A 72,089-nucleotide genomic window follows, 5' to 3' on the forward strand; every position below is an offset into this window, starting at 1 on the left:
TATTAAACTTAGTGAATGATACATTATAACAATTTTCAAAACATGTATCAGTACATCAACTAAACAACTAATACCTTACTGATACATGATATCAGTTTTCAGAAATTCATACTATATGCAAAACATGTGATACATATCTACTACATGTATCAGTGAATTGACTAAACACTGTACACACTAATTCTATATGTATCATCAAGCACAATTGATGACGCATTTACTAAACTTATCGAATGATACATTATAATAATTTTCAAAATTTCATGATACATATAAAATATTATGATACACAACAAGTTCACGTATCAATTCACCATCTAAAACACTATACACACTTATTCAAATGTATCGGCAAGCACACTAGATTCCTTAAAATTTTTACTAATTTCAACAACAGTTTTAAGTATCAAAATACTAACCCGAAACAATGTAGGCCTAACAAACTTTAATTCTTTGAGTCCTGTTTGGCCTTATGCAAAGTTGATGCTAGAGGAAGAGGAAGGGGAAGTGGTAACTGGGAGAATGTATTGGGATGAGATGAAGATTGTCTACTTGTTTTTATCACCTTAACTTCTTATAAGGCAAGAGGCACTGGTTCTTATGTTTTTGGTGTGTAAACAAAAGATATGGAAGTAAGAACAAAACGGTAGAAAGATATGGAAGTTATCCTGCTTCCTGATTTTTTGAATTTTGAAATTCAAAATTTTAAAATTTGGTCTTTTATTTAAAATTAATTAAATTTAATAATTCAAAATCAAAAAGCTGATTAAAAGGTTGAATGTTTAAATGGATAAAATTTAAAATTCAAAAACTAATTTAAGAGGTTGAGTGTTTTAATGGAGAAAAAATAGGCATTAAAATTGGTAAATGTGTATTATAGGAGAGAGAGTGTAATGTATCTAAAAAATTACACTAAAATAAAAAAAAGGAATTATGTAATATTTAAAAAAAGTAGGGAAAATTAGAGAATATAAAAATCATAGTTGTGTATTTAAGTTATTTTTCCATATTTTTATATAATTAGAGAAGGGAAAAACATGAGATAGTTAAATTTGAAATTGAGATTTTGTTCAATTTAAATTAATTATTCCATACATAAGAAAATTTCCAACTTTCGTAAGTCTAGTTTATAAAATATATTTTATATTATATAGGTAGTATATATTTAATATTAAATATACATATATTAGGCATATAATCTATATATTTATACACAACTTATACAATTGAAGCTTATGAATAACGTATGGTAATTAAAGTAGCTAGATGGACGTAAGTGTACATCTATATGGTTTTCCTTTTTAATTACAATTCTTTCCATATTAATTTATTTGCTTTACTTGTTTTTATTTTTTAAAACAGCTCTTTTTTTTATTTGACAACTTTTTTATTTTATTTTTTATCTGACGTATTTAAGATTATACCATTAATATTTTTAATACATTATACTTACATTTAGTTTGTTGGCATATGATTCAAATAACATTCTTATTTTTTTAAAAAATTTTTTATATCAAATTAAAATTAAAAAAGTAAATTAAAACAAAGAGAGTATTTTTTAAGAGCCATAAATATTAGTACTGCATTTAATAAGGCTATCTAATAAAGTGAGAGTTTTAAAATATTTATCAAATATTGTGACAATTTCTGAAATTTTTTTGTGTCAAGCGAATAATAATTTTGAAATTCATTTTATATTAGGATATAATGTACAATCCCTTTTGATATAATATCTATAATGAATTTGAAAAATTATTAATGTATCATTAACATTAAGTGAATTTCCACAACTTTCATTATGATATTAAATATCTAACTTATCCGTATATTTTGTAATTAAGCCTTAAACTTTTGTTATGTCCTTTAATTTAATATATAATATTTCCACCAAAAGTATACGCACCCCTTTTAGTAAGATTAAGTAATTAATTGTATGTTTAATTTGATTGTATTTGCAAAAAGTGGAACATGTGATATGCGTGTTTATAACTCCACCTTATCATAAGGTCAAATATCGTATTCTAATTTTAATTAAACAATCATATGTTGTTTCTTAATATTAAAATCCACCATAATGGATGGACTTGGTCTAAATTGTCGACCATAGTCATTTTATATGGTCCTACAATTTTTTACTCTTTTTTTTTCTTAAATATATTTATTAATAACCAATAAATACCACACAAAAAAATCATATGTGGAGAAATATTCTCTGTCAATAAACAAATAACACGTTTGACAAATAAAACCGACACACTAAATGTACGTAAATTTATGATAAGAATATAATTAATTTAGTAAATAATTTTTTAAAGCTTATTTTTGATGACCACAAATTCTCACATATGCTATTAGAGTAGACAGATCTTTTGAGATCAAATTTTACAGTTATTTAATATAAAAATAAAATTTACGATGGATATAAAAAAGATATTAAAAATATAATTAAATGATAAAAATATGATATTAATTTAAATTTTTAAATAAAAAGAACGACATATTTTAAAAATACCAAATGCATAGTATATCGTATATGCCAAATATAATACAACCAACAGTACATGACATGAAGGTAATACGTACAATATGAATATATGATATACACTTACATTAGTAATAAATTAATTAATTATAGTGATGCAAAACATAGATCCTAACTTAGACCTTTTATTTCCACGCATTTTTTCCTTCAATTAATTGAAAATAATATAAAACTTTTTTTTTTTATTGCCTCAATTCATTAGAAGATTCTAGATATTTCCATTTCCCTTCCAAACAACTGGGTACTTTAGAATTCAAAGGGCCAGTATTTTTTTTTAGCGTCCTTTGGGGTTACCCAAAGAACAAATCTTGGTAAAAAAAAGAATTTCTCAAAAATAAATAAATAATAATAATAATAATAATAAGTTTGTTTATGGTTATCAATTTTAAAAAGAAATACGCGGGGACTAGGGGAAAAATTGAGGAATTTTATCATAACATTTTTATTTATTCATCAATAAAATAAGGTTATTCAATTCAAAAGTTTGAAACGTGCATGAGAAGGGCGTTTATTTTTTTAATAAAATAATGAGCGTTTATTTTTTTAAGAAAATAATGAGCTTAAAATATATGTAATTATTTTTAAAAAAAATTTAATGATCTCTTCTTTATGTATTGTTGTTCGAAAATTTGGTCTCTCTTCTCTTTTTCTTGGATAATAATGATATTGGGTTAGTTTACATACCTCAATTAATTTTACGAAATATCTACAAGTTCATAATTTTTATTTGACTTTATTAGTCATTAGGTCACACTCTTACGTTGGAAGTTTGTTATAATCCCGTTTATAGATATGTTTGCAGGATATTTTAATTGAATTTCAGAAAATTAGAAAACGATTTCAAATTAATCTACTATCTCTAAGTTGCATATTCAAATTTTTTATAGACGGTGTCCAAATTGTTTTTTTTTTTAAAAAAAGGATGCACCATAATAATTCGAAGAATTGACCAAAATAAGTCATTCTATAAATCAATTCACCAAAATAGTATGTTTTTAATTTTGTTTACAAAACTAGTATAAACGTGATTCACAGTAACGTTTTATGCTTTATTTTATTTTAAAAAGTTTAATTGAAAAAAAAAGCAAAAGTTCACGGAGCAAACAGAAATAAAACGTTATTGACAATAACGTTTTATACTTCGTTATCTAGAATCACGTTTTAGAGCTAAAACGTTACTTAAAGTAACGTTTTTATATTTTAGTACGTTTTATCCAGTCACGGGCTCTGCAATTAAAGAATCGAATCCTGTATTTTACAGATTATAAAACGTAACTGATAATCACGTTTATTATATAAAACGTAACTGTCAATCACGTTTTATGTTTATTTAATCACGGGGCACGGGATTAAGAATAAAATCCTGCTACATTGGAATCTTACAGATCATAAAACGTTATCGCTGATCACATTTCTGCATTAAATCGTGACGGTCAATTACGACACTATGTTAAAGTTAATTTTCTCTTTTCTTTACTGACGCAAATGGTTATAAAATGAACCTTGTTGAAACAAATGTTCTAAACACTCCAACAATATTCATTCAAAATTTTGTTTGTGTAGCTCAATTTTGAAACAATATTTACAAAGGTATGAATTAAATAAGTCAAGTCAATGTATCATATTTTGTTATTATTTTTACCATAGCTTTCAAATATTTTTCTAATTTATTACTTAGAAAGATGACTTATTTTTATGTGTAGGAATAAAAATGGCAAATTTTGAACATAGTGTGATGGTTGCTTTGTACTGGGGTGGCGAAATAATTACTGAAATGAACGGATGCAGGTATACTGAATGTGCTAGAATGATTATTAACATGTATACTTCAACGAAGTATGTTGAATTGGTTGAATTATTGCATGAGAAAATGGGTACAACTAGTGAAAATATTCAATATTTCAGGAAAATATCCTTGTTCGATTCAAGGTAACCATACAAGGTTCATTGAGTTTAAAATTGATGATGATCAATCTTTGCTACAATTTTTTGTTATACCTCAAAACTTTGCGGATAAGATTGATATAAATGTTTTGGAAATGTATGTAAAGACCAAATCAACAAATCAAAATAATATATTTCAAATTAGTGGTCAACATGGTTATCACATGAATTTATTGTCTCAAAATTATGGATTTGTCACAGATAGTCAAACTCATTATGCAGAGCCGATTGCTCAACCACCATTTCAACAATTGTTAATGCATGAACAAGGATCATTTGGCGAAGGTTCAAGTAGCCAAAGACATGTTGACAATAGTTTGAGAAAATATGAGGGCAGGTAAAATAACAAATTTATGTTTTAATGAATTTTAATATAATTAGTTGATAACACAATTTTACTCATTATAAATATACATATATAGATAGATAGTGATATTTTTTGTGATTAATTACCTTAACTTTTTTAAGGAATAACCTTATGGAGAATAAATTATTGATTTTAAAACAAGCTTCTATGTATCATAATTTTCTAAAATTTAATTGAACTACTTTTTCCACAGAGAAAATGAGAACAATGTTGATCCATATAGTGATGTAAATGCTGAAATTAGTGAAGAAAGTCCGGAGGAAGATGAACCTTCAAAAGATGATGGTGAAAGTGAATCAGATGAAGATATCAATAATGCTAGAGATTTTTCTCAAAATGACATTGATATAAATTTTCCTAATCAATTTGAAAAGGATGTGTCTGAAGTGCAAAATGATGTACCCTATTTTAGAACATTAGTTAACGAGGAAGACATTTTCATGTGTACATGTGAATCTGAGATGGAGTATTGTTCGGTCTGGTCTGAAGATGGCACAAAAGATTTGAAAAAAGGTATGTTTTTTAATAGTAAAGAAAAATTAAAACGAGCTATGACAATTTGGAGTTTTAAAAAAATAAAGAATTCAAGGTGGTGACATCAAACAAGAGTTTATGGGTTGCAAGATGCAAGTTTCATACTTCATTGGGTTGCTTGTGGTTTCTCCGAGGACGAAAGGTTGGAGATAACCTTTGGAAAATAGGAAAATATATTGAAAATCATAGATGTGAGACTAAGGGGCTTTCTAGAGGTCATGCCAATCTAAATACCAATTTAATTGCATCTTTGATTCTTAATCAAATTGAAAAAAATCCCAAGATTTTGGTGGTAGATGTCACTTCCAAGGTTCACGAAAAATTTGGTCATCAAATAACATACAGAAAAGCGTGGCTTGGGTATATGAGCGAGCTTGTGGTTCCCAAATAAACTATAAAAAAAGTACTCACAATTACAATATATACGAAAGTTAAGAGAAAATTAGTACAAAATCTTACTTGATCTTCTGTCATGGAATCCAGCGCATCCCTGAAAACTCTTAACACGTGTTTGGTAGTGTCGGTCCAACTAAAATGTGCATACCATCTAGCAGCATGTGGACCCCTTGGTAAACCAACAGGGAAAATATTCCTTGTATCTCTTTTTGCTACAATCTGAGGCGTAAGGACGGTAACTCTCTCCCATGCCCAAATCTGGACATAATAGATAATTATAAACTAGATAAAATTTCAATAAATACTAAGTGTAATTATTGAGTATACCTGAAGTAGTGGTAGGAATCCAGCAATCTCATTTTGGCTACTTTGGGAGGCTTTACAAAGAAAACTATACAAATATGCTAGGGTTGCACTACCCCAACTGTAAGACCCTACTGTAGTGATATCCTCTAGCATAGGCAAGTACATAAGCTTTAAAAGACCACCAGATGTGTCTGCCAATAGTAAACCAGCAATCATCCAAAACATATAACACCTAGCTTTCTCATTGACCATATCCTGTGTTGCCAAGTCGGGTAATCGTGGTTGAAGTCGCAAGTGTGCATTAAGCGCAGAAACCTTGAGACTACTATGTTTAAAGTCTTGAGGTTGTGGACTAAAACCTAATAATCTTTGACAAATATTTTGCCAATCCACTACAGACCTCTGTGGCTCATACCCAACTACCGCATTACCTTTCACGGGTAAGCCATACAATATCTCCACGTCATGTAAAGTGATCGTACTCTCACCCGTCCTAAAGTGGAATGTATGAGTCTCAGGCCGCCATCTCTCAACTAGTGCGGTGATTAAGCTACGATCAATAACAGGCCTATGAGACCTATAAACACCATATAATCCAGATAGTTTAATCACATCTAGGACTCGTGGATGAATGAGATGTTCATTTACTAGGTCCCAAAACTTCCCATCACATTTTTTTGTGTTCAAAATCATATTATCATTCCCTATCCATATATCTCGTGACCTATGAGTGAGCTGTCCAGTAAATACAGACGGATCAAGTGGACCGGGATCCAATTGGTATGCATTATTAGCAGCCATAAAATAAATACCTATATAGAAGTAAGAATACAACGTAACTTAGAAGCTTTTCTCAATCTACGAGTGCAAGAGTTGTTAAATATATAGTGGTTGTAAATTATGTTTACATGACAGAAACAATCAAAAGCACAACAGTTTACTGCTTTCACTTACCAAAGATTTGGTAAGAGCGGCAGGGGTTAACCTATAACCCACTCAATCACCCAATATACCCTTGTGCTGTAAACTGATATATCCTCTCTATATGCATTTTGTAGGAGAGGCAACCCAAGTACTTCTAGGAAGGTTCTAAATAATGATCAATATATTATGTATGATATATTTACACAACATAAAACCATGCATGTACATAGCAAATGGCAGGCACAGATTAAAAGATAAGGACAGAGCAGCTTCAATAATTGCAAGAGACTATTCCTGTTTAAGATCATTATAGCTTCAATAGTTAAGTACTTGCTATCTATGTTAGCAGACAAAACTTTGACCAAAGCAGAGACTCTGTTTGAGAGGGAAAATGAATTCCCTTCCTTCTTAAGCAAACTAAGCAACTGGTACTACAACAAATCGACCTATAACCCACTCACTCACTTAGGTAATAACAGAGTAAATCGACCTATAACGTAGTTACTCACTTAGTTAATTACAGACAAACTCTTGTGCTGTAAACTGATGCATTCTCCCTATATATATCTTGTAGGAGAAGCAAGTTTTGTATCAATGTATTATGTATGATTTATACAACATAAAACTAGATGCATATAACAGCAAATCACAAGCATGCATTATAAGAAAAGGACATAGCAGCTTTAATAATTGCAACAGAGTATTCCTGTTAAGGGTCATTGCACTTCGATAATTAAGTAATTGCTAATCTAAGTTAGCACACAAAATTTTCACCAAACAATCGGCATCATCAATACCTAGGAAGCACGGAACTGCGAACACAATTGTGGCTGATTACTTACCTCCTAATGAGCAATTTCAAAGGTTTAAGATAAAGAAGGTAGGGAGATGAAGAATCACAAGACATGGAAGCTTACCTCTAAGCACTGAATGCTCCTACTGAGCTGGATCGCTACAACGAAGAGATCGAAATCAGGGAGAAAGGCGAATGTTTCGGTGGTTGCCTAAAGGAAAATAACAAATACATCAACTATAAGATAAACTAAATCAATGTATGATAAAATTACCTGAATCACAAAAAGAACTCTTCTTTATCAAAGTTTTTTTTACCTTTTTAAAGCAGATCTGCAGTCGTTTTCAAAGTTTTGAAAATTTCACCTCCAATCTTCAGATACAGCATTCATAAACTCCATTGTGCCTTTGGAGCGAGATTTGATGCTAGTTCTCTTCATCCCTTGTAACTTGAAGGTAGGCTAATTTATGTTTTACGCTTCAATGGAAAAAGGAGCTTCTTCCTCAATTTTATATAACTAAACCCTAAACATAAATTATATATGCTTAAAACGTTATTCGCAATAACGTATTAGAGTTAAAACGTAATTTTCAGTTACGTATTATTATTAAATTATATATGCTTAAAACGTTATTCGCAATAACGTATTAGAGTTAAAACGTAATTTCCAGTTACGTATAATTATTAAATTATATATGCTTAAAACGTTATTCCCAATAACGTATTAGAGTTAAAACGTAATTTTCAGTTACGTATTATTATTTAACGTTGTTAGCAGACCGTCCCTTTTCTCATTAATTTTTTTAAAAAAAATAATTTTTTTAAAAAATAAATAAAGTATAAAACATTACTGTGAACCACGTTTATACTAGTTTTGTAAACAAAATTAAAAACATACTATTTTGGTGAATTGATTTATAGAATGACTTATTTTGGTCAAAAATTCTAATAATTCAGAATCAAACATTTTTAATGAATGAATGCATCAAAAATTTTAAAATCAAAATGCATAATATTTAAATCTAATGCGTCCATACTAAATTTAATATGATATCGATCAACGGAGAAAAAAAAGAGAGTTTAAGCTTTTGTCAGCCTCTAAGAACAGAAAGAAAAATCATACAATTTTTTTTATTTCCTTTGTGTAGCATTTTCGCTTTTAATTTCGACAAAGTTATAGAATTACTCCTAAGTATTATTTTAAAGTTTTAATGAAAAGATAAATAAATAATAAAAAATAAAAAAAAAGCCAAAGACACATTTGTTTGGAATACAATTGGTTATGGATATATTTATTCATCTCTTATAAATTTTTCATATTAACTAGTATTATATTAATTAATTATTCAATTGATATAAAAGAACTAAAGCCAACGGGATTCGATTTGTGCACACGAATAATTGGCCACTTTAAGGACGGTTTCACATTGGCATAATATATATATTGAAGGGTAGGATAGTTAAAGTATCTATTTATGTACTATGAATGTTGTTGAGATCATGTAAATAAGTAGTGTAAATAAATTAGTTAGTTGTTGTAGTTAGTTACAAAAGTTAGTTACAAAATTAGTTACAAGTTAGTTAGAGAAAAGAATTTTAGTTAGTTATTTTTCTTTTCTTCACTTTGTAAATATATATATCAACATACAGATTGAATGAATACATAATTTTTCATTCTCCGAAATACTCTCTAAAGCTTCTTCACTTCCATTAATGGAGATTCTCAATTGAAGATCAGGTGTTCATCTTTAGTTTCAGTGCTTCGTTGCCATGGCAGTTGAGGAAGAATCTGTTGTTGCCGGTGAGGTTAGAGTTTCTACTTCAATAGATCACAATCATCATCTGTATATTCATCCTTCTGATACTCAAGGTTCTTTGCTTACTTCAATTCAACTTCTAGGATCTGAAAATTACTCCTTATGGAGTAAATCCTTAGAGCTTGTATTACTTGGTAAAAATAAGCTAGGCTTTCTCTTAGGAATTTGTATTAAGAGCATGTATCCTTCCTCTATGCATGAACAATGGGAGAGATGCAATGCTATTGTTTTAGGGTGGATTATGAATACAGTCTCTAAAAGCTTAGTTAGCAGTGTGATTTATGGAATTGATGCACACACTGTTTGGGAGGATCTTCGAGAAAGGTTTGATAAGGTTAATGCTTCTAGAGCATTCTATCTTCACAAAGAAATTGTTAGATTGTCTCAGGGAACTGCATCTGTATCAAATTACTTTTCAAGACTAAGAGAACTTTGGGATGAATTTGAGACACTTATATCACCTCCTTCCCGTGCAGGTCCTGAATCTAAATAGTATGCAGAACATTTTCAGTTTCAGAAGTTATGGCAGTTTTTGATGGGTCTAAATGAGTCTTATGCTCATGCTAAGAGTCAAGTGTTAATGCAGATTCCTACACCAAATGTTAATCAAGATTTTGCTATGATCATTAAAGTAGAAAGTCAAAGAGTGAATGGTGCTAGTAGTAGTTCATTCTCTACAGAAACTTCTTCAGAAGCTGCTCTTATGAGTAATACAATGTCTGGTCATAGTAATGGATATCATAACAGTGGTGGTTCTAGCTCAGGTTTGCTTACTATCCTAGCAATGGTTCTAGTGGAAATATTGGTTATAAATCTAGAAACAATGGAGATGTACGACAAGGAGGAAGATCAAATCTCTATTGTGATTACTGTCATTACAGAGGACATACTAAAGATTCTTGTTACAAACTTCATGGCTATCCTAAGAAGAGAGGAGGTTCTTCTTCTCATGCTAATAGTGCTGCTGCTGGAGGATGTCAGTCTCCTTAAAATGGAGCCTATGATAATTCCTCTGTAAATACTAATGCTAAGTCCTTTGGTACCTCTCCTAACAATTTTTCAGTAGGTACACAAGGCATGTCACTTTTTACACATGAACAATACAATCAAATTTTAAAAATGTTGAGCAAAGGAAAAGGCAAGGAAGTATACTCCATGGCTAATGTTGCAACTACAAGTTCCTCATGTACTCTTACAGCTCTTATGTCGATATGGTTCATACAAAATGGATTATAGATACAGGTGCTTCAAATCATATGGTTCACAGTCTGAATCTTATGAAACAATGTACAAATCTTGGAAGTAGAAATGATATGAAAGTAAATTTGCCTACTGGTGCTCAGGTGGCTATTAGTCATGTTGGAGATTCACTAATTCTTAAGGATAAATTAGTGAAGGATGTTCTCTATATACTAGATTTTCAGTATAATTTGTTATCTGTCTCTCAACTAACTAAACAATTAAAGTGTGCAGTACTATTTTCCCTGACTTATGTGTCTTTCAGGATCTCTTCAGTGGGAGGGTCCTGGGGATTGGTAAGGAAGATCAAGGATTATATCTTCTCAATACAGACATACAACCAAGAACTTTGAAAGACAAGATTACTAGGAACTCATGTATCAGTTTTACTTCTGTTTGTTCACTACATAGTCTTTGGCATAAGAGACTTGGGGCATGATCCTTTCACGGTTCTCAGTAGAATACAATGCTTACAAAATGTACCTATGAAAGATCACAATTTTACTGTTTTTCCTATTGCAAAGCAAACAAGATTACCATTTCCTACTAGTGTGTCTCTATCCAATGCTTGTTTTGATATAGTGCATGTTGATGTATGGGGGCCCTATCGAGTTTCTAACTATGATGGAAAGAGATTTTTTTTAACATTGGTAGATGATAAATCCAAATATACTTGGATTTTCTTAATGCACACTAAGTCTGATACTATTGTCTTGCTGAGAGATTTTATTTGTATGACCAAGACACAATTTGACACCACTGTCAAGTGTGTAAGATCAGATAATGGAACAGAACTTTTCAATTCCCGGGTAGATGCTTTGTTCAGAGAGCATGGGATTCTGCATCAAAGTTCATGTGTTCATTCTCCTCAACACAATGGTGTAGTTGAGAGGAAACATAGATCTATTCTTGACATGGCTAGAGCCTTAAGATTTCAGGCATGTATTCCTATTGGATTCTAGGGTGTGTGTGTGTCTGCAGCAGTATACATTCTTAATAGGTTACCTACAAAATAACACAAAGCCAAATCTTCATATGAGATGTTAAATGGTCAGGTTTCTTCTCTTGATCATGTGAGAGTTCTTGGTTCTTTATGTTATGCCACTGATCCCAAAAGACTTGATAAATTTGCTCCTAGAGCTATTCCTGCTGTTCATATGGGTTATTCTTCTACTCAGAAAGGGTATATCTTATATGATTTCAGCTCTAAAAAAATTTTTGTAAGTAGAGACACTGTGTTCAAAGAAGATATATTTCCTTTCAAAGATCTTAAATCTTCTCCTGAGTCTTTGTTTCCTATTATTGATCTTCCTGTTGATCTTCTGAATTAACTACTCCTGTTCAACTTCTTCTCCTCTGATTCTTCCATCTAGTAGAGGTGTTGTCTCTTCTGAAACCAATGATTCTACAAGAGTTGTTCCATCTGTTGCTCCTCCTAGGAGATCCTCTAGGCAGTCTAAACCTCCTGTTTGGATAGATTCTTATGTTACTCCACCAAAAAATGCATCTCTATATCTTATTTCTAACTATGTTTCATATTCAGCTTTATCTCCTACCTATAGAGTTCCTCTTGCTGCTTATTCTGCTACATCAGAACCTCATACATACTCAGAAGCATGTCAAGATCCTCTTTGGGTAGCTGCTATGCAGGATGAAATTACTGCCCTTCAAAATAATGATACTTGGTCTATTGTTTCTCTTCCCACTGATAAAGTTGCTATTGGTTGTAAATAGGTGTTTAAGATTAAATACAGAGCTACAGGGGAGGTTGAGATATACAAAGTAAGGCTTATTGCTAAGGGATACAGTCAACAAAAAGGCCTAAACTTCACTGAAACTTTTTCCCCTGTTGCAAAAATGGTTATTGTCAGGTCTGTTATTGTTCTTGCTGCTTCTTGTGGTTTGTATATATTTCAGATGGATGTTCATAATGCCTTTCTACAAGGTGATCTTCTTGAAGAGGTCTACATGCAGATTCCTAAGGGTTTTGCAAACCAGGGGGAGAAACACATGGTTTGCAAGATTCATAAGTCCTTATATGGACTAAAGCAAGCCCCTAGACAATGGAATCTAAAACTTACTGAGGCACTGATTGATATTGGGTTCTTGCAATCTCATTATGACTATTCATTGTTTACAAAGAGAGTAGGGAAAGAACTTCTTTTCATACTTGTATATGTAGATGATTTTTGATCACTGGGAGCAACTTAAATTTGATACAACAAGTTAGAAAAGACTTACAATACAGGTTCAAAATGAAGGATCTTGGAGAATTGAAATATTTCCTTGGAATTGAGTTCTCCAGAAATGCAGATGGTATTCTTATGAATCAGAGAAAATATGCACTTGGACTTGTATCTGAACTTGGACTTGCAGGGTGTAAACCTGCATCTACTTCCTTAGAGTTCAATCACAAGTTGACATCCACTGTGTTTGATAAATGCACATGAATGAATGTAGAAGATAAAGTTCTTGATGATTATGGATAGTATCAAAGGTTGATAGGTAAACTATTATACTTGACTATGACTAGGCCTGATATTGCCTTTGTGGTTCAAGTACTTAGTCAATATATGCACTCCCAAAAAACTTTCATATGGAAGCAACACTTAGAGTGGTGAGATACATAAAAGGTACAGCAAGACTTGGTTCGTTCATGCCAAGCAACAACATGTCTGAGCTTGTAGCTTATTGTGACTCAGATAAGGGAGCATGTATAGAATCCAGGAAATCAGTGATTGGCTACATAGTCAAGCTGGGAAGTGCTTTAGTGTCTTGGAAAGCAAAGAAGCAAAATACAGTCTCAAGAAGTTCTGCAGAAGCAGAGTTCAGAAGTATGGCTACCACAGTAGCTGAGATAATTTGGCTGAAAGGGTTGTTCACTGAATTGGGAGTAGAAGTTAAGCTGCTTGTTCAACTGTTTTGTGATAGTAAAGTTGTTATTCAATTAGCAGCTCATCCTATCTTCCATAAACGGACAAAACACTTTGATATAGACTGTCATTTTGTAAGGGAAAAGATCATGAATGGACTCATTCAAACTCAACATATAGGAACTAAAGAGCAGCAATCTAACATACTCACTAAAGGACTATGCAAGCCTCAACATGAATTGCTGATTGACTTGGAATGAAAAATATATTTTTCAATTCTCAGCTTGAGGGGGAGTGTTGAGATCATTTAAATAAGTAGTGTAAATAAATTAGTTAGTTGTTGTAGTTAGTTATAAAATTAGTTACAAGTTAGTTAGAGAAAAGAATCTTAGTTAGTTATTTTTCTTCTCTTCACTTTGTATATATATATATATCAACATACAGATTGAATGAATACATAATTTTTCATTCTCCCAAATACTCTCTAAAGCTTCTTCACTTTCATTAATGGAACTGGTTATCATTCAATTTTCATAAACTTCTGTTGTGTTTTACACAAGAGTTCATATAAGAAAACACATGTCATGAAAATAATTTTATTGAAAGCAATGTCTTTAGAAATGAGTTTTATAATGTATAAATTTAAATATAATTGAATGCTAATGTGAAAAACTCAAAAAGAAGCATGCAATCTTTAAAATCTAAAAACAAACATTATATTCACGTGGTCCCATTGTTTATCTTCCTTTTTACCCATGCAACAAGTTGAGTGGTAGTTAAGTTGCTCATTAACATAGCAATACTAGTATTTTCTTTGTTTAATCACTTTATTTTGTTATGGTTTTGTTTTTCTTTATGTAGTAATTTAAATTTATTAATCTAAATTAAGCTAATGAGTGTAAAAGTTTCAAATAATCAAAATTGGATCAATTTAGTAGTACTAAACAATATATCTCAACTCACTTCTTCTAATTCGTTCATCCAAATATCTTCTTCTTCTTCTTCTTTTGACAAAACTTCATTCAAATGTCTGTATGTACATAACAATCTTTATAATTTGAATCCATACACAATAAAAAAAATACTTATATACACAACTTTACTTATCTTATTCTCCATTTTCCCTACCTTTTTGAAAATATTTCACAAATTTTTTATTTTTCATAATTCATAAAATTTTCACATACATAAGATTCACCAGCCAAACTCACGTTTATTATCCTCTTCTCACTCCTTCTTTCTCGTCCTAAAATCACTCCACATTTTTAGCGGTTACAAATTTCAAATTAATTTGATTTTCAAAAGGTCTTTCTCTCTCAAGTCAATCAATTTCAAATATGTGAATAGATAGGGTTTTGTCTTCTTCATTGTTGTCTTCTTCCATTTTTTTCAGAAATTGTTTCCGAAAACATATGGGACAATACTTTATTTAGTATTGGGTTTAACCTAATAAATTCTTCTAATACTAATATGAGATCTCGGGGTCCATCTCGTCCTCCTCCAAAATGTCGATGATGGTAGGCTTGCTAGAACAATGTAATGTTAAGGTTTTTATTGCATCCAATGGACTACCACAAATGCAACAACAATCTGATACATTATCGACATGTTGAGAAGGTTAAAGAGAAGCAGATCAGATTGTTGAATTCTTTTCGATTTTTTTCATCTTTTTTTTATATACGTGGATTCAGATTTTAAATGTATCTGGTTATTCTTATTTTTATTAAAATAATGTGTAATATTTTCTTTTCAAATTATGATAAAATTACAAAAATAATATTCAATAGTAGCGAGCATATTTGTATCATCCGTGGAGTTGTTGTCATTATGTGAAGTTATTGATACAAAAAGCGATAATGCCCAAGTACCCCCTCAACCTATGCCCGAAATCTCAGAGACACACTTCTACTATACTAAGGTCCTATTACCTCCCTGAACTTATTTTATTAATAATTTTTTACCCCTTTTTAGCTTACGTGGCACTATCTTGTGGGCCCAACGATGGTTGACTTTTTTTCTTGAACTAGTGCCACGTAGGCTAAAAAGGGGTAGAAAATTACATATAAAATAAGTTCAGGGGGATAATAGGACCTTAGTATAGTATAAGTGTGTCTCTGGAATTTCGGGCATAGGTTGAGGGGGTACTTGGGTATTTTCCTATACAAAAATAATATTTATTGTTGTATTATTCAAAATCTGCACTATTAGAGTGTGTATCAGGTATACAAAATTTACTAAAATGTATCAAATACACACATATGATACATTGCAAGTTACTAATTTAACTGTAATCCATTATTTATAGGGATAATTGTATATAATAGGAAACTAATAACCTAAAATAAATGGAGTAGCTAGGGTTTGATTTAATTGTGCTCCATATAAAACGTTAGTCAAAGTTTGTCAGGCGTCTCTCTCCCAAAAATCTCGCTCGCCACTCTCTCATTCTCGCTCGCCGCTCTCCCTTTTCTCGCTTCTCTCGCTTTATACACAGAAGTGTATAAATTTTGTTTCTGTTTTGCATGAAGCGAGAGAAAATTGTATATACACATGCAAAAACATATATCTTCGTGTTATACACTTAATTATACAATTTACAAACATTTTACTTCAATTCAATTGTAGACAAATGCAAATTTTATACAAATATTGCAGAGAAAAAGGCCAACGAGTTATACAATTGCAATGAAATACCATTTTCTCTAGCTTTATACAACAGAAGTGTATACATTGTGTTTCTGTTTTTGTATAAAACGAGAGAAAAACATATATCTTCTTGCTATACACTTATAATTATGCAATATAGATACATTTTAATTCGATTCCACTGTATGGAAAACAAATTTTATAAAAATATTGCAGCGAAAGAGGCAGCAAACTATACAATTGCAGTGAAATAGGATAGCGAATTATACAATTGCAGCGAAATAGGCCAGCAAATTATACAATTTAGGCCAGCGAATTGTACAATTGTATATGTATAGCGAATTATACAGTTTTGTGTTTGCGATGGAGCGCAATTATGCAAACATTCCTATAGCATACAAATATAAATTTTTTGTTTGCTATATGTGAAAGTTGCCCTTATTTATATCAGGTGTTGGACATTTTTGTATCATGTTCAACTAGTGGGCATTTAGTATCAAATATAAATATCTATCACATTTTATAGATTATCAATTTATATTGAGCATAGTTACTCTTTTTTATCATTGTGAATCAACTAAATCTTAAGAAATTTTATAATTAAATTAATTTGAAATATCCTACCCATGATTTTCCTTCCTTTTTTCACTCCACAAATCTCTCCATAGTTACTTTTATTAATCAATTATTTAATTTTAATTTTTTTTTCTTTCCAACTAATGATTTCAAGTTATTCAAGAAGTAGATTTATTTCAATCCTTCAATTTTCAATATCTTTTATTTTTTAAAAAAAAAATTACTGAATCTTTTATTCCCAATATCTTTATGGAATAGAGGTGAAAAAACATTGCTAATGCATAGAGTTCATCTTGGAGTGTATTTGGAATGGTTTCAAGAATTTCTAATGGCGATCTTGATACACTTCATTCCGCTGGTTCGATCTTTCAATTTTTTGGACTTACTTTCAATGTATCTTGCCTCTTTTGATATTAAATTAGTTTATATCACTGATTCGATGCATCACTTTTACAATAGCCTTTGTTTTGTTCAATGTATCATGTTCATTTTTACGGTATTAATACATAACTCTAATGTTGTTGAATTTTTAATTAGTGTTTATCTTGTTCAATGTAAATGTACATGATACATAAACTTTGTATCATGAATCACACACCAAAAAACATACTATTTGGAGCAATAACAGGTACAATGTCTTTCTAAAAAAAATATATAGTATTTTCCAAACAAAATACGATACATAAATAATAATGTATTATGCACTAATCTTTTAGGTATGATATGTAAATTCGAATTCATACTAAATGTATGAGATACATATAACAATTACCAAACAACAACGTATTGATTTCAAACCTAAAATCTTATGGGCAACAATTTCTTATTTAATGTATCAGTAGAAATACAACACTTATCAATTTAAATTAAAAGAATCTTCATGATGTATCTTTTCTAAAATTTTGATAATTTTAAATCAAAATGAAAGGATCTTCAACGAACTAGGAGAATAATTTTGAAGCTCAAAATTTTCAAATTTTTTGAATCAAACTTAAAGGATCTTCAATGAACTAGGAGAAAAAGTTTGAATCTCGAAATCTTCAACAATCTTGAATCAAAATCGAAAGGATGTTCGATAAACTTGCAGATTCACAAAAGAAATCGTTTGTCAAACAACAATTTCATCACTTTTGTAGCTTTCACAACTCACCTTGTGTATCAAAAATTTTGACAAATTTTGTGAACTAAATCTAAAAAGGATTTCTTCGCTGGATAATTAGGGATAAGAATTGACATTTTTTATATCCTGCAGGTTTCGTGTCACCTTTCGTTGGCAAATATAAGAAATGTACTTTTAGAGGATCTAAACTAGATGTATTATCACATGTGCATGCTTTTAGGTTAAGCCCATGGATGAAGAATTCTGCCACCAGATTTGAAAATGCAGAAAAATTGTTCTTCAATAACTGGTTAGGAGCATCAATTTGGAGAATGTTTCCTGCATCAAACAAGACAAATTTTATCAAGCAACACAATCTGCATCAATTTATCTATGTATGATTGAAAGTAAGAAGAAACGTAAGAAGATCAAAATATTCGTTATGTATCATATTATTTTGTAAGCTAATGGATGAAACAAAGAGAACAATGAACAAGGATAATTTTTTTTTGATGTATTACACTATTAAGTTCTTAACAATAATTTGGAATGGAATAGAGCAATTTATGGGATCTTAATTTGATTTTCAGTTTTTTTTCTTAATTAGTGTTGATACTAGAGATTTTAATTTGATTTTTCAATTTTTTTTCTTAATAAGTGCAACAAATTGATGCATAATGTATCAATAATAATGTATCTGAATCTTGGCTTAAGTCATCTACAGCCACTTAAAGTTGTCCACATATTTCATTTAGGCACCTTATCTTAGACTTGTTTCAATTGAACACCTTTTTTAGTTTAAAAAAATACCTATCGAACATATTTTAACAATCAACTAAAAATAAAGATGGTGTGTCATACACTCGCGACTGACATGGCATGGTAGCTAATAAAAAAGAGACATCTGGCATTGGGCCCAGAAAAACACAATTAAATAAATAAAAACTATTTTTTGAGGAAAAAAAATCAAAAAAGAGCAACCTTCCCTTTTCTTCTTCTTCTTCTTCCCAGAACCACTCCCACCCAACCCCAACTTTAAATTCCACATTTTTTTTTACCAAAAGACACAAAATCGAATCACGTTTCGAATAACCATTTTCACTTTGACGTTTTTCCTTTTAATTTGAAATTATATGTTTTTTTTTCGATCAACCCACCTACCCCTTTCCTTGAATCTAATTCAATATTGGAAATGGTATTTCTTCCAATCACACTTTTTCTTAATCATTAATTAAAATTTGTTAAAATTGAAAAATAATAATAACAAGTTTTTGTCCAAAAAAATCTATTCATATCTTTTTTCATCATAATTAATAGGACTTCGTCAAGATATTTGAAACTTAAATCAACATAAGAAAGAAAAAGGAAAAGCAGAAGAAGAAGAACGATAGAGGGTGAGAGAAAGAGAGAGGTGGAGGTGGTGGTGTGTAGCGTATGTAAAAAGATTATGAAAATGGTGGAAGAATAGTTGCAGCAATATTGGGGAAGAAGATGTATGTTTCTTTTTTTTTTTTAATTTTTTTAAAAAATTAAATTAGGTGTAAAAGTTAATGAAAAAAAAAGAAAATATATTATTTTTCATAACTTAACGCGCTCAAAGAGAGTGCACTACACATTTTTTGCCATGTCAGCTTTTTGTGTTTAATGGAAATGATTTTTGAACAAATAAGGTGTTCAATCGGCATATGAATGAGTTAAGGTGTCTAAGTGAATTTTGCGGACAACTTTAAGTGGCTGCACATGACTTAAGCCCTGAATCTTTAATTATAAATCCAAAATACCTAAAAAAAACATAGGATTTGTGTAATAAGAAAAAGAATAGGGATAGAAGGTAATTTAGATTTTACACTATGAGATTTATATAAATTATACTAAAATTAATCATATACTCATATATCATTTTCTGTAAAAATAAAAAAAAGAGTCAATTCGATGAAAACAGTTTTTATTGTTTTGCGTTTATTTAATTCTCGTAAAGTAAAGTTTACGTCTATCATTATATATTTAATATCTTTATTACAATATAGAGAATGTCTACATATTTCACATCCTCCATGAAGAAACCTTACCCCTGAATCAAGAACCATGCTCTTGATTATTTGCCTAAGAAAAGAGTTAATTAAAACAATATACTTTAACTAAAACCTTCCTATCTCAAGGAAGGAAAAACTCAACTATGTTTTATTAATTCTTCTTACTCAAACTCTAATCGAATTCTCCAAGTTTACAAGAAGCCAAACTCACTTCTTGCAAACTTACTCACAAATCTCCTCTCTCCACAAGAAGTCAAACCCACTTCTGTTTACAATCACAAAAGCTCACAAACTTACAAAGAAACTCATAAAACTCACAAGCTAACAAAAACACACAGAACTCACAGAAACACTCTTTACTGCCTCTCTCGTTGTCTCACCTCACTTTTCTTCGATTGCAAAGAACTGGCAATCTTTGTCTTGAAATCTCTGTTTATATAGACTTTTGATGATCAAGAATTATTTCCTTTCTTTGAAGTTGATAATGATTCTGATTTCTGTATCCTTCTTTGAGATGGAAAGATTTGCTTTTATTTGTTATACTAAAATACACAACCTTTTCAAAAAATGTTTTCTCTTTTTATAAAGTAGACAACCTTTTAAGAAAAGGTTTTGTCTTATTTATTTATGGAAATATACAATTTTTATATTCATTTTTTCCATAAATAAATTTTTGCCTTAATATTTGTCCTTCGCCTCTTATTCAATAAAACAACAATAGATTTAATACATGAACCTGGTTCATAAGTGAGCCAACATCTGATATTTATAAGTGAGATGATATCTGATTCAATAAATAAACCTAGTTCATAATTGATGACATCAAAAGTATTTGTCATTATCAAAAGTAATTAACACAACTTCCATCACTCCAAATGTTATAGTAGCCAAGGATGGGTCGGGAAACTATACCACTATGGCAGTTGTATTCGCAAGTTCGAATAATAGTATTGCACCATACTATATTCAAATCAAACAAGGAATTTATGAAGAACAAATTCAGATCAACTCATGAAAAACGAACATTATTTGGTGATTGCTTGTTTGTTTCCTTTAAAGGAGTGAATTGGTAAGGCTTCATGCCGCAAGACATCGATTTTCGAAACACATTTGGTCCTATCAAACAGTAGCTTTTAAGGCATCTGCTGATTTCTGCACTTTTTATAGTCAATTTTATTTTTTTCAAGACACAGTATACGCACAACGCTATGAAGGAGGTGACTATCTGACGTATCTCTTTAAAGGTGGACGACCAATGTTGAGCATAACGTTGCACTTAAAGGGATGTGACAACCTAATATGTCTTTTTAAAGGCGGACGACCCAAATTGAATCTCACATCTCGAGGCTATCCCCTTGATGTAACATAGAATCTAGAATCACGAGTGACCCCAAGCTAACTCTGTGTCTAGCATATGTAAATATACTGATAATAACCGAATAAGACATGTACTATGCGGAAGCTAAAACAGTGAATAACTGAAAAGAGGGGAAAATCCATCTGGTCTGAATGTATAAAATATAATGAATGTCTAGTATATATGAATGGAACACCACTTAACAACTTAAGTTGCATCTATTACTATGTCTGAAAAGCCTCTAATTGAGTTGAATTGCTGGGACATGTTTCCAGCTAAAAACTCTAACAAATACTGAAAATTGAAAGTAAAGACTATAATGAAAGCATGTTTATTGTCCTCGAAATATAAGAATTCACCACTAAAGTTGATAAATGTGGACCGTGAATTGACCTATGGGTGATCTGGATACGGGGTACTTAAACCTATATCATGAAAGGATGTAGCACAAAGTATGTGTCATCAAAAGAAATGTACTTAGCATGCAGGAAATAGATACTGTGTTGAAAAACATATATGAGTTGAACAAAGCAAACTGAACAATGACATAATTTGAGCAAGAATATAAATATTGGAACATATCTGAAAAGCTAAGTTGAATGCAAGGACCAAGTAATATTCAGGAAGATAACATGTTGAACTGTATACTGATACAAATGTTGAAAACTTGATCAATGCACTAAGGGGTCGTTTGATACAATGATCAGTAATGCAGGGATTAGTAATCCACTGATTGGTATTGCAAAGATTAGTAAAACATGAATTATTTTTTTCAAGTGTTTGGTTCATTGTTTGTTACCTATTTTTGTGTATGATTTAAAACTCTACCAAAAAATTATATCCAATTATACCTTGAGTTCTTATGAGGTTTTCTATTTCATGCAATTGGGTCAAGGTAGAAAATTGACAGATAATAGCATTTTTTATAGCATTTTTAACTACTTAGGAGAATAAAATTTTTATGGTCATGTTCACTATTTTTTCACTTAAATTATTTGAAAGTAAATAATTGTCATCTTAATAAGTTGGAGTTAATATCTCATATGGTCACACAACTATAATAATTTATAGAGAAAAATTATTGAACTTTGTTTTGTATCAATAAATTTTTTAAAAAAACTCTTTATCATAAAATAAATAAAATAAATATAGCAAAATAAATTATACTCTTTATAGATATGCTCTTGTTTTAGACTACTTGTGTAATACTTAATGGACTTTCCTTAAGCGACAATATTTGACTTATGAATTGTTCTTAAATTCATACATTAACATTAGCACATTAGTCAGATTATAATATTTCATATTAATAATAAGTAGATTAAATAACTCATATTTTAGAAACAAAAAATTATATCTAAATAATAAAATTTGTAAGCTAATTTATTTAAATAAATTTTTAGTATAAATATAAATATAAAATCAAGAATAATAAACAAAATGATTAAAAGAATTTGAGGGGGTATTTTTGTCTTTACTTAGATTAGTCCCATGGTATTAGAACTAACACCACAAAATGGAAGGTATTAGTCGTACCCCTCTAATACCAGGTAGGGTGTATGACTAATCCATGGATCGATTATACATAGACCCAAAATTCCTATCAAACATAGTACTAAATAATACCACACATAATACTTGAACTATTTCTCATAATACTCCCTACCAAATGAACCCTAAGAGTCTGACTCTTGTAACCCGATATATACGCCCCATCGAGAGGTCGTAATATACCTTGCCAGAGGTATAAAGGCATGATTATAACATGATCACTAATGTTGATGCCCAACAAAGAGGACTTATAATTTTATGCAGACACGTAGTTTTAGGACTATCAGGGTACGCTAAATCCTACTCCAACTCGGTGCTAAGTATACTCCCAACTGGTTATGTATATAACTAAAAAGCAATTAAAATAGCTCAAAACTGACATGCCAAATCAAATTGACATATTTATATACTGAGAATGTGACATTCAAATCTGAAGCATGATGTTTCTGTCTGACTGACCTGTCGACTAAGACAAATTAGGGTTCTGAGTATTATACAGGAAATTATGCAGACTTTCACAAGATTTATTCAATTGCAACTAGATTACGGGAAGCTACTTAGTCCTAGATTCTAGTTCAAACCTATATAAAAGGTATTATATTCCCTTGAAAATGCATCTGAAAAATTTCATCACAAATTCATGGAATATTCATAAAGAGACCGAAATCTCGAATATCCCATAAACTCTTGGGATATTCATAGATAGATCAACCCAAACCACCCCAATTCGAGAAATAAGTCACTAACTACACTCGAATTATAGAATTCAAGTTCAAACTATCCAAGTTCGAAAGTACGTCACTAACGACCCTCGAATCATGGATAAATGAGAAGAATCAAGGGAGAAATAGATTTGTACCCATATTGATTTATCAATAAAATAATCATGTCTCTTTAGATTTTATTTGTATGGTTAATTTATTTTTCATATGGTTTACATCGAAAAAGGGCCTAAAATACCCTCGAAGTATTGGAAATAGTACAAAATTACCCTCCATCCACCTATTGGCTTCAAAATGCCCTTCTCATCCACCTGTTGGCTCCAAAATACCCTTCTCATCCACCTATTGGCTCCAAAATACCCTTGTTATCCACCTTTGGGTTCAAAATTGATCACTTATTTAAAAGTTTTAAAATTAAAGTATTTAAGTATTTTATAAAATACCTGGCGCTCAACTATTTGTTATAATTTAATTTATTAATATATTTTTTAAATCAGTTCACTACCCACTCATTACTAACTAAACCCTACCCAATTGATAAACCAATTATAACATCAAAATCGCCATAAACACTAATAAAATACGACGAAATGATAGATTCCTGAAAATGGCATCCAAAATTATCGAGTCCGAATTGAAACTCCAATTAAATTTAAGTTGAGCCGCTTATTTTGGAGGACACTTTCAATAGGATTCTCTTTCAATAGGATTCTCTTTCAAGTTTGAATTTGAAATTTATGACTAAAGGTAAAAGTAGTACATCCCGAATTAATTCATGCACTTTTTTAATATAATTTTATTAATATTCATGATTTGTTTTAAAACCTTTAAAATATTATTTTAAAAGAAAAGTTATCTATGAAGTAACATCACCTAATTGAGATGAAAGAATAATTAAGATGAACACAGTCAGACTTTTAAGTTTGTCGGTAATTTTTATTTAGACATTTGAATATATGATAATTTACTTCTATAGATATTTTCGCCTCAATTTTTTAAAATCACTCATTGGCGGTAGCTTTCCTGTTTTTGCATTAGTAATGTGACAGGTATTTTGAGTGCCACGTATTTAAAAATAGTTGAGTGCCACGTATTTAAAAATATATATAAATAGTTTAAATTTAAAACCATTAAATAAGTGGTCAGTTTTGAACCCAAAGGTGGACAAGGGTATTTTGGAGCCAATAAATGGGTGGGAAGGGTATTTTGGAGCCAATAGGTGGATGAATGATAATTTTGTACCATTTCCAATACTTCGAAGGTATTTTAGGCCCTTTTCCGATTTTAAATTTATTGCAAACAAAAGTGAAAAGTTTAAAATGGATAAAAAGATTTATATATAATGAATAAAGTAAAGTATATTTTATTTTAAAGATATTGTGTAAACGAAAATTATGTGTGCTAAGTTTAAGAGTACCCCAAGATGCTCAGCCTAAAAATGAAGAATTCTTCAAAGCTCCAAAAATATACTTGATGTATTAGTAAAGGGTTTAAAATTTGATTTTAAACACTTTTTTCTAATTGATGTCTTATGTAAGCGGTAAAAAAAAAAGACAATATTCCCTCCGATTCGAACTAATTGATGTCTTGTGTTTGAAAACATGAATTATCAAATTTAATTGACTAAGATACTCTTAATTATATAATTTTCTTTCTTTTTTAGGTTGACATAAATGATCATCATAATTAGGAATATGTCAAGGGCAAATGTTAGAAAAAAGAATTAAATATTTTCTTGATTATGTACAATGATATTGAACCAACTTTATGAAGCTAAAATGTCAATAATTTTTTCATTAACGATCTTAGAAAATGTAAGAAATTGAAATAGGTCACACAATGAAAACAGGAGTAGAAACCTATGATTTGTATGAAAAGTATTGCACCCTGTTTTTTTCTTTTCTTTTTTGGCGTTTGAAGTAAGTAATAAGAGCCATTTAACACGTGAGATAAAAGAATAATAATCTTCCGATCAAATTCAAATTAACTTTATGTTATAGTTAGTTTGAGGTATTAACTAATCATGAAATTGTATTATCCCATATTTGTACTAGATTTATGAAATTACTATCCAATATAAGTGGGATAAAATAATCTAACAATGTATCCCAACCCCAAAAAAAAAAAGTAAGTTGAAATATTTTTAATAATTTCATAACTAATTGACCATTAAAGAAAATAGCAGAGACCCGCTGGCAGATATTGATGAGTAAAAAAGAAAGTAAAGCGAAGTCTTATTCCCTTGTTGATGACTCAAAAAGAAAGTTAAGCTAGGTCTTATTCCGAAAGATATCCTTTATTTCATCACTCGTACCAAACAGTCCCATTATGATTCAGTGATTTTTTTTTATTTTGCATGAATACACTATTACTTCTCTTTTAAAATGAGTAGAATTTTTGTTTTACATTCTACTTCTTTCTAACTTTCTCTTCTTTTAAGGCATTGATACATTTCTGAAAAAATAATTGCACCAAGATCGTAACCACTAAGTAGAACAATATCAAATGCTTCTCACTAGTAGTCACAATATCCAACTTCAATAAGAATTAACAACTCAAATACAATACAATATAATTCTAAAAACCAATACTTCCCAGCACATTTATCAAACAAAATTCTCATTGTTAGCCACCAGAACATTTTCTTGTAATCACTCTCAGATAGTTACTCTACATGATATAACTTATATGAAAAGTGACATCTCACTATCGAAAGAAATGTCGAGTTGTATATGCTTAGCTCCATTGTTGGGCTAGAGGGCGACCTTCTGACTTGGGAAATAGTCCACCACTTTCACTAATCATGCCAAACAACGTTGATCGTTGCATGTAGCTTTCTTGAACAGGGATCTGTTCTTTATAAATGGAACATCTGAAAAATAAGATTAATTATAATGACATGTAAATGTTAATATTACATCTCAGCAAAATAGAGTACACTACAGAATGGCCAGACGCAAATGGCAGAGATTGGAATGTATGTCGCCTCATCTATCAGTCACATCGGTCTGCTGCTCAGTTGAAAACTAAGAAACAAGTCCGAGGTCAACTAGTGCTGCCCGAGAGATCTCCTGAAAGCGCACTTCCGTATGATGCTGATCCTGTGTATGAACTAGTAACTCGAGACGAATTACCAACACGGTTTTTTTGTAATTGGCGAATCTTGAAAAGATCTCTAGGAAGGGGCTGGCTTTGCATAGTCGTTGATTCATCATCCTCTGGTCCTGCAACAAGTTAACTAGGCCTTTGAATGATATAAACAAGGACACCAGTATATTTAGCATCAATATGCCAAGGCATGGAAATTGCAGACTTCAAAATACAGTAGTAGTAGTAGGGAATGAGTAGTTCCTGCATTGCAGAAATGACATCATAGGACAAGCCTACATGCCAAGAGTGAAGGTAAAACAGATTATGATTTGATGCAACAGTGAGACAGTGAAGAGACATCATTGGGTGTGGCATGAGGAAGAAGAATATAAACATCTCATAGGTAAAGGTTCACATACTGTCCATGTCTTTCCTCTTTCCAGGCTGTCTGTCTCTCGGCCTGAATTTGCTTGAATCAGAGAGGTCACTCGTAGATGGAGCAGCGCCTGACAGCAATGGCAGAGAGGCAGTCCCGGATTTTCCAGTTGCTGCAGGGATGTTGCTTTGCAAACATACAGATATCACAAAATCAGCATCAGGAGAAGGACCTGATAGGATGCAGAGAAAACTCAAGTTACTACGGAGCAACCTATACTTTAGATAGACGAAGCGATTGGCAGCCTTATCCTCCAGGAGAGTTAAATTGCTGTCTATGAAAATTAAATATATAGGAAGTGTTGTAGGATAATTTGCAATGTAGGTTATTCTGTAAAAAGTGCCCTTTAATAGAATCCACCCAAGTTGTAAAATTCCCTTCTGCAGCTTCTCGGATTCATCTAAAAGCCTAGGTAAAAATAGATGAATGTCTAAAAATCAAATTAGCTCTTGTTTAACCTATTACTGTCCTTCAAAAGTTTAAGGTATAAACTCCTCGTTAGAATATCACTAAGATCACCTTCTGCAACTAATTTAGCTCCCTTCCAATCATTTTCAGATGGTATGTTGTTATTTCATTTGACTGCTGATTTCCCTTAAACTTGTGATATGAATTGCTTTGGGTTTGGGACTTCCATGTTGGAAATCTCAAATTCAAAACCCCTTGCCAGCGAAAGCAAGGGGTTTGCATTCTGGGTCGAGCTCATCGCACCGGGCTTGCCTAGTGCGAGTTACCTCTCCTGTGTGATTTGCGAGCTATTGCATAGAGCAGGGGTTTTACCCTATGCACACCCAAAAGGTAGCAGTTGCGGGTCTCTCTTGCCATAAAAAAAATACTTAATAACATTCACATGATCACTAACTGAAAAAAAGCTGCCTATCCGCAGCAGATTCAATTGATAACCTACTGTATTGGACCACACAAACATAGAAGCAGATATCACATCTAGGAAGTTCATTGGAAGAAAAGAATTCTATTAAGACACAATGGTCATTCATACATCAAAAAGGCAACTCTAGAGTCTTTCCAGGAAAGGTGTTTCACCTTCTTTTATTGGTAGACCACCATTGACATGCAAATGTAAAGGAGTAATCTGACTAAAATACAAAAGCTAACAACAGACTAGAGCGACTTATAAAATTTTTACAAAGGACCAAGATTTCACAGGGCAAGTGACTGGAAAATTCAGAACTATACCTTCAACAGCTGGCAAATTTGCTACGAACGCTGCAAATGCAGGGGGCAAGGATTTCAAAATATCATTAAGGGCAATTGGAGGTCCATTGCTGCTAAATGGACCAGAATAGGGCAAGGTGCCTGAAGCAGATGGAGCTGCAAGCGCAGCAGGACCTGGAAAATCCAGCATCATCCAACAAACGTAAGCTGATAGTTCCTCATATAACAGATGCCCACATTACAAGAATATAGAGTTCTTAATAAAAATCCGCATGGTTCTCACTGAAATTGAGGAAAAGTTGTCTATTACACCCTACTTTTTTGATCTGTATATAGTTTAGTCTGAATCTAGAGGACCTCATTGAAATAAGTGTACTTTAGTGTTAGATCATTATTATATGAATCCAAGGGTGTGGGGTAGAAAATGTTTCCAATTTGGTTGGTCAAATTTTTGGGAAACATCCTCTCTAGGAAAATAAGTTCATTAAAAATGAGAAATGTCTTCCCTTCTGGAAGTGGGAAAAACACGTTTTATGAGTTCCGTTCCACATTAATCTTCTCCTCATCACTCTCTAACGCACCCCAAAACCAGAGTGTTTTAACAGATTATATAGAAATGTTTGAGTCTATATTTTTTGTTTACTTATCAAACACTAGAAAATAAGTAGAAAAATCACCTTATTTTCCTGGAGAACTTTTTCCAAGAAACTGTTTTCCATGGAAAACAAGTTCCTTCCTATGAAACACACCAAAGAAGAAAATAACCATAAGCACTTTAAACTTCCTGCATTCACAATTTTTAATTTTTTTGGCAATCAATTTTATTTAATTACTTGACAGGATGCAAGTTTACAACTAGCTGATGTGGAGAACAGAAATGAATCGAGAAGGCAATTTTTTTTACGAATTTCGTCATTTGGACTATCCATAGTTTATGTGTTCTTTTATTCTAGAAACAAAGATTAGTCTCTCCCATCGAAAGTGATGCATATTCATGTATCAGGTTAACTCGCAAAGTCCCAATCCCAGTATATGCAAGAGTCCATGCATTATTTAGTGTCATCCAATAATCACAAGGCTGTATTTTCTCTAAGAAGAGAACTCTGGCAAGGAGGAAATTCACTTATTACTGCAGCACAATGCAGCCTCCCATGATTGGCTTAAAACAATCAAAGAGCCCTACATCTGAAGGCACTTCACTTCCTAGGCATCGAGGGATCTCTCTTTCATATCATGCAGACCACACAATCCGCATGCATGTATTTTACGTCGTACCTGCAAGTAATTACCACGGCTCCAAGCACTGCAGAGAGGGTTAGCGGGCCTTTGTCTAACATAAGTATATCCAACAAGCATGCTTGACTTTCTTCAGATTTTCTTGTATCAAACAAGCATCAGCCAAATAAGGCATGCTACTTTCCAGCCAAACAAACCATGCTTCTTTGTAGGGTATTTTCACCTTCCAGATGTATTTACAGTGACACAACCCAGCCTGCTGCCATTGTCATTCAAATGTGAGCGCAAATTTCACATTGTAGATACAATTGCTTTGTTTTAGCCATAACAATCTGTCTTCTTGATTCGTGCAACCATGGAAATTAACAGCAGGCCTGTTGATCTCCCAGTCATTCTGAAGCTTAGATTCTAGCCCTATTAAGTCCAAATCTCAGCTACTATTGCATTCTGTTGTTGACCAGATTGTATTTATCAGGGAAATATCCTTGAGAGGTCCATGTCCAATCCAGTTATCACTCCAGCAAGAAGTCTACATCCCATTCCCCACTTTCACATATTGATTAAGGTACACCATAGGGTGTAGATACCACTTCAAGAGCACCATTGTCCCTCTTTCACAAGTTTTCATTGACAACCCATCTCCATAGAGCCTATTTCTCCAAGTTGAACCTTCAGAGCCATTTCATGAATGCCAGGCTATTATAGTTATGCTTGAAATTTCTTATGCTTAAACCCCCTTCTGTATTATTGATGGTGAGTGTCTTCAACTTAACCAAATGAAAACCTTTCTTTTCTCTGTTACCGTGCCATATAAGTTTCCTCCTTAAAACTCTATTCTCAGCTGATGCCAGGAAGCACAAAGGAATTACTAGACAGTTGGAGCAGACATGGAATTTGACCTAACAGAAGGAGAGATGGATTTTCCCAGCGTGTATTTGGTGGGACTGTTTGGAAAGAGAGACACCAGAGGTGTTTTTAGGAGAAGCAGTGCAATATCCAGAAGTTGAAGATGGACTGCTTAGTCCTTTATTATTTTTAGTGTACACAGGAATGTTTAGTAGAAGCCGAAGATATTTTTGATGTTTTAGAAAATATGTAAGAAGAAACATAGATATGAAGTTTTCTTGTTTTGGGGACTATACAGTTGGTATAGTATACCTGTTAATATATAGAATGTTACGATCATCAAAAGAATAAAAACATCTGTTCTCTTTTCAATATTCGCTAGCACTGAAAAATAGGGACATCATGTAAGTGGAAATCGAGCACACTATTTACCAGAACTACCCTCCTTGAAGATAAATATGACTTCCTATCTAGCTTATTTTTTTCCCACATCTTTCAAGTTGTGACTTGTTCTTTGATCCCAAAGACATTCCTAGATAATTGGTTGGTAAACAACTCACTTCACACCCTCAAGTACCTTTCTATGTTTGTGTATCACCTTTCGACCCAGAATGATATTTATTGTTTAGTAAATTAATTTGTGTATCACCTTTCTACCCTCTCAATCAGCACTTGAGAAATAGAAAAACATCGGTTGCATTAGAAGCTCCTCTCAAAGTATTGCTGAAACTGATATTCAATGTTTGCATTATATCCTACTTTACAATGTCCCAGCAAGTAAGGGAAACCCCTATGGTATACCCATCTAGACCTGGAGCTTTGTCTGATGAATATGCCTAAACACCTTCCAAAACCTCTTGCTCATCAAAAGATCTCTATAACCACTTCATCACCTCTTCATTAAGTTTGTGACAAGCTTATAGGTTTGAAGTTTCTAAATTTCATGTCCCCAGCCTTTCTAAGAATTAGAGAAACATCGGTTGCATCAAAGCTCCTCTCAAAGTATTGCTGAAACTGAGAGATCTTCAATGTTTGCATTATATCCTACTTTACAATGTCCCAGCAAGTGAGGAAAGCCCCTATGGTATACCCATCTATACCTGGAGCTTTGTCTGATGCATATGCCTCAGCACCTTCCAAAACCTCTTGCTCATCAGAAGTTCTCTATAACAACTGCATCACCTCTTCATTAAGTTTGTGATAATCCTGGAGGTAAACTCAGGTTCCAATTTAGATTAATTATATAACATTTGGTAGAAGGCCAGAATTTCATCTTCGGTGATTAATGGATCTTCCACTGTTGCTCCATTGCTTGAGTATTTTCACAGTTGTTGATGTGTTACAACTGATCTCATCCTTGCCATCAAAGTCCAGCGGAGCAATCCCCAAGTTCAGTAACTCAAGAAAACAAGAGGTCACTACAACCATCTCCTTTTCATGGTCCATCTCACAAAAACTTGCTGATTCGGTGATTGAAAATCAAGTCCAAAGTAAAGTTCAATGTAATCAATGAACAAACAATGCCATTAATCAACTAGGAGACTACGGAGATATAACTATAGGCAGGTGCCTTTAGTTACTATGAGAGTGCAAAACATCCTAAAAATAATTATGGATACAACTGTACGTGATAATCTAATTCCTTCCAGAAGAGTGAAGCTTATATGCTGATGCCTTTCTCTCTTCTGAGTAAGAAGTCGATAATGTTGTACACATGTATCCCCATTTGTTTAAGTTGATAATGATGACATCGAGAAGGATAATTTAATGAATAAGAAATCAAAACACATTCTATTATTCATTCCTAAGTTTGTTAATCGCACCTCAAACTCTGAGAGACCAACATCGGTTAAAAGGGACATGGAACAACTGTTTATCTATTTGGGAGATTGTTAAGCAAGAACCAACATAGAATAAGGGGCTAGAAAGACCTACCTGGAATTTGCCTCGGGTCGTAAACCGTCATTTTTGAAGTATCTGGATACACAACCTTAGCAGGCGGATTTGTATTGGATGAAACACCAGAAGTAGTCTTGTCTATGCTCAAGAAACCAGGAGTTAGAGAGTATAATTCAGAAACTGAGTTTAATTCAGTATTAAACAAAGCCAACAATAATACCTGCAGAACCTGCCTCAATACCAAGAGTAGGTTTGTCAGGTTTTTTATTGATGTTCCTCGCGAGCCACTGAAAAACAGATAGCAAATAGGCAAAAAGTACACACAAGTTAAGATGATGTTTGAAAACGATACTTGTGCCCTTGTAACAATAATTTAATGTGTGTGTGTGCATGCGCACGCTGACAACCTCTTGGCGTGCTAAATGATCCAAGTCGTTTGAAGAGCAAGGCCAAAGATCCATGAAACTGTAGCGTGATACAACATCATGCAACGAACTCTCTAACTCTGATGCTCCATCATCACCTGTTCTAGAAAGAGCTTCTTTCCTTCTCTGCTCAACCTGTCAATACAAGCAATAAGCACAAACAAATGTAATCATTGTATTAAACATTACGCCCTCCAAAGAAGGATATAAAAGGATTTAATTTCCCTATCAACTTTTAATTAGAAGTTTGATTGGATCTGATTCTAAGTTCATTTCATTGCATATATTATTTTAATGGACAAGAAAGTAATCAACAACATCATCCCCAGTGTAGTCCCCCACACAGTGGGGTCTGGGGAAAGAAAGTAATCAATCAGTTATCAACAATCTTGTTGGTTGGTACAAGAAAATCACACTGTGAACAAAGTTAAATTGCTTCATGAAATTAACCAATTGAAATTAGTGTGACTATAATGAGCCTTCTTTTATTTAGGAAGTCCACAGAATTGGACAAACAGAACAATAGGCATATCTGGAAAACAGCATATGCAGCTCTGAATATAGTAGGTCAACTGTAACCAATACTTGTTGATTGCAAAGGAATGCAATCCAGAAAATATGCTATTCGAGATATGCCAATAGTTCAGAAAGAACAAGTTTAATTAGTATTTGGACTTGAAAATAGCCCACAAAGTTCAGTATAAAAACCAAGGGAATATACATCAGCAGCAAAAACACAAAATACCTTCAACATGCTGGCAAGGTCTCCATATGTTTGCTCAAATTGAGTGAACTTTTTCCAAACCTACGCAAAGAATAGGCAGTTCAGTACGATTCCATATAAGCAAGAGTTTTGACAGCAAAATAGCATAGATAATCAAAGTAAAAGGAACAATAGTAGTAAAATTAAGCAATAAGATTATACTACACAATAGTAGTGAGATTGATAAGGGGAAAAGAAAGCAAATAAAGTGTTCTAAACCAGAGCCAAACTCGCCCACAAAAAGGAGAGAGAAACGCTCAACTACCTACTAACCTTCTACCCTAATCTTCGACCTCTACGCTCTCCTATTTGATGTCATTTTTTAAGTGCGTTGAAGTTGTGTCATGTCAAGTTTAATCATCTCTCCCCTATCATTGTCAATCTTTCGTTACCTCCTCCTTGGGGCATTTGTGCTCCTCTTTGCATACCCGAACCATCTCAGCTTTGAACCCTCATCTTGTCCACTGTAGAAGCCACTCTCATCTTATTATCCTCTTCTTGTATGTCCATACATCCTCAAGTGATGCATCACTAATCTAGCACTCTATGTACTCTGCTTTAGTCTTACTCAACTTGAAACCTTTAGACTCTAGAGTTAGTCACCAATCCTACAATCTATCATTTAACTTTCGAGTGTCTCATCAATCAATACTATGTCATCCACAAATAACATACACCATGGTACTTCCCTTTGAAGATGTTGTGTCAATTCGCTTGTTACCGAGAAAATCCTTGGAGCAACCCCATCTAGACTAGGAAGTCTGCAACCATTCTTACTCAGGTCTTGGATCCATTGTACATGTCCTTAATTGCTCTAATGTATGCACAAATACTCCTCAATACTTTGGGCATCTCAATAGAACCTCTCGCGATACTTTGTTGTACATCTTTTCTAAGTCAAGAAATTGCCCCTACAAGAATCCAAAATGGTTCACGAAATAAGACACATCCCGCTTCATCCTTATCTCTTCCACCCTACCTCAAACTTTCATAGTGTGATTTAGTACTTTAATTATAAGACTAAAATGGAAAAGGATAACAAGGATACGTCATACTCAAATTCTAAATGTAATCTACAACATTAAAATAGATTTTGCGTCTTCTAAAATTTCATGTTTACACTAAAAGTAGTACAAATTATCTTCACAAAAATAGATTTTGCATCTTCTAAAATTTCATGTTTACACTTCTCTTTGGAGTTGTTAATCCTGGTCGTTCTCCTTCTTAGATCACCTTTTATTATCTATCTTAACAAAGAGTTACATTGCTCTTTTTCACATCTAGGAAACTCCACCCCAAATTATTTGCTAAGTTTTAGGATGTTTAGATGGACCCAAAGTGATGTCTCAAGTTATGTCTTTATCTTGTCATGTATTCTGGAGATTCAAAGGCAAAGTTGCTTCAATAATGGGACTCATGCTTTCCTCTATCAAATATATTTGCATGTTGTAATATTCTTTTTTTCTTAACGGGAAACTGTGATGTTGTATTCCTCAGCATTATGGATATACAAGAAAAGTGACACGAACAGAGATTTTAAAAAATCTACAAGTTGTTGTGTTCCTCTAAACCTATTTCTTTACTCCAAAAATAGAGAGATAAAATACAATCCCATTTAACCCTATGAATGGAACTGGATATATCTTCAAAATTTTCATTATTCCTCTCTCTAAACTGTCCACCATATGCAATGCAGGATCATTCTCCACCACACCTTCTAGATTTACTACCCCATCTTCTAATCCAATAATTCAAATGATCTGCAGTGTTTCAGGTATAGTCCTTTTCGTCTTTATGAGGTTGAGAAAGATGGTTGTAAAACTGCAATGCAAAAAATAAGTGGTTGTTAGTCTCTTTTATCTACCCATATAATGAACTCCAAGATAATATAGTCATCCCTTTCTTCTTCAGAACTTCATGTGTCAGGCATGCCCTTCTAGGGGTCAACCATGTAAAACATTTTACCTTGTTTGGTGCTAAATTTCTCCATACTTTCCCCCACAAGCTTTGTTGGCTACTACTATGTTCGTTAGTTTCCATTGTACATGCCCTGCTAATAGTGAAAGCCCCATGTGCACTATGTAACCATCTCAATGAATCAGGATCACTGTTGGTTCCTGGAATGCCTTTATTTCATCTAGAAAGGTTGGCCACTCTCTCCACTTCCCAATCATTTAGAAGTCTTCTTAAGGAAAGATTTCGAACCCAGTGGTGTCCAGCAGTCATTGATCTTTGCCTCTGGGTAACTGCATAGTACGAGCAAATCTGGGAAGGAGTATTTCAAATGGATCGGTTTATTCCAGACATCTCCCCAAAATTTTGTTCTCCTACCATCTCCCACCTTTATGTATAAATTAGTCTCTAATTCTCTCCACAAGTGCCTAATAGTTCTCAGACCCCAACTCCATAATTACATGTACTGCACCAATTTTCATTTTCACCATATTAGCATTTGGTTATGTCCTCCCATAGAGTTCTCCCCTCCTCATGATATCTCTACAACCACTTCATCGGTAGATTATTGTCATGCTTTCTCAGATCTCTAATGCTCAAACCTCTCTTTATCTTTGCTATTCAAGGTTATCTACCATTTGAACATGTTATAGCCTTTAATCTCTTTGCACCATGCTAAAGAAAATCCCTTCTCCGTTTGTCCAATTTCTTCACCACTTTTGAGGGTAAATAGAAAAAATGGCATAACATATATTGGAAGGGAATGTAACATTGAATTGATCTGGATGTGTCTGCCTCCTAGGGATAGGTACAGTTCCATCTTGCTAATCTCCTTTTTTCTTCTCCAAAGTGTCATCCCATATTTTTGAATTCTTATGTTTATTCCCCAATGGCATGCCCCACTATATTGTAGGTAAATTATCCACTTTACAACCCACAATATCCACCAAACTCTGACTATTTTTGTCACCTCCATAATAGGGAACACATTGTTTTTTCCCTAATTCACTTTCAAACTAAGACGACTTCCAAAAAAAATAAGATTGTCTTGATGAATCTTATTTGTTCCTCGTAAGGCTCACAAAAGATGACACTGTCATTTGCATATAGTAAATGATGGATTTCTTTAACTTCTCCACTATTGCCACTTATCTGAAAGCCTTTATTTACCAGTTATGAATTGCTATCCACATCAAGCTATCAAAACCCTCCATTGACAGGATAAACAAGAGGGGATCCCCCTGTCTAAATTCCCTTTCTGATGGTAAGAAACCCACTGGTTCACCATTCACAAGAATAGAGAATCTTACCATGCTGATGCAAAATCTAATATGACCCACGTATTTCTCCAAATCCCATTTGTCTTTAAGTATTACGCAGGAACTTCCAATTTACATGGCCATATGTTTTTCAATGTCCAACTAGCACATTTCATTAAACCAGGTTCATTACCTTTAAATCTTGAGTCCACAAACTCACATGCAATAAGGGCAACATCCATTATCTGTCTCCCTTTTATGAATGTCCTCTGATGTTTGTTGACTAACTCATCCACCATCTTTTAACCTTTCAGAAAGTATTTTTTATATCATCTTATATACATCCTGTGATCAGATTTATTGGTCTAAAATCTTTCAGCTCAGAAGCATGTGATATCTTGGGAGGATTGCCACAATGTTGCAATAAAACATCTCTCTGTCTGCTAGCATACAACATGTGGATAACACTCTTGATGTCCTCTTTCTTAGAGTCCCTTAAAGTGAGATAAAAAGACATGAAAAAGCCATCTGGCCCAGGGAGCCTCTCCATAGCACATATTTGATGCTTCCCGAAATCTCCTCCTCCTCCAATGGTTTTAGTAATTCTTCGTGTTCATCAACACTAATACATGTAACCCCTGTAGTTGTAGTTCTGCTCTCCATGCGTTTATCTCTTTGTAATGATTTTGGTCAAACTTTGAATAGCCTCTTTGATTGCAACTGAGTCATTGAAGGCTATGAAGCTGATGTATCCCTCAAATTCATTGTGCTTGAGGGTACAGAAAAACTTGCATAGTGGCCCTTTCCACCTTTTAACCAACAATTTCTGCCTTGGATGCCATTTTTAGAAACAAACACAATCCATCTAATATTATTTAACTAATAGTGACTTGTCTCCTTAAATTCAGCTGAGTTCAACCTCGACCCATTCGAACCAAGTTTCAACCCAGAACCAAGTCTCCTGATCTCATAAGATCTGAAACAATCGTCAAATGAAGTCTTATCCTTCTCCAGGTTATAAAGGCTGAATATCTATGATGGCTGCCGAAAAAATCCCCAGAGGAAGTAGTTGGTTGACTGGAGAAATGTTAACAAAAGATAACATTGTGGAATGTGCCTACTTTATGATGCTCTTAGCTGCATAAATTGGTCTGAATACAAAGGTTCTGAGAAATACTTAACCAACAGTGTCCGCTCCCTTGTATTAGGAGAGTTGGATGTCCGTTCCCTCTTCAGGACTTTATTCGTTTTTCGTTAAAACAAATACAACTGGAAAATTTTTTAGGAATTTAAACTCTAGGCCTATACTTGAGCACTCATGTGTGCAGCCCCTTCAATTCAATATTTATATGAGGGAAGAAGATCAAAAGCCATTGGGTTGTGAGACTTTCTTTTCCAGAGTAGTCGTACAGATAATATAGACAAGTCCAGGCAAATATATGAGCTATGCATAGTGAATGAAGAAACACAAATGTATCCAGAGATATGACCTTCAGCCTCTTTTGAATTATTAGCAGAAAGAAACGCCAACATATGATAGATGAACTCAGGCTCATCCACTTAAACGTAAGTAGAACCAATTGGCTTCTTTTTGTAACCATTTCCCAAAAAGAAAAGAAAAAAAAGTAGAACAAAAAAATCACATAAATGTGCACACATACAGAGTCCCAGAGACAAGAGTCACATAAACCGACTCATTCTCTTCCAACACCACCCTGCACTAAAAAGAACATTGCAAGCAGACAACAAGCTTCACCATGAAAAATGTTGTTGCAATAGCATGTAAATAAAAAGTATCTGACAAGCCTAAACAGAAAGCAACTGATACATGCTTCTTGGTTCTATTAATAAGCAACACCGGCATGCAACCAGCTTACCGTAGAAGATCCAAACTATAGAATGAGACACGCCAAAGAAGATGAAGATAAACAATCAACAAGAACAGATATCACAAATAAAACAGGCAGGACTCATCCAAAAAAAACCCTGAAACAAGCAAGAACTGCAAAATTACGCAATAAACAAATAATAGAAAAACACCTCAACAGATTCCTCTGGCGGCAGTGAGCTCAATGCACGTTCAAATAATGCCCTGATATTTCTATCGTCATTCAAACGATAAAGAAAATCTGCATACCTGCAACATTTTAATTAACTCATGGTTATTTCTGCTAAGAGAAAAACAGAAAGAAAACCCTGCTACTAGTTCCCAGGAAGAACAGTCATCAATAACAGTTGAATACTTTTTAGAATAATGTTATGATGCTTGAAATTGTACAACTGTTTCATTTCCCCTCATGGACCAGATGCTGCCACAAGTCTTTCACCATGCATTACATATAGGGGTATGCTGGCATACCAACAAATTCTTTGGACACAAATCCTAACTTCCTGATTGCACTGGAACTCATGCAGTCACTCATCCACATAATATTACTTTTGTAAATTAGAAGAGAAGGAGACTCACTCAAGGATGTATCCAGGCTCATGCATAAAACGTTTTAACCCTGCTTCAAAAACATTGTGCGCCATCTGCATGAATGCACAAAAATGATTGCATATCATCCAAAGGATACCATGGATGAAACATGCAGGGATGTCAACAAATAAAAGAGAGTCAAGAAGCATATACGAACTAATTTGAAAAGAAACTGTTACAAAGAGTAATTTGGTTTAAAACATCAAATAATTCAACAAATAACCACCGAACGAGTATGAAATTATCATACACCAATCGATTTGTGAGAATTAAATTATTCTAGACATATTCTTTGAGGTACGGAAGTCTCTCACAGGTTCCATGCACCAAATTGCTTGAAACATTTGAAATTAAGATAGTCCTAATCACCTTTGCATCCTTGTCTAGACAAAAGGCCATCATTGCATAAGCTACATAAACATGGTAAGTGCAATTTGGGGACTTGCGTGCATCAACAAAGTATTTGCGAGCTGCTTCAACTCCTTCACTTCTTCTTAAAAACCTTATAAACTGCAGCATCACGAACCAAAAGATCTCAACTGAAGTTAGATAGTAATATTTCAGATAATGATTGGAAGAAATTTGATATGGTTGACGAGAGAAAAACTAACATGTAACATATAAATATGTTCCATGAAAAAGAGCAGCGGAATTTATTAATGAAAATAAGGAACTTATGTGAATAGTCAGTAAAACAAAATAAATCACGAACAGGAAACTCCATTCACAATAAATAAATGAACAATAAAAGAGTATTAACTCAAAATGAAGGCAATTCATGCTTCCAAGAGAATTTCACGGCAATCAGTATCTTCACTTTTTATATCTAACAATAAAAACCTTTTTAGTAGTATGGTTTCCAATCCAGAAGTATTCCAAAAAGATCTAAATAGATCAGTATTCATCTAGATATCAATAGGTATAAGATTGATCAACAAACAATATATCTCAAAAGACGTTATATTTGGGTTATATCTAGATTTAACATGAATTTGTCATCCCTAAATCCAAGAGAGTACATATCCTGTGCCCAAATTTTCTAGTGGACTCCTCAATGCTAGTTTACCCGAAAATTGCAAATCAATAATGCGTCTACAGACATGTTAACTACTAACAGGAATGTAAAATAACCAATGCAAATAGTACATTTTATTTTATTTTTGACAAAGTTAACAAGTTTTTGTATAAATCTTCAGCACTAAGTTGGGTTAGTAAGTCACTCAAAAGGACTACTTCCGCAAAATTAAATATTTTTGTACTTTGCTCCTTTTGAGTGACTTACTAACACTACTGTTTTTTATCAATAAGTTGGTGAATAAAATCGCTTCATTCTGAGAGGATGTAATTCTTTAAACCTCTTGTATTGGAGGGGAAACGTTTTCTTAAGGAGATATTGTGTATTCAGCAGACTCGATTTTTTCCTTTATATTTCATTCTATTTCCTGATATGTTTTTTACACTCATTAATTTATGTTTATGATATAAATTGTTGTTTTTGAGTACATGTTTTAAACTTTGTTTTTTATGTTTCTGCAAAGTTATTTTCTCCGATTATATTGAAAATATACACATATAGTACGCATATTTATTGTACAGAAAATAATTATTGTAAAAGTACTATACATAAGCTTACATACTATCTTTTCTTACATAAATATGAAATTTTTCACTTATCAATTGAAGAAATACATTATGCAAGTTCAAAAGTTATAATTGCTTTCTTGTGCAGGCATAATTTCTTTTTTGAATATGTTAACAAATTATTAAATTTTCTCCTTAGACATATATCACAATTGTATAATCTATGCAACTTAAATGTTTCTTTTTATTATGAAACACCTTTGTATATATGTTCATATTTTGTTCTTTATTTTCCTTTCAATGTTGATTAAAGAACAAATGATCTATTATATCGTGAATAATTCATTCATTAGAGGTTCTTGACTTATGTGATAATGACAAATAATCAAATTCATATTGGAATATTGCTAATACTTTTTTCAGAACCTATTTTTCTAATTTTTTCAATGTATGGATAGTAAGAAATTATTTGCAAGTTCAATGAAATTATTATTTATGACCGTGCGAGGCGCGGGAAAATTACCTAGTTATCTTAAAAGCTAGGAGTCAAATTGCTTTATTTGTTTTTTTGGAGATAAAAATTTGTTTTCTTTTTTCCACTTCCCATTGCACATAATACACATAAAAAGTAACATACTTCTAACACATCAAGTTGTACCCTCCAGGTACAAGTTTCTTGAACTATTGTTTTTACTAAACCATACATGTCATGTTTGAACTCTATCTCACCTTCTGTTTCTCCAAGGAAGAAGGGAGAAGATGTTTTGGGTTACCCAACCTTACGGAATAGCTAGAGAAATACTATTCCATCTATTTAATTTTATTTCAAAATGAAGATGGTATGACCCTTTGTTGTTCCTCTAAGTTATCAGTTCACTAAGCTTGATAAGTTCAGTGGCACATCTGCAAGTGCATACTGTATATATCCCGTTCGACTTGCAAAATGATTTCTTCGAGGACTTATACGTGTTCTAGTTGTTTACTGTTCAAGTAAATGGGTAACACGAAGAATGGCAACCAGCAGAGCTCTTTTTATGGGATAAACTGGTAATGGTAAGAGATATGAAGACCAGCAAGATGATACCCAGTGATAACGATAGCAGAGACCTCGGAATTATCCAGATGGGAATAGAATGGTGCCTCGTAGCACAGCCGGATCATGCTGAACAAAGGAGGATTCTGATTTCCCCTGAAGCGTGTTATCCTATGAACATGGTCCTGATTTTCTCCCGATACTGGGACTAGAAAATTTAAATATTACCTAATCATTATTAATATTTCCCACATTTTTGGTGTATCGTCATAAGAAAAGAACTCAAGTTCTAGGACTTACATTCTCAATCATGTTTACACCGAATATGAGTGCATCTCATCTTTAACAAAGATAGTACATTTTCACATTTTCATCTCTTAAAAGAAAGTAAATATGTATATGATCCTCCGAGGAGATTTTATGGTCTTACCTGGATATGTGATAGTGCAGAGGCATTGGATCCATCCCCAAAAAGACTTTCATATACCTTTTTAGCAGCCTGCATCAGAACGTTCAATAAAGGATACGAAAAAACTGAATATTTAGGGAAAGTAAATAGATGCATAACCTGAATGGCTCCACGTGATTCCTCAAGTTCAGCATAAGCATATCTCAGCATCTCCGAGTCTAATCACAAGAGGGAAAAGAATTATCTAAAACTCAGGAGAAAACAACATCAAAAAGAAACCCCAAGTGTCATCTACGAAAGAAAAGAAATAAGAAAAATACCAGGAAGTGCTTTCAAAGCTCGCTGGAAAACCTTGATAGCGGAGTCTACTGAACCAGCTTTTGCATGCCATGTGGCATATTCATACCATATATCAGGATAATGATACAAGAACATGAGGCACTGTCATTGAACATCTAGATCAATCTAGTTTGGTTTTATACCAAAGCATAAAAAATCAAAAGTAGAGGAATTTTTACAGTAATATAAAGGGGAAGGATAAGCACCAAATCCCAACGCCACCTCAAACAGAAAAAACAAGAATATCATATATATCAATCAACTATGCCTCAATCATAAATCAAGTTGGGTCAACGATACAAAAGTTGTACATATCCAATCTGCTCTATTTAAGTCCATTTCATTCAAATACAAAATAATTTGACTTTTGCAACAAAATTTAGGAGCTCTAAAACTAGTGGTTGCCTAATTCACCTGTTACTGCACCACATGCAAGTCTTTTATCCGACTAAAAGGACTCCTATAAAAAATAATTATGAGGTTAATCACCATTCTGGAAACTAAATAAAACTTAACTTCATGACATAGTTATGAAATACAAAATTGTCCAGTAGCTCCTATGAAACTGGGTTTGGATGCTGAACCAACAGTATACTAACACAATCCACTGATATCAGGTAATCATTTGTCAGATAGCTAATGATAATCTTCAATATGATACAGTATCTCGCTTCAGCACATCAAGGTGATTTCCAACTGCTAGACTCCAAGGAAATACTTGGGAGCCGATCATCATATTCAAGTATGCAATTAAAGACATAAAAGAAAGATACATCATCATGAACTTTTGGATAAATTCAAAAAATGTCTCCCAACTTTTCGAAGTTTTTTTTGTTTGTTTTTTGAGAAGGTAACTTTTCAAAATTTATTTATGTATAACACACCAACAATTTTAGAGGATTTATTTTGATAGGTATCAAATATTAAAGGTTGTGCTACTAACACTCCAAATTGTTACAAATCCTTTTGTCAGGTGCCTATGTCACTACTAAACATGTGTGCACAAATACATAACTAACATGAATCAAAATAAGAATTTCATGCACTCAAGGATGTGGCCTAGAGGTTAAGAAAGGGGGTTGATAACCATGAAGTCTTAGGTTCAAATGAGATAAGAAAAACACTACGTGATTTCTTCCTATTTGTCCTAGCCTTGATGGACAGAGTTATCTTATACCTGTAGGAGGTGGCAAGTATCTGTGTAACTATTTGAGGTGTTCAAAAGCTAACCCGGACACCACGATCGTCAAAAAAAAGAGAGAGAATTTCACTGATAAGACTCTCAATTGTATAATAAAAAGCACGAATTGAAAAGGAAAGTACTTCAAGATACTATGTAAGGCATAAGTTACCAGTTCCAAAAAAAAAAAACTAAGACATATGGAAACCAGACATAGAAAACTCCACCATCCATTGTCCTAAAAAAGAAAGGAAATAAACTCTAAGAAAAGAGGTAATGATTTTAACACCTATGTCTCCCATACCTGCTCATATGTGAACACAATTCTTTTATTAGCAGAAGCACTGTCTATCCTCTGTGGGTTTGCCCTGACATGAAGACCAGAATAATTAGATGTCATTGTCGTCGGTTTTACTTTCAAATGGAAAGCAACCATGAGGGAGAAGATCAAAGCAGCGACGTTTGTGAAAAAAGATCATATGCTGTAACAAAATATTAGAAGTATCCATACTTGAAAATCTGGTAGGTCTTAATGCTAAACAAGTACATTTTTTCCAGGAAAAAGAGAATTATAACAGGTGCATTCAGCAATTGCAAATGTGAACATTGGGATAAAGAACAACACAAAACTTATAATGGGCCTTTACTGTATTTCCATCTGACATGCTTAGGAGCATTAGCAAGTCTAATAATCAATACAAGCAAAAGCAATTACAGACTTATGTCTAATGTTAGGGACTAAAAGATCAATAAGAGAGGAAATAATTAATATAGAGTAAATTAAATGTCTCTAACTAGCCATAAGGCCACAATCACATTCTAGCTGACCAAACTATGTTTAAAAGACTGCCCCTTACTTTTCAAAGGCTAGAAGTTTTTTCCATGCCATCCATTGCATTTCCTCCTGCAGACCCGTGGAAAAGTAACTAATGTAAGAATGAGGCAGAACTAGGGTTGCAGCCTGCAGAGCCTCAGAACCATCATCTAAAACCTCTATGTCATCACTTTCATAATTGCACGAGTCTCCACATGAAATAAGTTAGATGATAGAACAGAACATTTCAACTAAACATCTATCTCAAATACATTAAGTAGTTGGACATGCCAGTGATGCCCCCCAAAACTGGGTACTAAATGTGCAATCTAATTGGCCTGCTTCAAGTGTAAAAGCTAGGAAAGATACTGAAGGAATTGCCTTGGAAGATCCAGAGGGCGGAATCGCTAGCATATTCCAATCAATTTCATCAGTGTACTTCTTCCTTTCTCTATATACAGCCCTCGCACTGTTATATTTAGGTTGATACTCAGAAACCAGTCCTTTTGCCTGCAATTTAATCAACAGAAAATATCTCAAAAAAAACCAGTTACTGTCAACATACATGACAATCAATTGTACCAGCCACATTTTTTGAAGGAATCTAAAGTAGATTTAGGTAATGTTACTATCACTTTCTGAAAGTCAATATGAGCACGTAGATGACTTTAACAGATAACCAAGTAGAATATGCCTAAACAAAACCTAGACATGTCCTCCTGAAAAGGACAGAGTGAGAAACTCAAAGCATTATTCTAAATAACATACAACAATAACCATATTAAATTCCATCCTAATGGAATTCTAATAGTTTGACAAATCATTATATTTTGATTTTATTCTCGTTGTATCATGGTTGCTTGCAGCTTGATTTACTAAAAATGTTAATAATGAAGCTCTTTCTCTATTTATCGTTCTTGCCTAAGGAAAAAAAACACTTTCAGATGGCTCTATTAGAAAGTCTAAATGGCCATTTCCTAAGACATCTGCTATTCTTCTAGCTAATTTAGAAAATAGGCAGAATACATAAATAGAAACCTTAACTTGGACTCAATTGACAGCTAGCCAACCTAACTCTGAAAATGCACATCTAGACCCCTTAACTTGATCTAACTTTCCCCCTTTAAGACCTCAACTTTGAGAATGCACATCTAGAATTCACAATTTGAGAATGCACATCCGGAAAAGTGTATTTAGGGGGCCAACTTACACCAGGTTAAGATGTCTAGATGTGTCTTTTCAAAGTTGGGGTGTCCAATTGTCAGTTGAGACCAAGTTAAGATGTCTAGCTATGTATTATGCCTAGAAAATAATATTGCAAAATGCAACAAGGTAGTGACAAAGCAAGAGAAGTACAATCCAAGTGATAATCAAGGCCTTCAGCACATCAACTCACACATCAACCTCCTTAGATTTTGAGAACCTCAAAGTATGCTATGTCAACTATTTCCAAGCAATAAATTCTGTAATGAGAACACTTTAGGATCTTACATTAACACACATATAGAGAAGATAGATCATCTAAAAGGACAAGTGAAGCTGCTCTAGAGGTAAGAGCACTAATTTTCAATCAAATGATTGTCAACTCAAGTCGTCAAGGATTGGAGGTGGGAAAAATATTATTGGCCCCTGGCAAGATGGGTTTAGGGGGCATGGATTTTACCAAAATAATGAAAAAAAAATTTATGGCCTAAAAACTGATCATGAAGTGCCAGAGAGAAAATTATAATCAGTCCATGAGTTTGAAGGTAAGTCCACTTTATTTTGACAAAAAAGCAATCAGCAAAACTTAGGAAACACACAACTGGTTTCTTGATCTTTTCTTTGATCAGAAGCAAAACATTTCATTACTATTAACAGCCAAGTATTAAGATTTAAGATAGTGCTAGCCATTACGAAACAGCTATTTCAAAGATCACAATGTCTCATTGTTCTGTAAGTACTAATGTACTATTGAAATCTAAGCATTTCCTACATCATATGCATCAGACCTATTAGACCAGAATGCTAGATTACACAAACATCTATGTTTTAGGACATGTATTGATGATGCCTTTCCTGAAACATCTCTGGGTTCTCTCCTTCCAAATTATCCAAAAAACATATGCTGAAATCGTTCTCTGTCTCCAGATACTCCAGATCTAGTTTCCAGTTCTTCTTTCGTTTACGGCGTTTTCTTTTTGTTGACTTTTTTGGTTGCAAACAGTACCACACCTTAAATTGCATACACAGATAAGATTAACCAACCACAACAATCCAATAAAAGAACAGGAGTTTAAACAAAACAATTTTCACAAACACACATACGTAGTTTTATAACTGAATATACAATGGTGTGCTTTTAGTATTTTATTTTTGTGTTTTCTTCTGAAATTAATAATAATATATAGGACCCAAAAAGAAGATTTAGTTGGTAGAACTGTTTCCCATACATTGCTAGCCAAACACTATAAAATCAATAAGTTTGAGAACTTGTGCCAAAAGAGAGGCCTACCAAGGCTCGACTAATTGAATTTTCAAAATTCTCATAGTCCCTCCAAAGCTGTTCCACATGATGGGTTGGGGTGACAATAGCTCTCTGGTATATTTTCCTCACAGAGGTCATTCGTTGTGATTCTTCTTGTGCGGTCGGAGCCTACATCATCATCTAATACAGCATTAACATTACGGCTACATAACTAACAGAACTTCTATAAAATTTGCTTGAACATGTGTGCATATGTGTTTAAGTATTGTTTGTTGAAGAAGTGTGTCCCGTACAGGCAAAGACCTTAAAAATGCAATGTACTCCATCCACACCGGACCTGATGCTATGTCCGCTCCTGTTAAAAACATAGGTTAGGAAAATGAAGTACTTTGCAAGAACAGTTGAAATATTACAAAGCTTCTTTATATATCCTACTATACGAAGCACCAAATGTATCAGTAAAAACTAATTAAAAAACAGAAATTACAAGTAGCAAACCCATATCACACTATTTGTAACCTCTACCTTAAAATGCAACATCTCATACTTTATTGCCTATGCAATCCTGATTTAAATAAACAAACATGAATACAAAGTGCTATTATAAACTCAAAAATTGTGTTTTCACCAAGTCCAAGATATTTGAAGCTGTTGAGGAAGGATAATCAAGGTACATGTAATGACATTACCAGTGTTTCTCCTTCAGAATGCAAACAATATCACAAACTGACATGCCTTGTTTCTTGAGCATGAGCAACAATTAAGGTCAATTTTCGATCTTTTTAATACCATCCTTTATTCGTACTCAAGCCATACACTTAACCAAAAAGGATGTTTATTTCTAAGGATCTGTTTGGAAATTATAAAAATGGAAAGAGAAAAAAACTGAAGAGGGAATATAGGGAAGTGAAAGGAAGTTTCTACTCATGATGGTTGGAGAAAAAAAAGATGGGAAAGAAACTATACTCCGTTTTATTGACCTTCCTTCTCTTTGTAAACTAAACAATCGCATTTTAACTTCTTTTCAAGTCTCTTCCTTCCCACAACATTCATGATGGCATTAAGCAAATTGGAGCGCACCTACTTTCATTCAAACTGATGAAATATAATCATGGTAAGTCTAACATTTAAAAGAAGAATTTCATACTAGCAGTATAATTGTAGTAACGGAAAACGAAGAGGGTATAGGGAAAGCATGTGTATGGTACTTAGCATAATAGATTGGATAAGCATACAAAATTAAATGCACATAAGCAGATGTTTTCAATCTTGGATATTTCTTTAGATAACATACCAACATAGTTAAGCATGAAATCAAAAGCTTTTCTCGTCTCTTCTTGACCCTCATTCCCCCTCTTGTCGTTGACTTTCCTGATAAAGCGGATGTAACAGCGCCTGAAATCCATATAATTACCATGAGAAATTTCTGGGTCAATGCATAACACAGAAAAACAATCAAAAGAAGAACTCCTAAAATTATAACTAGAACAATAAGAACCATTTACTCCGTTGATATTCTGCTAAAAGAACAAAAGAAGCACATCAAATTCCACCAAAATAATTATTAAACCTTGATTGCATGGCCTTCCACGAATCATCTCCCTAACCCTTTCTAGCACCTCTGAATCACAAGCTCTGTTTCCCTATTTTTCTTTTTCTCCCCTTTCTTTTTTCTCTATTGAGGAAAAAACTGCTCTGTTTAAAAACTTCAAAGAGATAGAGAGCCTTAGGGTGAACTACCACCTAGTTTTAATTAGGCCCTACTACAGAAATATTGTTTTGTGGATAGCGGAAAAGTATACAATTGTACAAGCAAGACAGAGGCTAAGCATATCAAAGTTCCAATTAGGTGTGGACCTTTTATGGGAATATAATGGAATGATGGAAAGATTTTGGTGGCAATTTCACCTTCAGCATTGGGATGAGGAATGAAAAGCAGGATAAAGCAGGATCAATTTTTTGAGTCATCAATGGTGGGACAGAGAAGTGGAGACCCACATTCTGAATATTTATAATATTTCGTGCCAAAAAGATGTAACAGTACAAAAAGTCATATGTTACAAGAGGGGAAGATTGTTATTGATGTGTTTGTCAGGAAACAATATTACATACGCGAGAATCAATAGGACAGATAATGATTTATATTTTCTTCACTGCGCAGCGGTCGCCGGAAAGTGCTCAAAATCTGGTATAAAAAATATGGATAATAGTTGAGTTGCTAACAACCAAGAAAGTCATCAAAAACTGGTCGGAACATGCTCATGTGTCAGAGTATTAGATTTGATAGCTGAAAGTAGCCATAGTCTGAGAAATAAAATTATGTGGGTAGGATCGGAATGATGGCACGACCCTACTGAGAGAATTGTATGGGTTAGTAGTCCTTATGTAAATACAGGTTTCAGTACAACCTATGTGTTGTTCTACAGAAATAGAAATAATTACCATTTTTTTTTAAAAAGGTCGAAATGATGGCACGGCCCTAAATAAATAACCTATGTTGCTCACACTCTACAAAAATGTCAACAAGTGTGTGTCTGATTCTCCAAAAATACTCTATTTTTGGAGAATTCAACATGGTGCAGTATCGAAAGTGAAGAGTTTGCGCAACTTAACAAATAAGAAAGTAATCACCAAAAAGAACACAAGCCCTTTTTTATTATTCTTTATTGTTTTCAATTAAAATGTCTTTTGTTTTTCTAAAAATTCAATATTTAGCAGTGTTACGCGAATCAGATATGAAAAAGTGGTCACCGAAATGATGGCACGATGCTAAACAAATCAGAACGTAGTCACTAAAACTTGGTATGGTGATACAAAAATAAGATATGACAAACTAGTCACCAGATTGATACACGATACGACATAAATCAAATATGAGAAAGTAGTCCCAGAAATACACAGTAGTACGCAAATTAAATATGAGAAAGTAGTAACCGGAAAGATACACAATGCTATGCAAATTAGATATAAGAAAATAATCACCGAAAGATACACATTGACCCAACTTTTACTATCATAATCGTTAGCCAACGAGCGACATAAATGGGTAATAGCCATCCACCGACAGTGAAAGCTCTTTGAATCTCTACAAAGATCATAGAAGTTATGATACCATGTAAGAAATATTGGAGAAAAATATTATTGAATTGTGTCTCTACATTATTACATTGAGACCCTATTTATAGACACTACCTTAGACCCCTTTTCCAACTAGGACACTACATTATAATCCTTTTCCAAGAAGGATTCTATATATTGTTCTTATTCCTATTCTAAGTAGCATTGTATATATTATTCTTGTTCCTATTCATATTCAAACCGCTACAAAGATTCAGAACTTTCTCAAACAAGTTCTCATGATTGCAATTCCCTGAATAAAAAGCAAAATTTAGCAATCATAGGCAGGTCAAGGAACAAGAACAAGGGCTCAAATTCGAGTGTTGGGCCTAACTTTCCAGTTAATCGTCTAGCATTCGATCCAAAACTAAGGACCTTAACAAATTGGTAGAAGATCTTGTCATCGTGGACAAAAAAATTGTAGAAGTAAAGTTGTGAAGCTTGTTACAGAAAGCCCAATCTCAAACTAAAGCAAAAGTAGCGGAGCTTCAGAAGCAAGAATGGTCTGACATTCCAACAAATTGAAACCTTAATCCGCACTAGAGCACACATGCGAAGGGAGTTGAAGTTGAAAACAATAGTGTTGATTCTATCCAACGAACTAGCAAGACAGGTGAACGACGGAGGAAGAGGTATCTTTCTTTGATACACTTAATTAGACTTACCAACTTATGGTGAAAGTGAAAATCCTCTTATTTGGCTTCACCTTTGTGGGAAATGCTTTGTAAACCCCCCACATACAATCAACCAAGAATAAGTAGGTTTAGCTGCTTTTAACATGGGGTGTCTTCAAGAATATTGTACTTTTCGTTTTGGTCCACCAATGAAAAGCAACCCATTAGGAGAATTAATCAACTTAAAACAAACTAGTTCTGTTTAAGATTATCTGATTAACTTCCAAAAGATTTTGGCTCGTACTTCATTTGTATGTATAGACCAGCAAGTAGATATGTTTACGACAGGATTAGTTGATTTGATTCGTCTCAATGTTGAATTGCACAATCCATCAAATCTGCTACAAGCAATGAGACTGGTGAGAGCATTTGAAAAGACGATATAAATTTCTTTTAATATATAAAAAGGCTATAGTTCAACTTTAAACATTAGTGCAAGGGTTGTCACTACAGTAGTAACTCCAAGTGCTAAGCTAATTGCTTCGAATCATTTTATGAAAAAGTTGACTTGCACAGAGATGGTTGCCCAACATGCAAATGGGTTTGCGCTTCAACTGTGAAGATCCTTGTGTTTAAGGCCATCAGTGCAAAAAGTTGTTTTGCTTGGAAATAGAGGATGGGGAATTTGAAGATGTACCCCACACCAACAGATAGAAGAGAGACCACCATCTCAGTCCATGCTATCAACGGAAAACAATATGCAAATATTATGTAGTTGCAAGCTATAATTGATAAGAAGTTGTTCCTTATCTTAATGGATTCAGGTAGTATACACGATTTTATTAGCTAATCGACTGCCCAACGTTTAGACTTGCCAGCCTATCCAACATAAAAGATATCTTGATGAATCAGTGGAATTGGTGAGAAGATTTCTAGTCTGGGCATTCGCATAGTAGTGCAATTTTGTGTAATTAACCATTCCTTCCGTGTTGATTTATATGTGATTCCTTGGATGTTTTTTTATATTGTCTTAGGTAACAAGTGGTTGCAAACACTGGGGGCCTATTTTGTGGGATCTTACATTATTGACCATAAGTTTTCATGTAAAGGGGAAGCATATCCTTTTACATGGACAACAACTACTATATGAGTCATACCTACATCTTTTACAAGATTCTGAGAAATGTGAGCTCAAGAAGCTGTTAGTTGAATTCAATGACCTATTCCAAGAACTTGTAGGTCTACCTCCATTGCATTCCTACGACCATCGTATATGCTTACTATTAGGAACTAATTCAGTGATAGTCCAGCTTTATCGATACCCTCATTTTCAGAAAGATGAGATTAAGAAACTGTGATCAAATGCTTCAGCAAAAGGCATTATTCAACCCAGTCAGTCTCCATCCTCGTCACATGTACTGCTAGTTGGGGAACATGATGAAACATGTCGCTTTTGCATGATTATAGGGAGCTAAATGCCAAAATAGAAAAATACAAATTCCATTCCTATAGTGAAGATTTTACTTGAAGAATTGCATGGGACACAATTTTTCACCAAGCTTGATCTTCACTCTGGCTATCATCAAGTTTGCATGGAATCTACGTATGTTGAGAAAACACCTTTCAGAACATATCATGATCATTTAAAGTTCCTTTTCATGCAATTGTGGATTAACTAATGCTTCTTCTACCTTTCAAGCATTGATGAATGAGGTATTCCGGAAGTACCTATGTCAATTTGTACTTGTATTTATTGATAACATCCTTGTGTATAGCAAGAGTTGGAAAGATTATTTGTCACACATGTGAATCATCTATGAGTTGATTGCAAGTTCATTGTCTTTATTTTAAAAAATCCAAATGTTCCTTTGGCAGAAATCAAACAGCTTACCTAGGTCACATAGTCTCAAACATGGGTGTGTCCGTTGATGTTAGCAAAACTGAAGTCGTAGTGGACTAGCAATCAACAACGTTAGTTGAATAGAACTTCTCTGAGTGGACTGGGATTCTTATTATTTTAATTTTATAGGAAGTTATTTCTAATTTATTAGGACTCTTACGCAACAGGCCTATGGAACATGTTCTTCTCACTTTTTGGACCCACTTGGGTCATGCCAAGATCATTGAGAGAGGCTTTTGTGTGTTGGAGTTCTTGGAAAGTTGGGAAGTCCATCAAGCAAATCTGGTCTTTGGTTCCAGCCTATATTTTCTGGTGCTTATGAATGGAGAGGCACAAAAGATGTTTTGATGGCACCCCAACTCCCATCTCTACCTTTAAAGCAAGATGATTGATTACTCTTTTTGGTTGGGTTAATCTCTCTCCTGAACTAGTGTCGATTCTTTCCTAGAATTTATCAGCTCCATGGATCTCTGTTGTTAGCTATTTAGATAGCTTTTTTTGCCTTTTTGGGAGCTGATATTTCTTTCTTTTGTAATCTGTGCATCTGCTTGATGCTTTGTTAATGAAATTCTTCTTACTTTCATCAAAAAAAAATTATTAGGACTCTTGCTATTGTAAACCTCTATTTAAGAGCCGTTACTCATAAAACAACTTGGATTTTATCAAGTTAAAGAGATACCGAACTTTCTCAAATAAGTTTCAAGGTCTGCGATTCCCTTAATGAATCGCAAAATTCAGCAATCATAGGCAGGTCAAGGAAAAAGAACAAAGGCGTAGACCTGAGTGTTGGCCCTAACTTTCCAATTAATCGTCAGCAACTCAATCAAAACTATGGACCCATATGGACGTAAGGTTTAGGAGGAATTCAAGACTGAGATGACAACATACTCATGGGCTTACACTTTTAAGACCAAAGGACATATACGAAGAATTGACAAATTGAGCCAAGGTTGATCAGTGTTGACCGTGTTTTACCAAAATATTGACTAAGTAATAGCATTTGGAATCTGCAAGCATATTCCTGCGACCAAATCACTTGTCGCTCGTATGGTTACTCTAACTAGGCCACAAGCCTTACCTAGTTATTTAGTGCGCGTTTGGCCATGAAAACCAAAAAAAAATCACTTCATTTGAAAATTTGGAAGTTGGAGTTAGAGTTGTGTTTGGCCATAACTTTTTGCAAAAAATATTTAGAATTTGATTGAACTTCTTTTAAATATGGTTTATGCCTCCAATTTCTAAGAACGAGCAAAGACACCCAACGTGACTTTTTTTTAAGAAGGAACATACAATCAAATTTGCTTCTCTAAAAGAGTAATATCTCAAATAAATAGTCACATATATTATAGAGTAGGTCATATATACAAGCTATCCATCACTAATATTTTTTCACTTCAATTGGAATTTTTGAAGTTGGACTTGTGTTTGGTAATAATTTTTGCAAACAATATTTGGTCGTTTGAATTTACTTTTCCTAAAAACATGAAATGTTAGTTTATATATGGTCATGGTTAAAACGAGAAAAAAAATTAGGGTAAATTTTGAAAAAGGAAATTATAATGAAAGTGAAAGAAGTGAAAACAAGGTTTTGGGTGTTCCCAAATTCCAAATACAACTTCAAATTGTATTTGGAATTTCCATGGCCAAATGTTGATTTTCAAATGAAGTGATAAAAGAATCAAGAAAAAGTGAAAAATCTAATGGTCAAACAGGTCCATATATATAGGATTCTTTAGTTTGTGATTGAGCTTAGCCCATAGCCTTTAGTGTTAAGCTTTTGATGAAAATTTATCTTCAGAGAAAACCCTTGGTTAGACTGACCTTTACCTCTTCTAAAAAGAGATCTTGCTTTCTAGTAAGTGGTCTTGTATGGGACAAATTCTCTCTCCCTTATATCTTTGTACTTGAAGGTTAATTTGGTTGGTATCAAGTCCTTTTACCAGTTGTTCACTTGTTCTCTAATTTGCATTAGTTACTTAACTTTTCCCTTCTTTCTTGACAATCTTCAATTAAGATTATTAGCTAATAATTTCAATGAGTCAATTTCGTTATTTGATTTTGTGTCATTACTTGTCTGAGTGACTTATCCCATTTAACCTTTAATTTTCTTTTGCCATTTCATGTGTCCATGAGGGTTGTTGGAGTTTTCATCAATTTGCTTGAATCTTGTGGAATTTTTGTCGGGGTGTTTAAATTGTTTTACAAGTGACGTACATCACATGCTAGTTAGAGCACATGGATGGAGGTAGGGAGTTGGGAGAGTTGAATTGTTTTCGTTGAAGGCATATAACAAGTGGGAGAGAAAATAGGGGAGCATAACACATCTCAAGGCAAAAGCACAACTTGATTTAGACAGGTTCCAGTAAGAAGTATGCTTCCAAATAGTGATCCCCCAAGTGGGAAAAAGGAGACTTGAAAATCAAACATATTGAAAGATCTAATGATCTCTTCATGGTAAATACATAACGGGATCTTCAACTCAAAATGTGAAGCATCAAGTAACAAAAACACATAAATATGCAAACATTTTGACATTGTAGTCCATGTTTTTCTTGTTAAGGAGAAAAGTACAAAACAATCAGTATAGGTTGGAATAATTTTTAGAACTTCAGCAATAAAAAACAAGAACAAACTGCTTTTAAACCTCCAAAGCAGTTTTTCCGCACCATCAAAATCATTCATGTTACTTCCAATCCATTCCAAGTGACATGAAGATGCAAAGGGTTGAAAATCCAAGGTACCCCATCCCACACCAAAATATGAGAGCTACAAAAGATCCACTGACGAGAAGAAACATTGACAACAAAAACAAATCCAAATCAAGAAAATATCATCAAATAAACATACCAAAGTGGAATCTGTAGACAGTTTAACAGGCAGCGACTAAATATTTGTTTTGTCGCATCATCATTATTTACCGCCATGTGTGCCTCAACATATTGCTTCCAGTATTTTGCCTAGATAAAAGTAAATATAACATCAGCAAGGGAAGGTGTCTTCAAGGCCCCGAAAACATCTTCCTAATCATAGATTTCACATAGCATATTTTCTTTCTAGAGCGTTTTGGAGGAAAATCAACTTCACATGAATATGCAAATTCGAGAACTTAGAGCCTGAACAATTTTTTTATCAGTTAAAGCAAAGTTCTATTTCATCAGAAGGCACCAAGATGCTGCAAATAGCTGTGCGGTTACCAAAAAAAAACTCAGTTCATCTACTAAAATGTACGGAAAACTGCGAGAGTCGAGGGAGAGTAATGGAGAGGCTTTGTGATCTTCAACTGTCACTTACAAAAACAATTCAACTGTCGCAAACTCTTTTTTCTATATGATTAAAAAGAATATATGAAATTTTGACCAGTTTATAAAAAAAAAAAAACTGAGACAGTCGATTAGCCTATGTTCTTCATTAAAGCTTGAGCAAGGATATCCTGTACCTCCTCTTACAGAACGTGAGAAAAAAGCACTACATAAAGGAAATATTTGGACCTCAAAGGAGTTGTTAAACATTCTAACAACACCGCACTACCTAAATATAATTTTCCACCTCCAGTTCTTAGAGTACAAGTACACTTTTTTCACTATCAAATCCGAATAGGTGAGTCAGTTAACTCACATGCTTTATATTGAGTGAAATATCTTCATCCTAGTTTACAGCGTAAATTACCAAAAACTGATTCCTAATGTATGTGATGTAATCTTCATGTGGTTCTCAAGGTATCCAAAATCTTCAGCATTCATTATCGAATGATCGTTGACCTAGAAAACTGCAAGGGTAATATTGGGAAATTAAGAGAACCTATTAAACATTCTACATATGTTCTTATGATTCTATGCTAATCCTAATTATGGCGCTGGAGCTTGTTCAAACAATGTCCAAATTTATTGTTACCTTCTCATTTTTTTAAAAAAAAAAAACTGACCAAATTTATTAATGTACGCAGATAAATTTCGGAAAAAGAACTGCACCAAAAGAATAAAAGGGATGAAGAAGTTCTCAGACTTTATTGACGATATGAATCTCACTGAATTGCAATTAGAAGATTCAAAATACACATGGTTCAAAAAAGAACTCCATGAAGTTGCTTCAAGAATTGATAGGATGTTAATCACTGCAGATTGGGATGATAGTTTCAATAAAACGAAACAGATTCCCTAGCAAAGGATCACTTCTGATCACACTCCTATTGCTCGAAAAGGGGGATCTTGGGAGAGAAAAAAAAGTACTTTAAATTTGAAAAGTGATGGTTGGGTACTGAGGGCTTTAAAGACAGAATCAAATGTTGGTTGAATAGCTTCAGCTATGAAGGAAGACGGAAGACCTACTTACATTCTGGCCTGTAAAATGAAAGCTTTAAAGAACAAACTCAAAGAATGGAGTAAGATTGAGCAGGGGGATCTTGGGTCACAGAGGAACACTTTGTTATGGAAATTTGTTGCTTTAGAGACAGTTGTTGGGATAAGAATGCTTTCAGATGAAGAGACAACAAATAAAAGTGAATTGTTGCTTGAGTATGCAGATTTGATTAAGAAAGGAGAAATTTCTTGGAGGCAAAGATCAAGGGAACTATAGCTAGAGGAGAGAGATATGAGTACTAAGTTTTTCACAAAGTAGCCAATGCTAACAAAAGGTACAACAATATAGACCAACTTTGTGTGCAGGGAGAAATAATTCAGGAGAATGCTAGAATTGAAGGAGAGATAGTGGAATTTATCAAAGCCTTTATACAGAAAAAGTTCAATGGAGACCTGCTCATCAGTTTCCAAAATGTCTAGTAACGGAGGAAAAGGAGAGTATGCAAGGAAGTTATTTGAGAAAGAAGAGGTGTTGAGATATCTAAAGATGTGCGCAGTGCGCTACAGACAAGGCACCAGGTCCTGATGGTTTTACCATGGGATCTTTTATCAAAATGTTGGGAAGTGATGAAATATGAATCATGAATGCTTTTCATAATTTTCATGAGGACATGTTTGAAAAGAGCTTCAATGCTACCTTTATAACACTCATTCTAAAGAAGAAAGGTGCCAAAGAACTAAGGGACTTCAGGCCAATTAGTTTGATAGATAGTATACACAAAATCATCTCTAAAGTACTCATAGAGAGGAATGGGGATTCAATTTCAAAAGGCAACCCAATGATCTGGAAATACCAACACTGGCAGATTTCATCAACAAAATTGAGCAATTCAGTGGTTGGGAGCAGATGAAGATGAACTATGGTGGAAGGAAGATGAGAAAGGCACATACAGAGTGAGCAAAGCGTATAGGAAAATGAACCACAACCAGCAGCCAATCATTTAGCCATGGAAGAACATTTAAAAAAACAAAATACCATATAAACTGGCATGCTTTGTGTGGCTTCTGGCAAAGGAGGCAGTGCTTACCCAAGAGAACCTAATGAAAAGAAGGATAATTTTAAGCCCCAGGAGCTTCTTGTGTGGGGAGCAGGCAGAGACTGTGAATCATCTATTCCTAAATTGTAGAATCACAGGGCAACTATGACGATTGTTTTGGAACCTCATAGGAATAGCATGGAGCATACATACCTTGAAAAATTACAGAGGCCTTAAAACACGGGGAAAAGCTGGGTTGTCAGCAAGAATAGAGACAGGTGGAGGATAGTACCAGCAAGCATTTGGTGGACAATATGGAAGGAGAGGAACTCGAGGTGTTTTGAGAGCATAGAAAACAATATGCAATAGATAAGCTCAATTGCATCTTGCTACTGTGTTTTGGGAGTAATTTCAGTTACTTTTGAATGATCATGTCTTTATATTGATGTTTTAGACTCATTATAGACATCAGGATCGATGTAGGCAGTACTTGGTAAATATGGGGTTACTATAACTCTTGTAAGATTTGGGTTCTAACATATATAGACAAAGTTACCACTTTCAAAAAACACTGTCCAAATTTCACGAACAGTTGAGGTTAAAACCAAATTTTCTTAATAATAAATGTCACACATTAAGGATATCAACAGAAATGAATAGCAAACAATGTGGATAAACAGTGAATTAAAGACAATTTTAATAAATATTCCAGTAAGGATATCCTAGTACACAGGAGACTGAAGTTTAACAAGATACATCCAGGTATACCATTGGATCCATAAGGATGAATTAAATCCAGCCTTTATGCAACAGAAAAACAAATGAAACATTTTTGCGGAATGCAGAAATATTTCACTTAAAGACAAGCAAGATGTACTGAAAAATTTAGAAGAATTAACTCTCACTACAAAAAGTACTAATGGCCATGAAACCAGCTGATAAGTCTCGACCTCTTACTAAATGAATGAGCATGGCCATAGCTTGAAAAGGTGAAGTAGCGCTAATTTAGCTTACTATTTCATCTTCTTCCTCTCTCTTTTTTTCCCTTTTAATCAGTAATTGTGTCAATCTCAAATGTTGATTAGCTTTGTTCTCTACATCAATGAACTAACTAGCAACTGAACTCCACCGCATACAAAGTTTAAAAAAAATAATAACAAATTGTTACAAGAAAAATTATCTTGTTCTGTCTTCTATTAGTACAAAAAAAACTGTAATCCAATCAAGCTAGCAGTGAGTCGGATTCGGAACTCACCGCTGTGGGAAACGTCGATAGAAGCTGCTCATATATAGGCACTGCTCCCGAAATTGGCGAGCGCTATACAAAAGAACACACCAAAATGTCATAAAAACCAATAAAACCCCTCCCTAAACCTAATTCATTGCGTTTATTAAACTAAACCCACAACAACTCATGAGTTTACTCAACAAGAAACAATTACCAGTGCCTCATTCGCAAGAATTTCTGCAGCTTCAACATTGTACTTGTCCGTCATAGATCTTTGCCTACTGTATCATCCTCTAAAAGTCCAACCTTTAATAAATTTAAAAGTACCCCACCTCAGTATTGAGGTAACCCTTCTTCTGTAAATTCAAAAAACACTTCATATATGAACAACATCAGTCATAATGGCATTATAATCCTTCAAGAAGTCATAAAAACTTTGATGAAATTGATAATTAACCAGTTCAATCTGCAGAAAACCCTGCTTGCGGAATCGAACTGGAGCAGATTATAGGGTTTGCTCCTTTGCAACTGCTCACAATATTCTGAAGCAAAACGAAAGGGAGAAAAGCGCTTCAGTTGACAGATGCCGCCGGAAAATCTCAAGTCGAGCTGACCTTCATTGTTTTGAGGAAAAGGTTAAAAAGTTGTGAACAAAAATGTTCAAAGTTACTTGTTTAATTTTAAAAATGGAAAAATTACATAAATTGATAAATTTTAATAAATAATTAGTGATTTTAGTAATACATTTTATTTATTATCATTTATAGCAATTGTATGTTACATCTGTCATATGTATTAAAGTGAATTTTGTATGCACTATATATGTATTATATATGCATTATAATTATATTTTAAAATATATTATGTTTGTTTGGTAAAAGTTTGACATATTGTATTATAAGTGAATTAAAATATGTGATAAATGAATTATTTATCATTAAAAGTTGTATTATATGTGAATAAAATATTATTTTTTGTAATATGAATTAAACTTGTTTTATAAATGAATTAAAAATGATTAAGTGAAGAAAAAAACAACTTTTAAAAAATACTCTTGAAAGTGTTGAAATTATTTTTAAAATAAGCAGTTATTCGTTTGAATAAAAGTGTTGAAATTTTAAAAAAAAATTATTACTGTATTTGACAAATAAGTACTGATAAACAGCTTTTTTAATCAAAATATCTGAAATACCCTTAAAAATTATTAACATGATAAAAGTTGATTAATTTAATAATAAGAATAATAAGGATAAGAATAATAATATATAATAATAATATAATAATAAAATAATAATATGAAAAGAATAATAATAATGTATAATAATAATAATAATAAATAATAATAAAATAAGTAATAATATATAATATATAATAATTATATTAAATAATAATAAAAAATAAAATAATAAATACTAATAATAATATATAACAACAATAATAATAAAGAATAAATAAAAATAGTAATAATAATTAAAAAAACATAAAATATTAATAATATATAATAATGATAACAATAATAATATATAATAAACAATAATAATAAATAAAATAATAATAATAAGAAGAAGAATAAATAATAATAAGAATAAGAATAACAACATTATGAAAATAATAATTATAATAATAAATGAATAAAAATAAAATAAATAATAATAATAATATATAAAATAATAATAATAATAATAATAATAAAGAAGGAGAAGAAAATAATAATAACAATAATATATAATAATATATAATATATAATAATAATAATAAAGAATAATAAATAAAGAATAATAATAAAAATATTAATAATACTAATAATAATAATAATATATAATAATAATAATAAAGAGTAATAAAATAAACAATAATAAATTAATAAAATATTAATATACTAATAATAATAATAATATATAATAATAATAATGAATAATGAATAATAAATAATAATAATAATAATAATAATAAAATATCAATAATACTAATAATAATAATAATAATAATAATACATAATTATAATATTAATAATAATAATAATAATAAAATAATAATAATAAAGAGTAATAAAATAAACAATAATAAATTAATAAAATATTAATATACTAATAATAATAATAATAATATATAATAATATATAATAATAATAATAAATAATAAATAAAAAAAATATTAATAATACTACTAATAATAATAATAATATATAATTATAATATTAATAATAATATATAATAAATAATAATAAAGAGTAAAATAAACAATAATAAAATATTAATAGACTAATAATTATAGTAATAATAAATATAAAAATAAAAGAAATAAGGGCAAAAACCCAAAAATTTGGTCAACTTAAAAGAGCTTATAAGCTAAAAAAAAGAAAAGCACTCTAACCCCAGCTTTTAACTTTTGGCATAAAATAATTTTTTTTAACTTAAAATAAATTATTTTGAGAATTGTCAAACAACTAAATAAGTCAAAAACCAATTTTTAAATCAGTTTTACCAACTTTTAAGCTGAGTCAAACAGGATCTTAATCTAAAAATATCCCTATTTAATACTTAAAAATAGCATTTTTTTTAAAAATAAATATATTATTATTTTTCTTGCAAGTACATTTGAGTCCTAATAAAGTTTTGCTACTTATAAAGAACTAGTTAACATATCCGCGCTTCGCGCGGACATTATTAGATTTATGAATAAATTTTTTTGTTTAAATATATCGAGTCAAATATTATTATTATTATTAAATCCAATAAATTATATTTTTCAACTTGTTGTTCACTATCTATGCTTTTAGTATTTTAAATATTGTTGATTTCGTATAATCTATTTGGTATGTTATCTTTAGAAACATGTAAGGAAAGAAAAATAATTTCATGAAAAATTTCTTTTTATTTATGCGGTTGTAGTAAAATTCTAAATTATATTTTAGGAGGGAGTTAAATTATACAGTGTTCATAAAAAATATTAATAAAAAAAGTTACTCTAAATAAATTGATAACCAATAATTTAATAAATTAGAAAAAAATATTATATATATATATATATATATATATATATATATATATATTTGTGTGTGTGTGTGTGCGAATGAAATTTTTAGAGTGGAAATATACAACTAATTTCAAGTCATGCTTATCATATTATTTTATCTAAAATAATTACATCTTTTAGAATCTATTGCTTGTAAATAAAATAATAAAAGGTTGACTTTTATTTTGGTGAAAATCATCTTCGGTATTTGAGAATCATGTCAACACTACATAAGCAATTCAATAGGAGTATCATATTTTCATTATTCAACTAACAATATACTCTACTTAATTTTTTTTAACTTAACATGAATCTAATATGAAAAGCAAACATTCAATATTTTTAAAAAAATAGCAACACAATAATTATTATTACAGAACGAAAAAAGCAACTGTTGCAATATACCAAACTATTAATAAACACTTATAAATTTATAATATATATAAAAAATACCAATAAAATATAAAAGCTCTATAGAAAATCTCTTTAAAATTGTTACTTGTAGCAACTAAGTAAGATAAGAAAAACTACATAACTTGCACATTAATTACTTTAGGGGGTTATCCACATGAAAGGTTTTGATGAGTATTATTAATTAACAATTAACAATTAAAAATAAAAGTTACATATATAAAAAAAAATGTTAATTATGCAAAATAATACTATTAACTAATTATTTGAAGAGGAAATTTGAAAATATATTTTATAATATCACACTGGTGAAGAAAAATAAAAAAACATGCTAAATAATTTAGAGAAAAATATAAATGTGATCGGAGGTGATAGAAATGTACCACAACATCTTATTTATTTCTAACATTCTAACTTTATATGTAAATAGACATATTGGTTATAAGTAAATAATAAAGATAAAGTAACTTAAAATATTTTTTTTAAAATTGTTATTCTAAAATTATAATCAGAAGAAGGTCCAAAACAAAAAGGAAAAGAAAGTGAACAATTAATCTTTTAGGATTGGAAATTAGATGTGAGTTATGAATGATTATTATTTACTCCTAATAAAATAGTATGTGAAAAGTTTTTATTGTATATGTTCCTCTATTAATAAAAAATATTTTTAATTAATTAAGTAAATTACTTTTACAAAAATTAATTAATTTAAATAAGAAAAAAGGTCAATAAAGAAAAGATAAATGTCATGTCACTTTTTTTTTTATGTTTCTCTATTTTCAAGAATTAAGAGAAGTTAAATAAATTACACTTTTTAGTTTTTATATAATTAATGTGACTAAGGGAAAAAAATTTCTTCATTCTTTTCATTAAATAATTTATTTATTCATTAATTTTTTTTAAATTACTAAAAAATGATTAATTTATTTTTTGATTAGTCTATGACTATTTTTTAATATGATAAACTACATCATATATTTTTTAGGGACATCAATATGCAATAACTATAAGAAATGTATCATGTGCAATATTATATTTTTCAACCGTGACAAAAATTAAAATATTAATTAGAACTTGACGAAAAAATTACATAAAAATAAAACTATATAACTTTTCATCTTCATTCATTCACATAATAATAATAATAATAATAATAATAATAATAATAATAGTAATAATAATAATAATAATAATAAGAAAAAGAGCAAAGTAAAATGAAGAAAATAATGTTAATTAAGCTTTCTAATGTGTTGATTAGTCGAGTTTCATAATTTAATTTTTGTTGAATAACATGAAATTATATATCTAACTAAAAATATAATCAAAACAATACATGAATGAATTAATCTTCAAAATATTTGGAAATCATTCAAACTTTTTTACTAATATGACCATCTTCTTGATGAAATCTTGAAATAATTATGATTCCTTCTTCATTTTCATAAACTTGTACCAAACTAATGCAAACATCAATTTGATGAATCTTGAAGAATATATCTATGATCTTTATCAATATGAAGATCATATGGTGAACTTATTAAGTACATGATTGATGAAAAAGATGAAGAAAAAAATGTAAAAGAGGAAAAAACTATACTAATAAAAAGAAAGAATGAGAATGATCATTGAACATAAAAAGTTGTTATTTATAGTTTGTGTAAACCATAAGAATAATTAAAAGTAAGTTGAAAAGACATATTATTTAAGTAGGAAATGTAAATAGATGAAGGTTTTGTTGTAACTTATTAGGTATAATTAGAATAATAAATATGAATGAATTTTTTAATTAATAAACAAATTATTTAATGAAAAGAAATGAAAAAAAATAAAAAAAGGAGGAAAAAAAGAACTTGAAATGGAGGTCATATAGAGGTGCCACATCAGCTCCTCTATAAACCTCATATATATATATATATATTGATTCTATTCTTACTAGTTGAGTTGTCCACGGTTTTACTTCAATAATCTACTTCGGAACATAGTGTTTATGAATTTTGTTATTAATTCTTCATTTTACTATAATTGTTCATCACCAAAGTGTTTCGAAAAAAATACATAGTTGTTTCATTATTTATATTCGTATTTTCAAAAAGTGATACAAATATTTTATTCATCAACTATGAGTGTGTTTCTTCAAGTCTGTACATACAAATTATAAATATTATAAATCTTATATAATTAGTTGTGCACTTTATAAGTTTATTAAAATAGAAAAACATATGCCTTGAATCTAAATGAAATAATGTATGTCACTCTAATAATTGGATTAAATGATGTCCTGGCAATTTACTTAAGCCAAATTACACGCATTCGATGGCACTACTTTGATAGATAAAGACATATTTTGTTATTTATGGTTCAATCAAAAATGGTTAAACTTTAGTTTTTGGGACTTTTAATCTAAATTTTATATGGAGATGGTTATTTATTTAATATTTGATTATAGATTCATCTTACTTTGAGGGGTAATTTTTTATTCCAACCCAACATTTGAACCCCAAACATTTGATTAAGGTTGAGTCCAATACTTACCATCCACTATATTCCTTTATTTTTTGGATGTCACTAATCGATTGAATGTCTCAATAAGATAGAAAGTTGAATAGATAAAACTCTAAGGTAGTGCGGAACCACCATAATTTTTGAGCACTCAAAATCCCTTCTTGGACATCCAGTGGATCTTTTAGACAGTGAAAACTCTATAAAAATTAAAGTCATTTATTTACAAGTTTAAGAATTCTAATCTATATGACACCAATAATATAATGATTACAATAAACTCTTGATTAACATATATTTACTTCAACATAATAATCAAAAGCATAAATATAAATAACAAAGTTTAAAACATGTACTCAAAAACAAAAATTAATAAAATAAGCATAAATTAATGATTATAAAAAATATGTTAGGATATTTAATAATAAAATGAAACATAATGGAAAAAGTCAAGCTCACATTGTTCCCTTAAGGAAATTATATCATTCTAGTACTTGAGGTTTAAAGGAATAGATCCTCTCAAGATAAAACGATTCTACTCACCAGTGTATTGATACAAAAACAACGGTGTCAAGGAGACACTCAACAAGAGCAAAGTGCACATATATTTAATTGTGCAGAACAAGAAGTTCAGAATTTTCGTTGTGTTAAAATGAAAGAAATTCCCTCTATTTATAGAAAACAAAGGGTAGTGTGAATAAATTCTTATTGAGCCTAATTGGAAAGGACACAAATCTTTGGATAAGTCACAATCTTTCATAAAAGTCACAATTTTTTTTATAAAAGTTGCAACTCTTCATAAATGTCACAACTCTTTATTAAAATTGCAACTCTTCATAAAAGTCGCAACTCTTCGTAACAGTTGCAATTCTTCACAAAAGTCACAACTTTTCATAAAAAATCACAACTTTTCGTAAAAGTTACAACTTTTTGTAGAAGTCACACTTTTTTTTATAAAAGTCGCAACTTTTCATAATAGTTACAACTTTTAATGAAAGGAAAGAATAATTTAGAAAATAAATAAGTTAAAGGGGAATCCTAATTTGTGATTGCGTCACATAGGTGGGCCTATGATTCTCTTTTATATAAATATATAATATGACTTTTTTTAAAAAATAAATCAAAATAATCTTCTTCTTTTTCTTCTTAATCTATTCTATCAATTCAAATGAAATATAATTGACACTAAAAGGGATATCATACTTTTTTAATAATTCAATGTAAATGATATATTTCAAACGGATGAGGATGAGAGATATAATCTATCAGTTGACTCCGAAATTTGCACAAGTTCAAGCATTAACAATATAGCAAAAAATATGGAAGAACAAAGTGATACTCATTGGATGGGATTTCGTGACATAATTGCTAATGAAATTGATGATGTTTGATGTTTGTTTATTTGAGTATTTCCATATTTATATTAGTGAAGTGTTCTCTATCATTTTGATATTTGTATTTGAATCAAACAAATTATTTTGAAATATCAATTTATATTCCTCTTATCGGTAATTTGTGATGATACATAAGTATGTGAATGATAGCCAATTATTATTACTTATGAATGTAACTAGAATAAATCTTAGATATTTTAAGTGATCTATTCAAATTATATATTTTTAAAATCTAAAATAAGTTACGGATATAAAATTAACTTGAATAATAAATTTATATGTCTCTTATAAATAATTTATGGTCATAAAAAAATATGTGAATGATAGACAATTATTATTACTTATGAATGTAACTAAAATAAATTTTCAATCTTTTCATGTGATCTAAATTATATATTTTTAAAATCTATAATAAATTATAAAATTAAATTAAATAATAAATTTATACTCATCTTATAAATAATTTATGATGATAAAGAAATATGTGAATGATAGGAAAATATTATTACTTATGGATGTAAAATATAAAATTGATTTTGTTTTAATTTTTATAAGAATAAAATCTTAAATTGTAACGATCCAAGAAAAAAGGGAAAAATAAATCGAATAAATAGGTACTTAAGGTGATTTAATTATTAATTAAAAATCTGAAATTTTAAGGGCATAATGGTCCTTTCACGTATTAATTAAAATAAACCAGATTTGTATTAATTTAATTTAAATTCTATTTGACTAAGTTTTGAATTTAGTCTCCTAACCCTAATAACTCTCTCTCTCTCTCTCTCATGCTTCTTAACTCTCTCTCACGTTCTCTATCTCTCTCACGTTATTCTGCCAAGCACAACAAAAAACCAGAGAATACATCAAGAGTTCTTCATACTTGAAGAGCTCACATGAAATTTTAAGAAAAACAAAGCAACCAAAAACATTAAGGCGAAGAGAAATTGTTCGTTGAGTGGTGTGGACGTTGAGGTAACTTGGACTGATTTTTAGAGAGAGTTTTGGGCAACAAATTCTTTGTTTGAACATCAATAAAGGTATGAGTTTCTCTCATGTAATTCTCTCTCCAAGAGTACTTTCTTTCGAACGTTTCTTAAGCTCTTGAAACTAAGGTTGTTGTCCTTCGTATGTCCTTGTCTTTAGCTCCCTAACGAATTTGTAGGATGGGTGGTGCTGCTAGATTTTTGCACGAATGGTGTGTTTAAATTAAATATGAATATGTTAATGTGCGGGAAATCACGATAATGATCATCAAAATATGACTAGAAAAGTTGATGTATAGGCGTGTATTGGATAGTGTTTTAGGCACTGTTTTCGGGTGTATAAGTTGTGTATTTATTATGTGTAATGGGTGCACAATGTGATGTTCATTATGATGAAGTATAGTGAATTGAATAACCATCTTATAGCTCTTTAAACTTATGAAAAAATTGCACCTAAAAATGGTTGGAGAAGGACAAAAATTTCCAGCAACAACGCAATGGTAATTTAGACTAAAGTTTAATAAAAGAATCTGAAAATTTAATAAAATTTTAAAGGGGTGAGGCCACCAGGATTCGAACCTGTGACCTCACCCATGTACCTGCTGCAGTTCGCAAAAAAAGAAAAAAAAGGGCTGGGGGCGGGGATCGAACCCACGACCCCCAGTTTACAAAAAAAGGGGGCTGGGGGTGGGAATCGAACCCATGACCCCCATTTTACGAAAAAAGGGGCTGGGTGCGGGAACCGAACCCACATCCCCCAGTTCGCGAAAAAGAAAAAAAAAGGGGCTGGGGGCGGGAATCGAACCCACGACCCCCAGTTCGCGAAAAAGAAAATAAAAGGGGGGCTGAGGGCGGGAATCGAGTCCACGACCCAAGTTCGCAAAAAAAATATTGAGATTTAATTTATAATTCTAATTAAAAATAGAAAATTAACCCTTTCATGTAAATATTGAGATTTAATTTAGAATTCTAATTAAAATAGAAAAATAATTATTTCATGTAAACGTTGCGATTTAATTTAGAATTCTAATTAGAATAGAAATTAATTACTTCATGTAAATGTTGAGATTTAATTTATAATTCTAATTTAAAATAGAAAATTAATTATTTCATGTAAATGTTGAGATTTAAGTTAGAATTCTAATTAAAATAGAAAATTAATTATTTCATGAAAATGTTGAGATTTATTTTAGAGTTCTAATGTAATGAATATTAGAATAAAATCACTGAAAAATATAAATGATATCCAAGTAATTCAAGATTTGGGTTCCTGTGCCCAAACCTCCGTATTGATACATAAGTCATACGTGAGTAAAATATTCAAGAATAATGTCATCTACTTAGATCAAAAATCAATATCTTGGCATATGTACAAGATACATAAGTCTTGAAATGCATAATCTTAGGAAGGTAAGAATCACTTAACGAACTATAAATGAAGCCCCATGGCTTGTATGTATAGACACATAAGTCTAACATACGTTAAAAAATAAGTGAACCTAAGATATACGTAATGAAATGAAGAAACGATCATTCACGTAATAAGAGGTGAGTAACTATGAAAAATAAAGGTGCTAATAATGAAGAATGTAGTGACAATCATGATGTGAGGCTAATGTATATGATGAGAGCAATCTCAAATGAGCCTAAGTAAATGGTACCAATACGTACTCACCAAGGAGAGTATAAAATAATGAAGAGACCAGTCTCTATGAACACTCTAATGAAAATATTGAGTCTAAAACACTTAATACTAATGATGAGATGAGAAATCATCTATTGAGCTATGATGTCCTCATACTAGAAGCCAACTTCCATGATGTATGAGTTGAATGTAATGAAACTTTATACTGAGCACCGATAGGCTATCTATGAGCGGTGATCTTTCTTTCGGAAAGGGAGGAGGTTCACGTAACTCTCATGAGATGTGACTGTCCGGCTTGCCGGGTATGGGTCTCCATACATCTCCTAGTCTTTGAACCTATATTTCCACTATAGGGATCTGGCGGGGTTAAATTCCCATATACGCTAGCATGTTATTGAGTCACTTTGGCCGGTGATTTCACCTCTTTTCGGTGTGGGGGAGACACTGGATTTCATGATGCTCACATGATCTATGTCGGTTAAAGTTAAAGTTCCCAATGAATGAATGAGGCCAGCCTCAAATGAATCATATAAAGAAATGAATGATACCGAAGGTGTTAGGATAGGATAATCAAAATATGAGCTAAATTCAGGTAATGACATTAGATTATTCCTTATCATTGCATAGCAAACCCGATGAAAGTCTTAAACTACATTCTAGGTATAGCTGGTGTTCACACTGGCCTGTGAATGAACTGAAATGAGGTACGTATGAATGAATGAAGCAGACTCTGTGTTTGCTAAAGAAGGCTCCCTAGTTGAGGTCCCATATGTTGAGCCCTCATTTTGGAAAGTCTGAAGGTCAAGTCCACGATAACAAGGTCTCATGACATATGAATGAATAATATGAAAGAAGCTATGTGTCATATGTTATGTGCTATATGCAGATGTTATGTGTTGTGTGCAATTTGATAATTATAATGATGCATGTCACTCTTATGGCATAACTTTCCCAATCTCAATTTGGCAAGTCCACTGACTTGACTTCCAAAAATCATGTTGTTAGGAAAGAGCTATTTTTTCTAATGCATGTCCTTGGTGTGTGCTTGCATATACCCATACTTAGTACAAGTGTGTACTAATTCCAAACAAACATCTACTTTTGGGTGCAGGCACAGGTGGATTGTAGAGCTACAGGTTCATTGTTGCAGCTATCCGGACGTCAGCATTCATCTTGAGTTTGGTAGGTCCTCATGCTTTTGAGGATGCTACTATTTTACATTCTAGCGTATTTTAGAGTTGAGCTAGTGGAGCATTTTTCACTAGCGTTTCTTTTCAATTTTGGTTCAGACTTTGTATTGGTGCTATTTTGGCCGATATACAATTAATACTTAATGAATTATTTCTTTTAGTTGCTTATCTCTTAAATGTTAGATGGTTGATGATGAACGATTACGAAATATCAAGAATGTTTAACAAGTATGATTAAAGAATAAAAAATTTCAAATTTTCCGCTAAAATTAACCTATGTAAAGTAAGAATGACGTAAGTAGGCTTGTTTGCGACCTCTGAGAGGTCAACAACGCCGGTCTCGTCTGGGGTCTAGATTCCGGTCGTGACAGAAATTAACCGACTTCTTATTATGTTAACAACTTTAAGGATATTTCAGATATTTTGATAAAAACAGTGTTTAGCAATACTTATTTGTCAAACACATCATCAACAGTTTTTTTCTTCAACTGTAACACTTTTATCTGAATACATAACTATTTATTTTTAAAATAACTTTCAGCACTTTGAAAAGTTACTTTTTGATGTTACTCTTTTTAAGCCAATCTAAACGGGCTCTAAGGCATATTTAGCAAAATAGATCACCTTGCTTTCTAAACACCAAATGTGTAATCTACTGTACTTCTACGTGAAGAATGCATAGATTTAAATTTTTCACTGAGTCCTCTTGGCTAAAGCAATTGTATTATTGCACCATTACAAAAGTTAGGAAGATGATATCTCACATTGTCTCCTTTATGGAGCCATATATCCTTTCATGTGTGTATATCCTGCATCCACTAAATGATATTTGTTTCCTAAAGGATGTGAAAAATTAAGTTACTTCTATGAAGTGCCTCACCAAATATACGACTATCATGAGTTTCCACCCAACCCATGCAAATGTTATACATTAAAATTCACATCGGTAAAGATATTTTGAGTCAGATAACCTTTACGTCCAACATAAGGTATTTGTTGACCTTATGGTAATCTAGTTTTAAATGTGTGTCATCAAGTGCTCCAATATAATCCTAAAAATATAGGCATGTAAGCTAAAATAATATAATAAGTAATACTAAAAAAATATGGCAAACTAAAAGTTATTACTTACCTTGAAGAAAGACAATATCGTTTATTACATGGCTTGTGAGCTTCAATACCATCATTATAATTTAAATGTGGTTTAATAATGTCTCTTGCAAGCTTAGAAACGACTTTTAAAGCACTATGAGAGTATCTATGAACCGTCTCCCCCGAATGTTGAAAGATATCTTGTATCATTCGATCTTTCGCTCCATGTGCACAAGTCATTAAGAACATGCCTAACATTTCATGTATAAATATTTCACGTGTGGGCTTAAGTCCATATTTTTCTTTTAAATCTTTGGATATATCAATAAACACTACCTTCTTTAATCGAAAATTTTTATAACAACGAGTTTCATTTTCTTGTAATATCTCTTGAATAAACATATACCCGGAATGCCTTGATGTACGACAAGGTTCTCTGAACAAGTATTTTTCATAATACATTAAAATGTATTTACCTTCTATCCGGCATAGAGCTATCCATTCTTTCTCATTTTCACTCTCTCTCACTTTGTTCTAGTTCTTCACCTAACAAATCACTTAAATG

General features: G+C 32.1%; 1 protein-coding gene across 11 annotated transcripts; it reads right to left on the minus strand.

The window, feature by feature from the left end:
- Positions 1–26,238: 26,238 nt before the first annotated feature.
- LOC101249869 (cleavage stimulation factor subunit 77) lies at positions 26,239–59,971 on the minus strand. 11 transcript variants are annotated; one of them, XM_069289743.1, is made up of 23 exons: positions 59,753–59,971; positions 59,510–59,651; positions 59,323–59,385; positions 55,583–55,692; positions 48,399–48,499; positions 47,398–47,459; positions 47,132–47,272; positions 45,019–45,147; positions 44,681–44,727; positions 44,128–44,191; positions 42,625–42,745; positions 42,464–42,522; positions 42,326–42,394; positions 39,651–39,791; positions 39,270–39,334; positions 38,843–38,939; positions 33,573–33,632; positions 32,810–32,962; positions 32,623–32,689; positions 32,439–32,540; positions 28,443–28,595; positions 27,229–27,417; positions 26,239–26,943 (listed from the first exon to the last, which is right to left on the minus strand). In XM_069289743.1, exons 2-23 carry the CDS (start codon positions 59,561–59,563, stop codon positions 26,765–26,767), a joined length of 2,226 nt encoding a protein of 741 aa, XP_069145844.1. In that variant the 5' UTR covers positions 59,564–59,651; positions 59,753–59,971; the 3' UTR covers positions 26,239–26,764. The 11 variants fall into 11 exon arrangements, with proteins under 11 accessions (XP_069145844.1, XP_069145848.1, XP_069145846.1 ...); XM_069289747.1 differs by having other exon boundaries at positions 26,239–26,957; positions 47,408–47,459; positions 59,753–59,967; XM_069289745.1 differs by having other exon boundaries at positions 27,229–27,371; positions 59,753–59,967.
- Between the last annotated feature and the right edge of the window lie 12,118 nt (positions 59,972–72,089).

Source organism: Solanum lycopersicum, chromosome 10 (assembly GCF_036512215.1).
Source record: "Solanum lycopersicum chromosome 10, SLM_r2.1".
NCBI lineage: Eukaryota > Viridiplantae > Streptophyta > Magnoliopsida > Solanales > Solanaceae > Solanum > Solanum lycopersicum.

What these genes read in the sequence shown, in the direction of transcription:
- LOC101249869 (XM_069289742.1), bottom strand. Translation starts at nt 59,563, where the DNA reads ATGACGGACAAGTACAATGTTGAAGCTGCAGAAATTCTTGCGAATGAG. An exon ending in ATTCAATTAGTCGAGCCTTG is followed by an intron (nt 45,148 to 47,131) that starts GTAGGCCTCTCT and finishes ATTAAATTGCAG; the next exon opens with GCAAAAGGACTGGTTTCTGA. An exon ending in GTCTAGACAAGGATGCAAAG is followed by an intron (nt 39,335 to 39,650) that starts GTGATTAGGACT and finishes GCATTCATGCAG; the next exon opens with ATGGCGCACAATGTTTTTGA.